At 39.3% G+C, this 72,089-nt stretch overlaps 1 long non-coding RNA gene across 1 annotated transcript; it reads left to right on the forward strand.

Annotated features, from left to right (window-relative positions):
- The first annotated feature begins 2,607 nt into the window (after positions 1-2,607).
- On the forward strand, positions 2,608-28,897 carry LOC114014608 (uncharacterized). Its single transcript, XR_003558176.2, has 3 exons — positions 2,608-2,695; positions 9,521-9,582; positions 28,724-28,897. It is a non-coding gene; the product is annotated as an uncharacterized LOC114014608 (long non-coding RNA).
- The last annotated feature ends 43,192 nt before the right edge of the window (positions 28,898-72,089 follow it).

The raw sequence follows: 72,089 nt of genomic DNA on the forward strand, positions 1-72,089 counted from the left end.
TGACATGCAGTTTGACTACAGCAGCTCCATCCCAAAAAAACCTACCAAAACTGCCCCCTAACTTGCAGGCACTGTCTGGTTTAGATCATGATGCTCTGAATTAGCTCATTAGTGTGTGGGATGCAGTGACACCGAGCCCAGTGCTGCAGCTGAGATGCTGCTTTCCTGCCCCAGAGAGATTACTGGCATCCCAGTATCAGAGCAACTGGTTGAAATTTTATGGCTCATGTTATTAAGGAGACAAGATTTATGGCTTTGGCACATGAAAGAGAGAACATGGGAGCCTAATAGGTTACTGTCTCTTAGATGAGATGTATATTCTGGATGGTAACTGCCCATGTGCATGCTCCTAATCTTTCCAAATCGCAAGGTAACGTGACTTAGCTTAAACCTCTTTCAATGAAGTTTAAGCTTCAGCCCATTACATCACTTTTAGGGTGGGCCAAGAGCACATCCCACAACTGTTCCTGTGGCTCACAGTTGGGAATAATTTGTTAAAACATGGCAATGCAGCTGTGGAGCTGAGAGTCTGCAGCCTGTGATCTAACAGTTCCTTCCAGCCGCAAAGCCGATGTATAATCTCCAAACGGACAATGAAAAGGGAAATGGATAATGGAACAACAGGGTGAAGAGCAACGGTTTGCCAGTGTCACAGCTTTACCCTTACATTTATTTTTTTTTATGGATGACTGAGGTTGGTTTTGGTTGTTTGTGTTTGTTTTGGGTTTTTTTTGGTTTTGGTTTTTTTTTTTTTTTTTTTTTTTTTTCAGCAGGAGTCAGTTTTTAAAACGTTTTTGCTAGGCAGCATGAGCTCCTAATGTAGCTGCACATTATCTGATTTAATTACCATTAGCATCTCTTTTGCTTGGTTGAGGCTTTTGCTTGCCTTCACCAAGGCTGTTCAAGCAAGGGTTAAAATGTACCTAAAATGCATCTGGTCTGCACTCCCAGGCTAGCTCAGTTTCAAATTGATTTAGTTAAACCAAAGCAAGTTTTCTGATCTTCACAAGCTTTTAACTAATTGAATATATATGTTACTGAGACTTTCCAGGCTTATTTCTACTGAACGTTTTTACAGATAGAGCCACACTTTCTACAGCCAAAGGATTCAACAAGATGATATAAAATGATATTTGGCAATATTTTTTCCCGTTTTTCTAAATAGAAAGTCACCTTGGGACATGAAGGCAGCAAATATACTCTGAACACTAATAGACCCTAATTCAGTCCCTTCATTCTTTTTTTAAGCACTCAAAGCATCTATACTGGATTTAGGGGGTTGCAGACACAGCTAATATCTTCATGGGAGGGTAGGTACGGTCTGAGCGAACTGTCAAGAGATTCAGCTTCAACACGGGAATAGCTTAGATCTGCTCAGATGAATCATTGTTGTAGTTAATCTTCCCACACACTTTTCCCCTTCCTTACAAACATCCCTGCTTATTAATACTGGCTAAAAAAAGTTATGTTTAATCCATAGATGAGAAACAGTCATAAGTTTTAAAGTTTGTAGTATTTTATTAAAAAAAAAAAATAATCCAGATGTGTGGAAGTATCTACTGAGGACACAGTGAAAATATTTCACTGTAAAACATAATGAACAAAAATAACATGATCATCTTCTGTGTTTTATTCAGAGCTTAGCATCTACAAACGTTCATCAGAAGATAACTGTCTTCTACCCAATTATACTAGCTATATAGAGAGGGAAAAAAAAAAAGAAAAAGAAAAAAGAAATCCCATCATTAGACATTTCCAAATCAATGAAGACAAATTTAAGCAGGATTCATTACTCCTGCAGTTCTGTGCCTCACTCCTGCGTAGGGAAGAGAAAGACAATGTATCTGACCGATGATGCAAATTTAGATGTGATCAACCACGCAGAGACGAGAAGAATGGGAAGCATCTGGTGAACCTTACTGATGTGGGGCTTTTGGGGGAACAATGTGAAATTAAAGAAACAGGTTGAATCTGGAAAGTGGTATCCTACTGAGCATCATCTCAACAGAAGAGAATTTGCACAATGGGCAGCTAACTGTCTATACAACTCATTCTGCCATGCAAAATGTCCCATAAAATTTAATAGGGCTAAAAGAAATAGAAATCTCTAGAAGAGATTAAGACAAAATTAAAGCAGAAGACTTTAAGACAAAAAGATTGAATAATCTCCTTTACACAAAATACTTAATGACTGAGATCCTTTCTGTGCAATTTTAAGTTGGTCAAAGGAATTGAATAAAGATTATATACTTCAAAAAAGATTTCTGTAAGGAAGCTTAACTTTCTGTAAGAAGGTAAATGTTCTCTTGTTGCAGTCCATACTTGATTTCCAGGGGGGTTAAAAGAACACAATTGTTAAAAGAACTGAAAATGTAATTGTTTGGCTTTGCAAAGTGATTAGATGTAGCTCACGTATACAATGTAGTTACATTGTGTGAGCAAAGCCTTGCATATGCAGCATTTACAGAACACACAGAGAGAAATCAAAATTGCATTCTATGCCTTTAACACCCTACCAGGCAAACACAGATAACTACAGTAAACAGGGCAAAGTCAAAGGTTTGGCTGGTGAGGTTATTAGACAGGGAAGGTTGCAAGCGTAAATGGGATGAATATTGCTGCAGTCACCTATTTCATTAAACAGGATAAATCAATCCCCCTGCGTCTCTCCTGGAGCCCATCAGCTGGCTTCTTGGTAATCTTTTCTTTATTTTTTTTTTTTTTTTTCTTTTGGCATGATGTGTCTTCCTAATCTATTTGCCCAACTGCAGGAAGGGTGTAGAAATGGACCCACCACTTTTATGATAACAACAAATATTTTACAGAAACTGTTCTTACTCTCTGTTTTGTTGCAATCATATTTAGAGTGTAGAACTATTGAACTAGGAAATCAAAATAATTCAGGAGATATCAAGTCTCTCATATTGTAACATTTATTACATTATTATTACATTTATTTCCCTTGAAGTAACATGAGTAACTTCTCTGTTTCTATTAATATCACGTTCGTTACTTTCAGGTTCATCTATTTTCTACAAATTGAAAAACCCACCATTAACACTAAAATTATTAAATGTCTCCTGCTTTAATTTGTCTCAATCTGGAAGGGAATTTGGTTAGCTGTAGAAGTACTGCCTACTGCTATACTAGAGTCACCCATAAGGAGAAAAAGCAGCAAAGCAAAACAAGGGGATACCAATAATCTACAGACTGTAGTTCTAATTCCTACCAAAAATAGTAGGACTTTGAAAACAGTGATAGGAAAAAAGAAAGATTAGGAGAAGCAGCAATTACTGCAGCATTGTGGCTTTTTTCTGAATGGACTTCAGACCAACTCATGGCACTCATACTTATCAGCTGTGTAAGTCAAAATATCTGCAATATTAGTCTCCAGCTGAGAAGGCAGAAGAGACAGGTGCAAAATTAGTAAGGCCTGATAATATGAGTAGTGCCAGAAATGAATGACATTCTGCATACTTTGTGTGATTTGCCCAGCTAATTATATTGGCATTCAATAGCACTATCTAGTTAAGGACCTGTCAACATTTCTTCCAGAAAATCTTATTTGCAGGATTTTATAACACAGCTGTAATGAAATCAATTCAAGGCTGAATCTTGACACACACAGCTAAGTATTTAAGAGGTATTGGTTTCTATCAAAAAACAGACAAATTGCACTCGGCATTTAAAGAGTCAACACTGGCCAACACAACAAGGTTAGAATAACAGAGCATTTCTTTCTATTTACAGCAGGATAAAACTGCATTAACTCAGCTATCCTATTGTAGTTTTTAATGGATGAAATCATCAGGTAAATAAAATAGGTTTTATATATGCCATTTTTTACTTATATGATAAGTAAATATCCTTTATATATAAATATATATATACATATATGTAAATACATTTTTCCTGGATGCAGGTAAATGAATTTATCTAGATCATTCTTCATTCTCCTGCCCTTTCCCTTCTCCCCATCTCCTCCCTTATCATGGCTTTAATTTTTCAAATATAATAACAAAACATGCTGTGTGAAGTGCTGGTTAATGCGCTAGCAAAATGATACTGAAGTTAGGCTCACAAAGTTAAATTTCAGAATTCATGCCTGCTGATAAAAAAGTCTTAGCCTGGAAGAAAACACCAAGCGCAGACCGTATCATCCTCTTGTTCCTACCAATCTGTTCAAATCTACATCTATAAGCACTTAAGGCAAATGCCAAGCATAGGAAAAAGCAAGTGGAAACAGCAATGTTTCAAGCACGTGATAATGAAGAGCTAGGAAAGAAAATGTTAGCTAGCTTAGTAACAGGTGCTGTCCCTGTGCTGCTTTACATTTCAGCAGCTTAACTCTTAATTTGTCTCTCACTGATACTTATGCTATTTATCGAACAAATTCGTATTTCTGTATGCTTAGGAAATATATTAGTTGCATTATTCATGGCAAGCAAAGCAAGAGAGCCTTGTTACTCTGGTGTTTAGTATCAATCACCAGAAGAAAAAAGATAACATTTTTTACATGATTATGAAGTGACAGTCAGTGATGTCTGCTTATCTATATTCATGCTTGTTTCTAACAATGTATTTTTCAGTGATTCTATTATTTACTTTCATGATATTTTTGAGTGTAAATGCACTCCTGTTTAATTTTCCATGGCAGTGATTTCCAGTGCCAGGAATTTATTCACTTTACTAGGAAATGAATTTAAGATATCATGCTTTGAACTCTTGCTTTGGAGAGACAGCAAGACCCCTTTCCATCTGGACTGCTCCTTGCAGTATGTGAAACATATTCACATTGTGGCAAAGAAAAACAGTCTTAATTCTTATATTCAGCTTCATGCAATGGCAGAAATGGAAAGGCACCTCAGGTATTAATTCCCAGAACAGCATTTACAAGTTACCTTTCTCAGTAGATGGTAATTGCTAGAGTTGAATGGAAGTATTACATGTTTTTGACAAATCACATTTAAAATATTTCTTTTTCATGGACTCACTGACTTTTCAATGACGAGAAATCCAAAATAGACTTCACTTTTCAAAGCTGAAAAACTATTTCCTCTTTTTTTTTTTTTTTTTTCTTCCCCTGGTTTGTTCTTTTATAAAGAAAGTATGTGGAAGGATTCTCAGACACAACCAAGAAGTCAAAACCTCAACCTTGAATGGTGTCACCTTTAAGAAAGCAATGCTACCACCTTAAATTAATAAAACTCTAATTCCAGGATCTGAATGTAACCTTTTCTCTTAGTTTCTAAAAATTGAACCAACAACATAAATGCCTCATTCTTGCAAATTTCATTAAGGTTTTTGAATGATTTTATCTCTTCAGAAAGTGTTTCTCAGATGTTCCATCAGTTTCACCCCCTGGGCCCCTGGAGATTGAAGAGCTAATTTTTATTTGCACTTTCAGCAAGGCTTGTACTGTTCTCCTGGCAACATAGTCATGAAGTCTTATTACAATTCTTATTCTCTTCACCGAGATTATCCCAATGGTCCCCAATGGGCGGGTAATGAATGATAATACACTCAGGTTGCAGCCAGCCTGTGCATGTATATATACATATTTAGAAGACTGCTTGCAGTACAGAAGATTTAATAACATTCACATTGCTCTGGCTTCTTTGACCCATGACCTTGAGAAGAAGTTACCTTCAAAATCGTATTCCTAACTCTTCCCATCTCTGTTCTTCCGCAACTTCTGCTCTAGCATGCAGAAACATGAGGTGTTCAAAGTCAAGGTTGATGAAAAATGTTAGAGGTTTTCAATCCAAGTGGCTGTAATGCCTCAAAGAGTGATACAATACCCACCTATAAATGTCTTTAACACTTTTTCAGTGAATGAAGCACATTTGCATAAAAATTGAAGGCATTTTGGCTAGAGTTTCTGCAGAATAGGTATGATTTATTGCCTAGGCTGTAGTCTAGCTGAAGAAAAAGTCATGTGAATGCCTTTAATTTTCATAATCCCCGATATTTATAAAAAAAAGTATTTTTACAAATATGAAAATAATCTGAAATAAAAGCTAGCAATAGTAGACAGTTTACATGACTGTTTTCTTCGAATTAGGTATGTTCAAAAATTGCCAAGTAGCTAAAGCTGTGATACAGAGATTAGCATTTTTGCCTTCCTCTTTCTGTATGGTCCTGCTCCCACCTATAAACTGTGTTTTACCATTCCTGCAGCTGTGCATGAAGGACTGCTAGGGGGAATGAACATTATTTTTGTTTGAGCAGGAGGTTCCTGAACTATTGCCTACTGTCTCTTGCCTGAGACAGGATACAGGGCTTGAGGGACAGGTGGTTCAATCCCATATGCTCATTCTTACAATGACATAACTTGGCTGGAAAATTATTCAGTGAACCATTCTGGGTAAAGGAGGCTTGTGGGGGGTCATGCAAGGGATTTTGTTTATATGTGCTCCCCTGATGCAGCTGTATCAGCAGAAGCATTAGGGTGGGGAGGAGGAGAATCAGTGATGAGAGAAAGAGGAGGAGAGTGAAAGGGTGTGAGGGTATAGAAAAGTCTTAATCTATTGTGGTCCTGATGACATTATCTCATGTACCTTCAACATTAAGTCACAGCTTCATCATATAAGAAGCTTTATGGCCAAAAAATTATAGCCTTACTCCATCCCAGGTCTGTTACATCTTCATGTTTCTGTACCATAGTAAAGCACTTTTGTCCCACACTTCACCATCTGTGATGGTAATGATAATGATATGATAATGATAATAAATGATCCAGCTTTTAGAAAACAAACCAAGGTAAAGCATTTTTGCTGGGCTTTTTGTTTTGTATTGTTTGGTTTGGTTTGGGTTTCGGTTTATTACCACTAAATAGGAAGCATGGTTGGGTTCCTACTCAGAGCAGCCCCACAGTAGTTTGACACAGCTGAGAGGATGACATGCCTCACTGAGCACATGGGGAATACTTTAAGCTCGTACTAAGATAAAACCCTTTGCAAGGTGAAATTATGGTTCCTGACATGTACATCTACCCTTGAACAACCCCATTTACTTCTGTAATTAAAACCACATTCACCAGCTGCTTTACAAGTTGTCAGAAGATTTCCAGTTCACAGAAGCAGCCAAAGAACTTTTGTTTAATTGGGTAGGAGTCATGTCTATCTCTGCAAAAGATAACGGAAAATCATATGCTTTTGATTACTAAAAACACAAGATAAATTTTACTTGATAACTGCCCTGTCCCTCCAACTTCTGACTCCATAGTGACTGGCTTTTTGCATTCAGGCATCAGTTAACTGAAGAGCAAATAGTAAAGAAGCATTTGGCAACTTTCAGTTATTGTGTACGCTGATAATGCCTGTTAGCCAGAGCTATGATGGTTTGGCTTGTACGTGCTGTGTTTGAATTCAGACCTGACCTACAAGCACAACTTTGGAGACAAAGCAGGGAATTCACCTCATGCAACTTCAGGACTAAAATTTAGTAGCAGAGTAGGACATCTGCAAGGTTTTACTGTTGTACTGGGGGGTTAAGATCGCTATACTCAGTGAAGATGTAGAGCTGAATTAGGTTGCTCAAGCTTTCTTCTGCGATTTGAAATGTACTAGGGCACTGAGAGTGTACACCAAGGACTGGTGGACGTAACACCTTGTGGAAGATTTATGTCTGCTGGGTGAGTAGCTGGGAGTCTAATGAGACTCTCAAGGAGATCACAGACAGTGTGAGATTTCCCCATGGGGAGCCGAATGAGCCCTTTGATGTACACATAGATATCTACAAGCAGCAATACAAGTATATTTGTTTTAAGCTGGGGCTGAGTCACACCCTAGATTTCTGCAAGGGAAATACCTATGTATGAAGTATGAACATACCGGTACTTGTCTAAGTCCTAACTTCAAAACACAGGGACAACATGCCAGTAGGCTTCACCAAGGTCCAGACTGAAAACTAGGTCATACTCAAAGTATAAATACAATCATCATAGAATTGTTTAGGTTGGAAAAGACCTTTAAGAAACTATTTCATATGTGGTATTGAATTTGTCTTAGAAATTTTCCAATTTTGGTAAACTTTTTGGTGACTATTGTGTAAGAGACAGATCAAAATCCTTCCTCTGCAAGAGGAGTGAAAGCTGTTTCCTGTGCACAAAGCCCAAGAAAGGCCTGTGTACTACCTTATCAACCGCTAAAAATTTTGAATTAGGGGTTTAAAATGTGACTGTATTGCCTGGGTCTTGTTCTGGCTGGTGTATGGAGTTAAGGAGTCAAACAGAAAGGAGGAAAACTCAGTCAGTGAAGAGCTCCTTCTTAAGCACTAAGATTCTTGGCTATTCCTATACAATAAAAAATGACTTAAAATCCTTATAACAGATGTCTTGTTTGTTCACTGCTCCCGTAAAACAATACCTCCTTAAAAGCAGTTCACAGCCATTCTCTTTCACACAGTTATATTCCATTTCACTAAGATCAATGACAAAATTTCTGCAGCTTTTAGAAGCAGAATTAGCACAATCTAAAGATATCTCCTCTCATTTCTCTCTGGTCCAGCAACACAAACCTATTATGAAGCTTTTTAAAAACATTTCTCATTCTGGTCTAAATACTTTAGCCATGATATCACAGCTCTTAAAACAGAACAGGCTCAACATTATTCCCTCCTTGCACACAAAAGCTGTAGTATATTCATCATTGCACTTGAGTAATTTCTTGGTACCTATTATTTAAACATTCTGTACTTTGGCCACTCTATTCTTCATGCAATCAAGAAACCCTTTGCTAACACAATATCCATGGTTTTATATAACCAAGCCCTATTCAGATGAGCCAACATATTAGACCTCTTTTACTGCAGCTGCAGTAAACTGGATACAGAATGCAAAACACTGGCCAAGACACTGAAAAAAGACTATTTTGAGTGTCCAACTTGACACACAAGGATCTAAAATTGAGAGGACTGGTGGATGCTTTTTTGAAAGATGGACACTCTTTAAGACATCCCAGACTGAATATCAGATGCAACTTGTCAGATCCTTTTTGTATTTCATGGTAGTTATGATGTTGTGTGAACTCCAGAGCATTTGGATAATATCTGAACATCTCATATATTCAAGTACATTTCAACTGATAGAGCATTTTACAAAAGCTTACCAGACACTTCATTTAGTAAGACATGGCCTTACTAAAGCTGAGTCTGATTTCAGACATTGCACAAAATGAAGGGCTCATATACAAGAAGCTGGGGCTGAGCAGTGGTAGGAGAAGGAAGGGGATGGATTGTATAAAAAGGACCCAGCAGTAATAGTCCTCTTTCTGATTGTGTTAAGAGTTAACCGTCTGCTTGTTTTCTCTGAATTGTGTTTTGGGGGAACTGACCCAATTACTGTCCCTAACCACAGGCCTGTTGTTGTGCATGTGAAAATAGGGACAGGAACTGATTCTGTCACCATGGGAGACATCCAGATTTCTGATAGTAAAAGTTTTGGATTTGGGTGAGCTTTTTTTTTTTTTTTTTTTTTACCTTATACATTTTGTATGTGATGCTTCCTTTTCCTACATAGGTGGGGAGGACTTGTAATGGATGAAGAAACTCCTAACATGAGCACTTGAAGGATTACATATGGTAACATTAAGAAATGTAGTTTACAGTTTCCCTATGATCTTTGTAATCTTTTCAGCAAAATCCTATGAAAAAAGTTGCTCCATTGGCAATATGGAAGAATCAGTTCTTGCGTTACTGGTTCAGATCACGAAGATATATCAGATGCCTTGTAGTTTGTGGGTTTGATTTACTGTCTTTAGGACTGTGGTCTAGGCACCTTTTTATACCTTAATGGTCCAAACAGTATTTTTTTCCCTAGTCACACAATCCTTAAAAGACTAGATGGCTAGATTACTCCTAAGATAAATGCAGTAAGGGAATAAGCTTAGTTTTCCTTTAGGTCCAAAATATGTCTCATCTGGTTAGGGCAGTGAATGGAACTAATTAAACAGTGATGGACTATGCATGACCAGGTCTAAACGCCAGGATACTAGGCTGCAAAATGAATCAGAGAATTAGGGAAAGACAATCTCTATGACCTAGGAAGAAAAGATGGTCTTGTTTTGTCCAGTGCAAGCTATGTGTGGCCACGAGTTGTACTGTATCTGACTATTCCTGCCTTCGTGCAATGCTGGAAGATCTGCTGTGCGGGAATCACCCTTGTTAATAGCTATGTCTCACCACTGCCTCAGTGGATGAGATGCTGTATGCAAAGACACAGCACCTGCCTTAAAATGTAATTAGAGAATGAGCAAGTGGAACGAGAGGTGAGCACCACAGACAGATTTTGCTGTGCTAGTCCCGGATCCATTTTTCTTCCCTGCTCATGTTGGAAGCCCGGTATTATCTGTCTGGATATTTAATGCACTAATAGTTGTCTTTACACATCATGTAAGAAACAGCAGGTGTCATGTCATGGGTTGCCCTGGGCTGTATGCCTAAGAGTTCAAAGCACACGTGTGAAGATGTTATGAGATGCCACCATGCTTTCTCACAGACAACTGAGCTGCCAGAAGATGGCACTTTGTTCCTGGACACAACATGCCCACCCAGCTTCTCCCCTCCAGCAGAAAGCTGACTTCATGAAACAGAGGAATTGAGAGCTGCATTCAGGAACCACTCTGACAGACCTAACTGGCCTCATTCTTTTGGCGTTTTAGTTTGAAAGCAACAAAATTTAGTTTCATCCAGTCTCTCTGCACCCACTTCTCACCAAATAACTAAGTTCAAAGCAGAGTTTCTAGAGCTTAAGTGTTTCTATCTCAATGCACAGTGAATGGCACTAGTGCAGACCTCCAGCAGCTTCTAACCCATGGTAGTACTGACACGCCTAGGGGCAGAAGCCATGCACTAGCACAACTGCTCCAGCACACCATGATCTACAGCTCACACTGCACCAGGCAGTGCCCACTAACTTGTCTTACTGGTAGCTGTTACTTTGGGAATCACATCACATTTAGCAGAACTAGCCTTCAGTTTGGTGTATTCCTGTGGGATCTTCTGGGTTCAACTGTCTTGGGCAATTAATAGAAAATATTTTTTTTTCTTCTACTATACATAAACACTTTTTCTCCTGATTACCACTTTCTCCTGCTCTGTCAGGGTTTTTACCATAGCATAGCCTGTGTCTCCAGCCTATTCAGAAAACCTTGAGAGCATCTTTACTCCCATAAAACAAGGCCAAAGTTTCCTTTTTTATTTGTTGGTATTGACATAGGCTTTGTGATTTTCTGTAATGAAGAAAACAAGCTAATGACTGCACGTTGAGAAATCATCTCTGGAGGTATTCATAGGAAGCTTAGTTTGATATCATGTCAGTACCTCATGGCTGCTGTATCTTTAATTTTGGGCTTTTATCAAAATCTAAGGTGGTATCTAGTACAATGTGTAGTTATACACACTGGTCCGTTGATGAAAATCTTTCACATTAGCTGTGAATGTCTATTATAATGTTCACTACTTCAAGGAATAGGTGTGTCATCTGTCTATAGGGCTGACATAGAAGTGGTGGCCATAAATATATGGAGATATGTTGCTTATACTTTCTGTTCATGTGTCTGATTCATGCCAAAGCACCTTGGAGCCCGTAGTGATAAAGTACCACTTTCAGACAATTAAATTTCATAAAAAGAAATACCTTGGCTACCTTATAAAACCCAAACAGCATTTTGGGGAAAGCACGTGTCCCATAGACAGCGTTGAATTTACACAGACGGGAAGTGTTTTTGACTAAGAGCAACTGCCAAGAGTCCTCCTAAATATAACACATCAAACAAACGAGTAATATTTTTTAATACTAATTCTTTTAGTGAGGCACAGTTTTTCCTTCCTCTACAACAAGAGGTGCATCTTTCCTTTTCAGCTTTGTCCTGCCATTCTTAGTGCAAACAAGTGTATGTATCTCCTCTTTTAACTCTCACTTTTTATATAAGGACAACTCTCCACACAGCATGAAAATTAGGCTCTCTTAGCTACATCTATCATGTTAACAGCCTACCTATTCCCAGGAATACACTTTTAAAAACTCTTCTCAATTCTTATCTTCAACAAAGGTAGTTTTATTGAGAACATCAGTAAGATACACTTTCAACCCAAAATGATTTTCTTCTATACTAGCACCATTACAGATTGCATCTTTTCTGGTTTTATTTACACATACAGCTAAGACTCATATGCTTTTAATGAATACAAGCATTCATTTACATTTAGTTTATTTATCCTTCTAATATCTGTAGCTCTTCTATTAAAGTTTTCAGAATGCTTCTATCAATAGAATGGCTTCTGCCTTAGTATCCCTCTTAAAAATTCTAAATATAACATTTAATTTCTGGTACTTGATTCAATTTGTGTCACCGCTCTATCTACCTCCTTACAGGGCACTGCCTTAACATTATGCTATCCAAAGCCAAATACAATGATGATGTTTGAAACTTTTGAAAAGTGGCAAAATCTATTGCAGCTTGTTCCATTTTCCCAATACACCTGACATTTTCTAGCTTGTGCTGGTCCTCAGCATTTGCTCCGTGTGCTTTTCTTGTTTGTCTCTACATTTCCCAAGATTTTGCAGTTCTCAGCGATACAAATTCTCATCCACAGTTATGCTACTATCGTCAATAATCTCCATATGCTTCCTTCTGAACTGAGTCACTTCTTTTTCTTGGAAAATTAACTCAGTCTCTTGTAACAGTTTCTAAGTGTTTCTGTTCCATCCATAATCCAAGCTCTTATCAGGGACCAATAAAAAAGCTGCAATACAGGCTCTTCAGCTTCATCTTTAACAGGTTTATTTAAGTAAGCTCACACTCCTTTTTAAATCCTTTGAAAATATTTCATGTTTACATAGAGTACAATGCATCCTTTTAATTTCTGAAGCACATTTTCATAGTTAATAGTTGAATCAGAAGGATGCCAGCAAACTCAATTTGGAAAAACAAAACCTTTTGAATTGCTTTTACTGTAGCCAGTGATTGCTTGCAGCCAATGTTTGCAGAGTGAAAATTTCATATTTCTGTCAGTTTCCATATTTCTTGACAGTTTTGGTTTAGGTTCATGCAGTGCAGAAGACTTTGAAGTTAGGTCAGGTTGCTCACATCGTACTGACCTTTAAGTCTCTCGGTTGCTGGTGATTCCAAAACAGCTGTGGGACCTTTTCCAATGTTTCACAGTCTAGATGCTGCATAAAGGTTTCCTTATATCTAATCGTAATTTCCCAGGTTGAAAATTGTTTCTATAGGCTCTGTTCCTATTGCTGTACATCTCTCTCTTTTCTATACATTTTCCTCTTAAGTACTTCTAGATAGCTGTACAAGATGTCCCTTTTGCCATCTCTTTGTAAGGGTGTACAAACCCAGTTCTCCCAGGATCTTCTTGTTTCTCACATCCTTCAGCCCTCTAAACCTCTATGTGACCTCCACTGGAATAACTCTAGCATGTCCATGTCTTTCTTGTACTGCAGAACCACAAATGGGACACACAACTCCAAAAGGGGTCCTGCAGCTGTTGAATAGAGGGAACCTCCCTCAACCTTCTGACAACATTATTGTCAATACAGCTCAATATGCTATTGATTTTCTTCAGTACAAACACACCACTGACACACACTCAATGGGGTTCTGCACCAGAACCCCCAGGTCCTTTTCAGCAAAATTGCTTTCCATCCAGCCAGTGCCCAGAGTGTGCTGTTGTCTTGGTCATTTCTGAAATTCAGGGCAGTCTCCTGTGCCTGTTAACTAATTGTCTAAACAAGCTCAAATCTGCTCTTTTGATGTGATCCTGCCATACGTCTTGCTCACTTATCTGAGTATGGGGTTTTTTAGCCAAAACTTATGCCAGCTTTCATGTCCTGCATTTGTTCTTTCTTTTAGGTGAAAAGCATGCCGAGCAGAGTGTCTTCCCTAGTCATAAGATTACTGATCTCCATGTCCTTGATGCTCTCTGAAAATCGACATTGCAAATGGCCTCAAGTTACCTTTCTAGGCAATTGCAGGATGGTTGACTAGTACCAGTGATGTTTCTTACATCTTTTTATCTACTTTATCTGCTTCCTCTTCTTGATTAGGTAATCTGGAGCAGGTGTGCTCCATATTACCTTTGTTGGTGTCTCCTCTGGTGCTTACCCGTAAACTCCTAATCATCTTGTCATAAATTCTAAGGCAAAACCCTGTGCGTTCAAACTTCTTTTCATATTGAGGGGTGTGTGACACCTTTTTCTTGCCTTTCTGCCTTTTTAAGGAGGTGTTACCCACCCATTTCAGTTCTCCAGCTGTAAGATCTAATTCCCCATATCTGTGGGATCATAGCCCTGCAATTTGCAGACTAGTAACTCCTGTTATTTCCCATGCTATGTGTGTTCATGCAGGCATCTAAGATAGAGCAGTCATAGGTCTTTTTCAAGTGAAATGTGAGACCCATGACCCATGCCATCAGGCTGCCCCTTTGAGCTTGTCTACACCTCTATTTCTCATCAGTTTGTGGTCATCATCTGCTGACACATTTATTTTGAAGCTCTTCTCATGGGGTCAGAAAGCTGGCTTGCAAAGATGCTTTTACCTGACTTTGTCAGACAGATCCCATCTCCCTCCAGAAGCCCTTTTTCCTCCAGTACGATCCCATGGTAATTAGAGCTAATGTCCTGCCTGAAACACCAGCTGTACAACCAGCTGTTCTGAAAGATAACATCTATTTCTACCTAAATCTTTCTTCGTGACTGACATGACTAAAAAGAACACCCCTGGGCCCCGATGCTCCCTTCTAAAGGCTTTTAGTTACTCTTTATGCATTTAAGGTCAGTTGATACTTAGCAGCATCAGCCCAAGTTGGTGAGCAGCTATGGGCAATCTAGAGTCTGGATGGGTTTCAGCAGCCTGTGCAACATCCCATATTCAAGTCTCAACAAGTGCTGAACAACCTGAGACAACAAGTCTGGTTGGCAGATGAGAGTTTCTGTCTTCTGCAGAAGTCTGTATCCATGACCATCTACTCTTTACTCTGAATGCCAACATGTGGATCAGTGTCTGCAGGCCCAGGTACCTCCCCTGAGGGAGTTTGCTCCTCCTCACTCATTACGGGCACATCTGTAAGTGCACATCTGACATCTGCAGGCAGAAGAAAAACCTTCTGTCCATTAATAAAGCCCAGAAGCTTCCTTCCTTCAACATGACATTCTCAATCCTCCTCTCATTTAGACATAGCCTCCAATTGTCCCTCCTTCCAAGCAATATGAGATTTGCATCCTGCCTCTCCGCGGTCTTTGGAAACAATCTGTTATTCTTTTTTTGTCCTTGATACTGTGCAGTCTGCTCTGCTCACCCTCTCCAACAGCCCTTTTACCTCATAGCTCAGTGCCTCAACCAGAGCTCACCTCCCACCCGCAAGACTGAGACCCTGCAAAGTGCTGGTGCAGTTGAACCGTTCCCCGTGACATCTCACCACCTCTGACAGTTCAGCACACTCCCGAGCAGTACCTCGGGGCCCTCTTTCACAGCTGTGTCTGCATAAACTATTGGGTCATTTCCATAGCCAAATCTACATGTATTTGGCAGTTTAAGGGTTTGTGGTACAGGAGACACCTCCTTGGCAGCTATATTAGGTTCTTTTATAGAAAGGAGTTTGTTCTGATTTTTTTTTTTTATTTAGTGATATCCAGGAAGCCACACTTCCATGGGGATTATGGATATTTTTCACATTTCATAATTTGTTAGCAGTAGTCCAGAAGTAAGTGCTGTGATCTGTCTGGGGGTAACTCTCAGAAACTTCAGAAGAGTGCAGAATACATTGGATCACCTCTTGTAATTATTTGGTAAGTGTGCCACACTCTGTTCTGATGATAAAGTAAAGTGATAGTTACAGTCCTTTAAACATAAAATGGTCTGGGCTCCAAACAGCATAGGATCTCACTACCCCTGATGTGTCTTGGGAGAGCATTTAAGACCTTCTCTTCTACTTTTCCTTCGATGACTAAAATTTCACTCAACAATAGGACTAGAGGAAAATTCCCACAGCCTGCAATTGTCCATATCTGCAAGACTTTAAGCACAACGGAGAGCTTACATGATGAATTGCTTGATACTGACAGTATTAGATAGCATCTTATATTTTGGATTATGAGCTGATGAGCTATGACTCATCAGTTTATCTCACTGACTATAATTTCACTACTACCTTTTTCTTCCCCACCTGTTGTATTCACTGGTAGCTGCTTACCTTGGACTGTAAGCTCTTTGGAGCATGAAGTACCTTTCAGGTACTGCTGTATAATGTGGGACCAATCTGTGTCACAAGTTACCCTCTCTGTTAATGTATCAGAAGATAAGGATCGTATTAGCACCTAATGTTGTATGTTAGTTGTCTTCAAAATCTAAATTTCCTTTTGTTATTTACTGAAGGACCTTTTTCCTGAAAGTATGTTTTAAAATAATTTTGGATCTTGCAGAGAGTAAGACCCTGGTCTTACAAAGTCCCTCGGAAGTTCCAGACTGCAGGTATAACGGGTTGAAGTGGAATGGCCCAAGAGCCCAACACAGATTCCAACAAGTTTAAAGAAGGGAGGAGCCCAAGAAATTCAGAGAATCTTAAACCAGTTCTTTCTAATGAGGTGCAACACTGCATAATACACAAAAATCTCAAGTGCATTCATGTATAGACCAGTTTGAAAACTCAGGATTTCAAAACAATACAAGAATTTCTCTAACAGATGCTTGTGTGCACATTTCTAAATATTCAGCTTACGTTTCTGTTTTCCTTTAATCCTTCCAGGACTATGAACTTCTTTCCCTCTCCTCTTCCTTTCCCTTACAGACACATACTTAAAGTTCTTTAAAATTTTCTGGGTATTATTTTGGATCCCTACTTCAGAAACTTTACATGTCATTTTTCTAAAATTGTCTTTGTCTGATTTAAAGCTCCATTGCTACTTTCATCTCTGGTAAGTATCCATAATGAACAATAACTTTCTATGCCTCAAGGCTTTTAAGACTTCTATTTAAATAACTTTCTGGTGATGGACTTAGTTGCTGGAAGTTCTGGAATTAAAAAAGATGCACTTTCCTGTCAGAGCAGCGAGGTTGGGTATGACTATCTGAAGCTCTTAGCACTCTAAAACTAGTCTTACCAATTGATGATCTAATATATGATCGGGTTTTCCAGAGTGTGTTTCCGCTCAAATTTCAGACACAAAGTTCATTTTAGACTTATGAAGCTGAAGCATGCCTTACTAGGATCAAATCCTGCATGCAAGGAAACTGCTTACTGAAGTTCTCATCAGCCCATGTTGCACATATGTACAGGGTCATCAGTAACATAAATAAAGATTAGGTGGTGCAACAGCCACAAACATTCATGTTCCAGTGATATTTTACCGCTTATGAAAATATTCACTGTTACATTAGAGAGATTTAACCTAAAAAAGGGATGAACACTAAATGTAAGTCAACAACTAACTGGTGGGAATTAGGATTAAAATTGCTTAATAGTTTATTCCATAATTGCAGACTATACATTGCTGATATTTTTAACATCTGGTACTATCTGTGAAAAGAGCTGATTCTAGCCACTGCTTCAGAAAAAAATGAAATATTAGGTTAAACAGATTAATGATCTGATCCAGTGTATTTAACCTTATATCCTTATTCTTCTGACACACATTGTGGTACTTTTCTGATTTGCGTCAAAAAGGGACAGGGTTGCCTAGTTGCCTCTTATAATGGAAGACTTATAGTGGTAGATTTTGTAATGAACAAGTCCTGTTGCTATCTAACATTTTACAGAACATTATGAAAGAGTAAAAGTATTGCAGGAATTAATGTGGGTTTTTTGATTAAAATTGTAGTACTGGCTTGGAATGACAATCTGCCTTCCTAAATTCCATCTGGAGTTTCCTCTGAATAAATATTCCTTTCTTCTCAAATTTGTGAACTAAATTATTCAATGATATTGCTTTGTGATGTTAAACAGCTGTTGTGTCTCTACCCCTAAAAGCTCATTTCACTGATGGGTGAAGCAATTCTTTCATTTAAGTTTTATTTAAAGAATGTCTTAGATACGTTGAATTAAATGCAATATATGCATACAAGAAAATACTATATATGTTATCACCTGTAATGAAAGTAAGGTCTTTGTAGATGACAGATATTATTAATCCCATAGATGCCACTGGAAAGGTTTTTAATATAACAATGTTCCGGAAAAGATTAAACCAAAAATGACTTCACTAGGATCCGAGTTGCCGAGGCAAGCGGCTACAGTGCCAGCAGGATCAGCAGTGGAGTGTTCTGGCACAGCGCGCAGGCGGGTCTCAGACTGAGGGAACATCAGGGGGACCCCAGAGAGCTGCCAGGAGCCCGCAGCTTGCATTACAGTGGCTGATGGGACCTGGGCAGGGCCAGGAGCAACGGTGGCCAAGCCTCCCCACAGTTGACGGGAGGTCAGCCAGTATAATGTCCATCTACAGGCAGGGCTGGAAGGAGGGTCCGGGGAGCTACAGGCCTGTCAGCCTGACCTCGGTGCTGGGGAAGGCTGTGGAGCAGATCAACCTGAGTGCCATCACAGGGCACATGCAGGACAACCAGCGGATTAGGCCCAGCCAGCGTGGGGTTATGAAAGGCAGGTCCTGCTTGGCTGACCTTCTATGACAAAGTGACCCACCTAGTGGGTGAGGGAAGGGCTGTGGATGGTGCCTACCTGGACCTTAGCAAAGCCCTTGACACCGTTTCCCAGAGCATCTCCTGGAGGAACTGGTGCCCAGGGCTGGGACGGGTGTGCTCTGCGCTGGGTAACAAGCTGGCTGGGTGGCCGGGCCCAGAGCGTGGTGGGGAATGGAGTCACATCCCGCTGGCGCCGGGCACAGGTGGTGTCCCCAGGGACCAGCGCTGGGGCCAGTCCTGTTTGATGTCTTCATCAGGGACCTGGACGAGGGGCTGGAGCGCACCCGCAGTGGGTTTGCAGAGGACACGAGCTGGGGGCAGTGTGACCTGCTGGGGGGCAGGGGGCTCTGCAGGGGGTCTGGGCAGGCCGGGCCGAGGGGCCGAGGCCAGTTGTATGAGGCCCAACAGGGCTGAGTGCCGGGCCCTGCCCGTGGGTCACACCAGCCCCCCACAGCGCTGCGGGCTGGGGGCAGGGGGCTGGGAACTGCCCGGCGGGGAAGGGCCTGGGGGGGCTGGTCGGCAGCCGGCTGGGCATGAGCCCCCAGTGTGCCCAGGTGGCCACGGCGGCCAGCAGCGCCCTGGCCGGTGTCAGCAGCAGCGTGGCCAGCAGGGCCAGGCAGTGCCCGTCCCCCTGTGCCGGGCCCTGGTGCGGCCGCCCCTCGAGCCCTGGGCTCAGCGTTGGGCCCCTCACCCCCAGACAGACCCGGAGGGGCTGGAGCGTGTCCAGAGCCGGGCAGGGGCTGGGGAAGGGGCTGCGGCACAGCTCTGGGGGGGGGCGGGGGGAGCTGGGGGGGCTCAGCCTGGGGAAAAGGGGCTCAAGGGGGACCTTGCTCCCCACAACTGCCTGGAAGGAGGTTGCTGCGAGGTGGGGGTTAGTCTCTTCCAGTGTGACAAGAGGAGATAGCCTCAGGTTACACGAGGAGAGGTTTAGGTTGGATATTAGGAAAATTTCTTCACCAAAGGGCTGCCAAGAAGTGGAACAGGCTGTCCAGGGAAGTGGTGGAGTCACCATCCCTGGAGGTATTTAAAAGACTTGTGGACATGGCACTTAGGGATATGGTTTAGTGGTGGACTTGCAGTGCTGGGTTGACAGTTTGACTCGCTGATCTTAAAGATATTTTCCAACCTAAACAATTCTATGATTCTGAGATCCTAGAGATATAAAGTTGCTTTTTCTGGGAAAACACCTGCTTTTAAATACTGAGGAGAAATTTCACAGTGGCATATTTTGCACTCAGCACTCATGCATAAATCACATTGATATCAATAGAAATCAGGAGTGCATATTATGTTGCTTTTACTGGAGCAGGTGTATTGTAGAGGCTTCTACAGAGATTCCACAGCTAGATTTGCCTTTAACTTTAAAATCCCCATTTTACACTTGAATTGACAATTTTAGCTTCTAGATCTGACAAAGTCATCCAGAGGGAAATAAAATCTGCTGTGAAGTGCTGGAGCCTGGCAGGGTGTCCTAGAAAGAGTATCAGCTTGCCCTGTTCCTAGATATCTGCTCCAGGTTGCTTTCAGAACTGAGTCTGGGTCAGATGTACTTCCATTCTAACCTGATACAAACATTCTTATTTTGGCATGCAATGACGATTTTTGAAATGAGTATATTCTTTTAAACTTTTATGGACTCTCCTTCCTTTCGTAAGCTTTGATTTATCACTCTCAATTTTGTGTTTTGTGGACTGTGAGCCACCACAATCTACAGGTACCTCCTTTTACAGGTAAAACACAGTTCTTTATACCACTGTGAGACCTTGCCCACTGCTGTTTTTCTACTGTCCTTTCCCCAACTTGTCTTTTTCTGCATATAGACCACCCCCACTCCACACTGGCAGAGTATCCATTATCAAATCAGAGAGTGTGGCTGTAGCTTTTAATCTCAGCACACTGTTCAGCTTGCCCTCTCCCAGCTTACAACTGAGAACATCAGAGTAAAGTAATCTACAGGACAGCAGTCTTAATTACAGGAATTGTACAAAAAAGAGAAAATAGGCTGAAACCAAACCAAACCCTTACTTCACATATCTCAATTCAAACTCCTCTTCTAGCAATTTTGGCTTAGTGCAGAGATGAAAAAGAAAACTGAAAGAAAGACTTCTCTGTTCTTGCTGTTTGATGATCTCTTAACTACATATTTTCTTTGAACGAGATCAGTTAAAACCACCTAGTCTGACTTTCTTCACACACTCTGGCATTGAATACTATACCCAGATCCCCTTCCACTCCCACTGCACTTTTCAGAATGGCATCTGCTTTTAACATATTCAAAATCTAATCTGAAAGCTAAACACAGTAATGGTGTGTTTAGCAAGACCACACCACCTGAATATTCCTTTGACAGCATTCTTCTCAACAGAATCAAACTACCCACTGTGATCTCCATCCCCCTGCAATTGCACCTCAAATTCAATACACTGCAGAACACAACAGGTCATTTGAGATGGAATATTGACAGCCCATGGCCTAATAAGTTCCTTTGGCTCTGCAAAAGTAAAGACTACAATAACAACACTGTTTCTATGAGCTTAGTGTATTAAACAATTTAGAATGGTTTGAGAATTCTGCTTGTCCCCCACTTTATGCCTCTTGATAGTGCAACTAGCATGATTCTTACCATTTCAATTTTTATCAGTGACCAATCCATCACTAAGCCAAGAACTGACCCCTGAAGAATCTTTTCCTTTCTGAAATATTCCACTGAAGGCTACCACCATATTAAGAAAAAATATTACAAATCTATTAATTAGCTAGATTTAAATTCACTTTTATGCACCATATTTTTCAATATGGAATTATTTAGACCTTTAAAAAATCATGAGGACATTCACCAATTCAAATTGATCAATATGTTTTTTATAGTGGTCACTTACCTCTCACCTATCAAAGTATCATCTTAGATAATAAAGACTGTTTAAAAAATATAATCACCTGTATGTTGTGTGCATCTGGCTATTTTGCTCCAAAACACATATCTCAGCCAACTCTATCCATTCACTTTCTTAACTTTAAGCAATTTTTGCTTGATATTCAAACTAGGTTACAGTTAAAGCTCTGCCTTGCTTTGTACTTTCCTTTCTATTAATGATGGTAGATGAAATCTGGTGGTCAGTTGATTGAGCACTTGGGCTCAACTCTTAATAATCATACGCATTTGCAACCTGGTTGTACATGGAGCACTCTACGTTCTTGACAGTGTCATCAGACATGCTGGAACTTTTTTGCCAAAGGTCAAATGTCTTCTTACAGTCAGCTGTACCTTGGCTCTCATGGGCTACTTCGTTAGAATTTGAACAGAAAAAGGTCTACCCTGGGTTATGTCCATGGCCAGAGTGAATTACTGAGATTTTACAATAATTGGTCTTAGCTTCAGGATTAATGTGCATCAGAGAACAACGAAGGGAATAGTCACGGTTTTCTCATTTTGCTTATATTTATTATTCCTCGTAGGAGACTGACACTGTAAAGTCCTAGCGTTAGATGTGGCTCCTCCTAAACACAATAACTTCAGTGATGAGAAGGACAAGGCCAGCATTAAGATCTGTTCATATAAAACTTTCAGACTATCATCATACCAGATGATCTGGCCTTCTAGTGATCCACTAACCAGATACTTAATGGCTTCTGGTTAGGAAAAGTAAGCTAGATGTGAAACATGACTACTGTATTCTCCTAATTCACCATGAGCTATTGTGTTCTCAGACTGCTTCTGCTTTGAGAAAGGAGATTAGCCTGTGCTCTTTCTTGGATTTTGGTTCAGTATTCTGGCGCTGTTCCAGTGGCAGTCATTACCTTGTAGCTAAAACTATATACTCTTGGTCCCCCAATATCCTTTCCTACTTCTCCCTAACTTTTGCAGCAGCATCGTTGCATGCCTGTACTTAGCTGCCATCTTTGGAGCCAAGCACTGCCAATGTGAGCAGGATCCCAAACCTATTCAAGACAGGAAATGAGACTCCCTGTTATATCAAAATGGAAATGGAAGGAAATTAAATGGTCTACAGTTTTGCACCTAGACACCATTACATTACGTTCAGGAAGTTTCACACAGTGAAATGCACACTATCTAGCAGGTGAGTAAAAGGAATGGAAATCAGATCTACTGTGTTCTCTGCTTTTTCCAATAGCACTGATGTTGAAGATATTGATGGGAACTTCGTTATGACTTTCTGTGCCCTAGTCTATCCATTTGTATAATAATACTGATGTTTGCTAATAGCTCTGAAAACTTCATATTCAAGCCCCAGGATTGTAACCTGGGGACTATTATTAACAGTGACTGTTACTCAGATACATTGCTGTGGTCCCCAAGCAGCTCCAAGCTGAATTCCCCTCCACATCTTAGTGAGTCTTTCTTTTCAACTTCTAATGACTCTGAAAGAGTCATGCATAATAAATACATGATTCACAGACAGCTACTTAGCCTGCTGTCTAACAAATCTCTAATTTGTTATCTAGTAAATATAGTAACACTTAAAATACAGACACTCAATCAATGAATCTCTCTCCCTGTCTCACGTATCTGGAATACACAAAATGCAATATACTGCTGCTATCCATGGGCCAGCCACCTCTGATTACAGTATAAATACATGAACCGTCATTAAAAAAATGTACAAAGAGCACTGAAATGCTGAAGGAAAAAGGCACTTAAACATATTACTAGCTTTCCTCTTCCTGCCTTCTCTCCTGTGACGTCCTATGACTGCCCCCCAAAAGGGAAAAAAAGGGGAGTCAAGTACATGCAGCAAAAACCTGGTTCTAGACCAGTTTTCACTGTGTAACCCTTTCTTTTCTTACAATAGGACCAGGTAACCCTACTTCAGACTGGCAGGATAGAGTGCCATGCAGCATGTATAAATACTGTCATTCTCAATGACAGACATTGTGGGTTACAAGGTAAAAGTGGGAAGCTACAAAAGCTAATAATCCTAAATGGGAATATTTTAAGGTTATCCAGTCTTTATATGGAATTCAACAGAAATATTCTTCTACATTCCTGAAAGAGTATTAGAAAACTCAAAACATGTTTAATTTCAGGGACTAAACAAAACAACCTCTAGTGTTCCCTTTCAACCTCAACCATTCTGTCATCTGTGTGGTAGCATCTTCCTTGAGTTTCCAGTGGTAGGCTGAGGCTCTGTGAGTCTACAGTAATTATTTTATATAATTTGGATACTAAAATCAGGAAATCTGAATTTTGCAGGTGCTAACTACCCCTACCAATGAGTTTCTTCAGTAAGAGCTGTGCTGTACTCTGCTTGTGCTACAGAAGACACTTGTACGATACCTGATAAAACATACTAAAGTTAGAACACACTGCCTTAAGTGCATAGTAGAGATGCTCTTAGGGCTGATAGTTTTGTCCACCTATTTGGTTTCATTACATTGAATCAATTATCTCCAGGGGGTTGGTTTTAGACAGCTCAGAAAATTCTGGTTTCAGGAATACATGTGACTATTTTGCAGGGTTTTAATCTGCATGTGTCTGTGATCCTTTCCCTCTGTTTTGTTTGAGATTTGGAACCGAAAATAAGAAAGCCTGTCAAAACCTTTGTTTTGCCTGGCTTCATGTCAAACCCGTGTAGAATTCTGCATTCAGCGTATGTTTTCATAACATGGCCTGGGTTTCATGAAATTAAAAAGATTTGTCAGCTTTCAGAAGATGTGCAGCTGAGATATCAGTTTGTAATTATATCTGAAACGTGGTAGTCAGCTGAGCTCACGTTTCATTGAAAACATTGTTCTCAGCATTGTGTCTTTAAAACAGTATGTTTTGCCAAAGAATGCTGCAAATGCTCTGTTTGAGATTAAAAAGCAAACCAAAACAAATTAAATGAAAAATCCAACACAGCTACCCAGCCTAATCAAACTCTTTCCCCAGTGCTGTTTTGCCATGGCTCTCTAAATATTCAACATCTTTCTGCAATGACACCAGTCACCTCTTCAGCAGTCAGTTCTTCACCATTGTTTTTCAAATCACTGGAAAAGGCTAACTATTGGGAGGAAAAATGCAAGTGATAATAAGAGTTAAAAAAAAAAAAAAAATCAAATAAAAAATCTAGCATGCCTTTCCAGTCTTTGGTTGTTGTATATTGGATAAAGAATAATTATAGATTGGGTAGGTAAGTGGGAAACACTATGATCACTTGTTCTGAACTCTCAGATAGGAGATTTCTCATTTTCAAAAGGACACCAATCCTACTGATAATGAATCAAATTCAGTTCCAAAATCCTTTAGGTGTTTGTTTTTTTGTTTTTCCTTCTATTTCTATTTTGGGTTTTTTTAAGCTCTTCAGAGAAGCTAGAGGGAGAAATCTTCTCTGATTTTTTTTGTATAAAAAAATCATTAAATGATAAAACCATGATTTGATAGAAATATTTAAGATTGCAATGAGATACAGAGAGTTAATGCTGTCTAAAATATTTCTGAAGCTCTGAAGTGAGACCACAAAGTTCTGAGAAGGTAAGAAGAAAGTTTGTGTTTATTATATGCTACTAATGGGCAAAAGGCTGTTGTCTTGGCTGCAACAGTTTTTCCAGGGTTTATGTAAGTGTCTTTGCATCAAATCCAGGTCCACCTAAAATTGATATAACCCAGAATTTCCCCATTTGGAGAAGTTCATTACTTATATTTAACAGGAAGCAAAGCTTAATAGGATTGTTGATTACATGAACACCAAGGATTTTTCCCAAAGCAGAACACGGTTGTAAACAACAAAGTGTTTTAATACTGATGTGGTGAGGTTAGAGAGCTGTTAGTGAAATCCTCTTTTAGAATACTTGGTGCATTAAGTATTTAATTAATTATGTGTGATGGGAATCTTTACACCCCACAGATAACTAGTTAGCATAGAGTTAAATACATACATATATATTTATAGTACAAGCGCACACATATATATATATATATATGTATATGTACGTATTGGCTTTCTGATAGATAAAAGGAAGCCAAACTAGAATGCAAATGTAACTTTTGGCAAAGAGACCATGTCAACCCAAACAGACTAAAATTAGTTGATGATTTTCCAAGTACAAATTTACATATAAAAAGAACAAAGCAGTTTAAATTCTACATTTGCTAACCGGAGACCAATTTACCCAGGGGAAGAGAAATTCTTGAGTATGGCTGTTGTCCAAATTATTATGATTAGGAGAAACTAAATGAGATTTTACTTTGGTCATACAAAAAGAGCTATTTTTGTTTTCGGCTTTTACCTGATTCTGTATCCAGTCAACTTAAAACAGTAAGGATCTGTTAACAAGATTTAAAGTGACAAAGCAATGTTTCTTATCAGGAAACTTATCTGGGGTTGATTTAAATTCTGTTTTAGCCATTTATTAACTCTAAGCTGGCTAGCAACTGCGAGAGAGTTGTGTTTGGTGTCCTATTGTGCAGTTCTGTATTGCCACTAAAAAGACCTTTCTTCATCAATGGATGTGATACAACAACGTGTGATACAACCCCAAATGTTGTATGCTTTGGTCAGCTATATAGCAAGGTTTTCAGTTAAAACTGAAATTGCAGAAACAGCAGTAGTGTTTTTAGTATTCAGCCCTTTTTTGTTCTTTTTGCGAAAAACAGTTCACAGAAAAAAAACCCCAAAACCAAAAACCCCAAATTACCCAACAAACCTCAAAATTACTTTCCCTGGCTTAGACAAAAGCAACATTAAAAGTGAAAGAGTGGGTCATATTTGTTGGGATTTCTTTAAAATTATATCATGTGGTTTAAGGCAGCTCCTTCCCACTGTAGAAATGGATCACAAATTTCTAGGTGAGAAGTAATTTTTAAGGATCAGTCCTTTCTTGAATTGAAAGATGAAAACACCAAATGACTTGCAATTGGAAGGACTAATTGTGGATATGAATGTTCCACTTTGTTCACACTAAACATTAATTGTAAAACTCAATAGCAAGAATCTGATCTAGCATTGACAGGAGTATATGAAAGAGCTGCCATTGACTTCAGAAGGTATTAAACAACCATAAGTTGCAGTACATGGCAAGGAAAGAGTATACTTCAGATACTATATTTTTATTAATCTTGGGAAGATAATTAGATTTACCCATGCCTGCAATAAAAAAACAAAGGATTTGAATGAATCTTCCCATAACAGAAAAGAGATTTCTTTTATTCCTAATTACAGTTAGGAGAGGAAACATGCTCTGTTGTTCCCAGCTTCTGTCTCTAATTTACTACATTTTCTCTTGGAAGTCCTTTAGTGTGTTTCACCTTAGTTTATTTGTTATTTAAGAAAGGAGTCACCATACTCTTACACACCTTATGTGTTGGGTGTCATGAAATCTTTTGCTGAAAATCCTACTTAAATGTAAAACAAGAAAACAAGCCTCCTTGGAATTGTCCCAGAAATATGTCAAAAGCAGAGGACAGCTGAGGGGAAGGGTGTTGTGTATGTGAAGGAGAAACTGCAGTTTTGGCTTTTTTCCTCTATATTACTACGCACACAAAAACACAGATGCACAGGCACAGATTTGGGAAGGCATCACAGAGGAAGTGGGAGAATTTACGTTTCATATGAGTATCTCAGCAAAATCTAATCATACTGACTGGCCAATCCAAAGTAACTTTAAATGTAACAAACAAAGGAAAAAAACCCATACAACCCCACCCCCCCACCCCCAACACAAAACCCAAAAACCACAACAAAACAATCCACAACATAGTCAATAATTGCTTTGGTAGATCCATTCCAGAACATAGGTAAAATCAAGTCAAGGGGAAAGTTGTTAGGCAGTAAACCCTACTGCAAATTGGCTGATACAAAGTTACTAATGTGGAGCTTTTAAAGTATTTCCTTTTCCCCTTTAATACAAATTTTGCTCAGAAGCGCTATATATAAAGAGGATTCTTCCTGACCTCTGTGTTACAAATAAAACAAATTATTCTACTGCAGACAGTAATTATGCAGAGAATCATTAGTAAAATCCTGCTGTAATGTTTACGCTTGCTGGAGGAACAGTCAAAGAGTCTCTACGGTGCTTTGCAGAATTGCTATTTCCTGTCCCTTTTGAACACACGTTACCCATTTTCTTCATCTATCTATCAAAAAGATTCCCATGCACATACTGAGTGGGTGTTTACTAAAGGCTGTCAAACCTCAATGCTCAGCTCATGGGAAGTGCACATCTGCTTGCTGAAGATGAGGATGCTCAAGTGATGATGGGGTTCTCGACATAGGAAAATAAAACAGTGATCTGCTTTGTCAGTGCATCCTATATATATCATGATACAAGCAAGTGAACACTGCCTTAATATGAAAATTAAGAAATGACCCTACACAAATTTTCCCTGATTCCAGACTTTGAGCGCGAGTATGTAATTTTGGCTGTATCACACAATAAAAATACATTGATTTATGTAAACTTTTACTTTCCAAACCCCAAAGCACTTTATGAGCTATGCAACATATACAGGAGCAGTTTCACTTATGACTAAATGCAGCAATCTCTGCAGTGGAGCGCTGCATCTGTTAATTAAGGTACATGTGTAGCCCAAATTTCTTTTTACAATACCCTTGTGTGCCATCTCCATATCTCAGGCTGGGAACTAAGGCGGTGAGGTTGCCATTAATCTCCACAGGCTCAGGATTTCTCCTGGAGAGATTATTAAACTAGATTAAGTCTATGTAGAGATCTTATGGCAGTGCAAACACTAGACACAGGTTAAAGTCCTGCATTGAGAAGACTCCCCTTCCCTATCGGGACACCAAAAATGGTGCTGAGAAGTGGTACTAAACTTCCAACCTGCAATAGTGATTTTCTTTGCTCTACTAGGAGATGAGAATGGTATTTGGCCTCTGAAAATATTCATTGAGTACTAGGGAGGTAAGGCTTTTCAAGCATCATAATTGATAGATTTATAATTAACAAGCTATGCAGCAGGAAGAAAATCATCGCATGATGACTAGATTACAAACCCAGTCCTTTCATCCTAACTGCTTGTGATTTTGCAATGGCTCTGATTGTAGCTTCTATGCCATTTGCATATCTTCCTAAGCATTTGAGGTGCGTGGTGATTTCATGTTTTATCTCATTTTGATGTGTTGCAGGTGCTTGTCAGCAACTACCAGAATTTCTATTACAGTCAGCTTTCATTTTATTGAAATATTTGTGCAGAATAATACAACACCGAAGCATGACATGATTCCATCTTAATCCTGCTGTGTGGAAAGACTTCGAGAAAGCACTGAACACACTACATGAAAGGAGTTTTGGTCTGATGTTTACAGGTAGATGGGTGGGGAAATTTTTCCTGCAGAAAGCGTATGGGAGAGAACTTAAGGGTGGTTTTGCATCCATTTGTATTCAGCAGGCTATCTCTGCATATGACTAATATTGCCTCCCCTTCTCCCATGGTTGCTGCCTTTGCCTCGTGATTAATACCGATCTAGTATCTTGTCACCACTGAGACATCAGTGGGACTTTGATATGACAGATGCCCTCGTGGCAAAGACACTCAAGACTGACTGGAGCTAAAAGCCCAGTCTGCAAAGTTGTGAAGTGTTGACAGCTGTGGAAAGTTATCATAGGGCACCATGTGCTAATAGTTATTTGATCCTGTGCTTCGAGGTAAGATTTTGGGCTGATTACTTAGGTCTATTACTACAACTCATTATTTGTCAGGCTCCTTCACTGTCTGAAACACGAGTTTCTTCAACAACACTGACAATAACATCAAAATATCTAACTGTTTGACATATGAAGATTTATTCATTCAGGTTTTCATAAAAATGTAGGACCTTTCCATGATGGTACTTGTAGAAAATGACTAGCACATGTGTAAGGGTAATGTAAGTAAATGTCAGCACAGCAAGCATCACATACTACTTTTTATTGGTCCTTTTAGCTTGTATTCCGTTTACTTATTTCTGTTTGTCATTTTAGGGCTCAGTTCTGCAGTGACAAATAGATAGGCAAATCACTCAGACAAAAATCATACAGAATGACCTATTTAGATCTTCTTTTGGGACAGAAGAACGTGGTTCAGAGTGATGATAAGTGGGCATTCATGTAGTATAAAAGAATCTGTATAAAAGAAATGCTTCGCTGTGACTGAAAAGAAGATTAAGACAAAGTGTGCTCAAAATTTGACTGCCCGGCTTATATCACGTTAGTAAAAAATGTTGCTAGCATAATCTTCAGTTTAGAGGAGTCATGAAAGCACTCAAATTCTCTTATTTCTACCCATTTGACTAATAACATCGAACAAAATATGAATCATCAACCCTCAGCAATAGATTTTGTACTTTTTCTCAGTCCTAGAAATGTCTTTGGATAGCAGCAGGGATGTGACCAAGAAGGAATGAGATTAAAGTCACCTTCAGCCATCTCAAACACTAGTATGTGGTTGATACATATGGGAGGGGATCACAGTAATTAATTACACATAGAGTACGCTGCCATATGCAGTAGCCACCATTATATGCTACCGTTGTTTTCTTACTTTTTCACTATTTTTTGAAATCTGGGAGAAGGTTGTTTCCTTCATGAAACATTTTTGCATGTTTCATGACTAGCTACCAAGCCACTGGCATTACACAGAGGTGTGGTTGGAAATTTGATGGGATTTTTTTTTTTCTTTAATATGAATTCAGTGTGGTTACACCAATGAGGACATTCATTTAAAAAACCTGGCTTTATCTTATTTTTTTTCTTTTTTAGATATATTTTTTTTTCATGATTTTAAAATATTTTTCTTCTGCATCATAACAAGTTACATTCAAATCAACATTCACTTTTAGGGATATTAATCTTTCATTGTTTTCTCTCTTTTATTGTGTTTTGTGGCCCCAATGAAGAGTGAATTTAGTTATGATTATACCGTTTTTATTATTAACCAAATAGAAGACACTGAATATTCATATTTCAAATAAAAAACCAACCTCTGGAAATTATAAATAATACTTAAATCTTTTTTTTATTTAAATAATTGTGGCAGATAGATCAGAAATCTGCCTTCTTTAGAAGAAATGGATAAATTTGAAAGAACAGGATTCTATGTTTTTCCTGAAGAAACTCTCTGATATAAAAATAACCCCCTGTTTTTTTATGCTCTGCATTAATAACTGCACCTAGAAATAATACAGACAGTTGCAGTAGAATATACATCACACAAATGCATTTATAAACAAATCTAACATTATATATGGGAGTTATGACACAAGGGAGGTCTTTTGCAAGATAACTCATTTTTATAGAGGAAATGGCTTAGATGCATTTGACAGTTTTTTGAAAACAACAGAATCAGACTTTGTCCACCAGATCAACTGGGATTTTTGGCAAGCCTCCATTTTATAACTTGCCAGGGCCAGCTACTCCCTCTGCCACATGCGCTGCACAAGTAACAGTAAATGAGTTGGGGAGGGCTTTTATTTGCAGGAAGCAATGACAGTGCCAGGACCACTGAATTTTTAAAAAGAAGAAGAGAAGTGTGCTTTCTTTGCCCCTGCTTTAACACACTGACACGCCAGCATCACTTTAACAGATTAACAAAATAACGTTCACAGATATTGAACCTGCCTTTTTACATCCTCAGCGATACATTTCCAACCACCCACTCCCAGCATTCCCCTTGGTTTGTCTGCAGAATTTAATCTGATGCACATACAGTAAATTTGATGGACAACCTATGCTGTATTCTCTCCCCAACAGGGTATTACATCAGCCAGTGAGCCAGAGTATTACGATTTGTTGCCCTACATCTCACAAGGAACTGTTACACACACAGAGATACTTCCACTGACTTTGCTACCCATAATGTCTTGGAGAAACTTTTCTGTCCATTCTCCTCATTTCATAGACCCATACTCATGATTTCCTTGCCGTTTTCCTTCTGAAATTTTCCATTCCCTTTTGTTTCCCTGTAGGTACATCCCTCTAGAGCTAATGTCCCTTTGACTATGTTATTGGCTTTATATTTCCAATCTAAAATGGCGTGTATGAGGGGTTCACTGCTATCTTCAAACATGCATTCATAGATTGCCTTACTGTTGACAATCACAATACATTATTTCTGCCCTTCCTATTGTTCTCACTATTTGTTTGTATTTTCCAGAAGGTTCATCCTTATTAGGTTAATATTCAGAGGTGTATGACCTCTAGTTTTGCAGTCAGAAAAAAAGTGACTTCTTTTTTTTCCTGCCAAAGATTATAAAGGTGAGGATATAAGAAGATGAGGTAAATTGCATATTTATGCTCATTTCCATCTCCCACAAGGAATCTGAGAGGTACTTAAAATGCAATTATTTGGTTCAGATATTCTGACCAGGAAAATGTTTCCACAAGCATTTTACAGACTTACTGTAAATAATACAATCACACGCTTCAATCATAAATAAGCAAGAAGGAGCAGGAGAGAGAGAACTGAGGCATAAGCAGAGATTTGAAGCTTGCTGCTGAATCTAAGAGACAGCAGAAGGCAGAATGGCTGCTCCAGGTGATGGAGGAGTAACCAGGTCTACCAGGGATGATAAGGCTGTGTGAAAGAGAGAGTAGAGAAGCTGGATGCATGAGACAAACCTTGTGCAGAAGCATCTGGCAGCTCTAAGTGTTTTGTTTCACTTTGGGATTTTATTTTTCTTCTTTTTTTGTGTGGTGGTGGTAATTTTGCAGGTTGTACCCTACTTTTTAGCCATGTCTTAAAGGAATACGCAAGGTAACAAGGTCTTTTTTCGTCATTGATTGCATGGTGAAGGTGGGTCATTTCATAACAGCAAAGAAATAGTATTTTGAGTGCACTCTAGTACCATAAATGGGTTTCTTGTTATACAGAAAGAAAACTAGGATCAGCAGACCACAGCTGGAGAAACAGGGACAAATGGGTACGTTCCTGACTTTGTAAGAATCAGAGGACCCTGAATGGTGGTGTCCAGGGAGGCACCTCTTACTGTGGTCCTAGTGATGGAGAAGGGTAAAGAATGTCTGGAGAACATGGTGGAGAAAATGCGTGGCTCTTCTAGGGTAACGCCTAAGGGAAGCATGAAGACTTGTTTAGGGAAAGTATAGATGTACATAAATCAGTAACTCCTAATTAAACTATCTGCTCTAAAGAAGTGATAAAAACTGCTGGTATTATCCTCCTTATGCTTGCTGACTCAAGCATAATGGCCATTGGAAAAAAAAAAAAAAAAAAAAGTCATGGAGGTACATGCATTGCCACAATTGGACATTAAGACTCATCTAGTTCTGTCCAAGACCGAACCTTGGTTCAGAGGCCAACTGGAACATAAAAGCCCAAGTCTGTGTTATCAGGTTTTCTCAGCCTTCGGAAGACCTTAGCTGTATGCAAACTGCCTGTGGTCCCAGATGCATAATAAATCCTGAACCATGTCCTAAATCAGTTTTGGGGGAAAAGTGTGCTTAGATCCCAATGTAACTGTTGCATAACAGGACAGTTGAACTCCAGTGCCGGGGAATGTTTCCTCTTTACAGTTTATTGGTATAGGTGTGGCTATCACTATCAGCCCTAGTGCAAGGCAACTCTTAAGCATTAGATATCTTTTGAAAGCATGTACTGTATTAGCTCCAAAACAATCATCTACATGATTTCCATATCCTTATAGGATTTTCTATGTCATATCTGTGCAAGGTCTACTGATCTCAGACCAAAACACTGAGAATTACCAACTTCAGTCTTCTGTGTGACACCAATACTTTTCTAGCCTCTGACAGGTCTCTGACTCAGTTTCTTTCTTTAGGAGTGTTTGTAAAGATTAAGTCATTACTGCAAGGTTCTTTGAAGAATCCTTTGTAACAGTTATGTACAATTATTCTTTCTTATTTTAAGCAGAGTCAATAACACCCTGTTTATAATGCTGCTAAGTGAACCCAGCTATAACAAGGAATGTCTTGGCCCAATGTCACCCTTGGCCTAACTGTAAAATATGATCAAAACCATGTGCCAAACTTAATTTTGGTTACTATTACATGCAATGATTTTGAGATTTCTGTCATATTTAAGCCTTCATAAAAATATGAAATATTAAGATCTAGGTTTGGTATTTGATTGAACTATTGAAAAGGCTCCAGATAATACATCCTGAAAATTTCATGGAAGTATCTTAAAGGCTTCTGGCCGCAGATGGCTTGTATAGGCCATCACTTTTCCTCAGATGACACCCATTTCTAAATCTTCCTTGACTTACTCTCCCATCCGTTAGTTTCCCACTTATCTGCCTGTCTGAGCTCTGTCATCTCTTGGCTACACCATAACTTTTTCCTACTGAATCCTTCAAAGCCTGAAGGCATAATATGGATAAAAAGTTATTGCTGTCCAGTGTCTCTAGCTCTGTGATTGTCATTCTTCACTTTGCTTTCAGGGATGGAAATTGCAAGATTTGCCCTTGACTCTGAGGTTATTTTTTCCCCTCTCACAGCTTCTGAGCCTGTTTCAATACATAGAGCTTTTTCTGGAGTGCTGACAGAAGTTATCTTTATCCCATCACCCTCCTGCTGTTGCCAAAACCCTTACTCATATGCCAATTGCAATTCAGTAATTTATAATCTCTCTTAATTTCTCGTACATGCATTTTAAAGGGTGATGCCAGGCTACTGTCAAAGAACATCTATTTCCAATCCGTAAGTGCCATCAATGCTATCCCCATAATCTTATAGCCACCCTCTTGCTGTCATTTAGTAACCAGACTGTCCACTGACTGGAACGCAAGAACCAGACAGACACAGGTGTTAAACAGAGGAAATGAAAGGAACTTTTTGATCAAATATTAAGCTAGTGAACTTTCAGACTTCACACTCCATGACTGCTGTGTAACTATGAGTTTCTACCTTATCCACAAGCCAATTGTCTTGGAGAAAACCAGGTCTTCATAGATTTGGGTCCCTACGTCCTCCTAAAAGCCATTTTCAGTTCAAATGTATATATCACCGTCCAAAACCATAACAAAAGTCTTCCCCAAGTTGAAAATTTGGGAGGTAAAATAACAATGCCTGATGCTGAGGTGATCCTAGTGTCTGCTACTTCCTGCTACCTGGTGGAAAGCCTTCTTACTTGCACTTTTGTTGAGTTAATTAAAAATTTCTGGGTGAATTGCCAGGTTTTTTAATGTGAAGTACAGCCAAGAAAAGCTAGATATACCCAAGTAACTAGCTGAGTTACCTTCCAGACCATAGCAGTGGGATCCCAGGACAGCACAGACTAGGAAATCTATCCAAGATTTAGGGACTTTGATGGTTACTCACAGTAGGCTTCATTATGCCATTGCTACCCTGAAGCCTGGATTGTCTTAAAGCTGGCTTAAGCCTGTTTCCACGAGTCATTCACTGCATTTTAGACTTACTATAAGATCTGTCATGTGCTAATTTAAAACAGATTGTCCTGTGGCTGTTTAAATTGTGACAACAGTGGGTGTTATGTCCTTATTGATTTTAGCACTGTTGTTCACCCTGTTTGTTCTGTATTCCATAAAACAGGCAGGATGGCAATGCAAGTGAAGGTCCTTTTCAGTGTACACTGTATATTCTCTTCTGTGCTTGCTCCACAGTAGATATGATGGTGAACAATTGCCACTGCTATGTAAATACACTACATAAAGATGAAGGTCTATTGAGAATGAAGGTCACGCTCCATCTTGAAAAGTGGACTTCAGGCCTTCAGGCAGGTGAGGGGCTTAGAGATTTCAGGCTCTAGTTACTATGTTCCATTATGTCTATAAAAAAGGTTTTATAGTTGATTGTGAGCCATACAGATATGAGAGAGATACAGCTGGAGGCAAGGGCATTTTTAGTTTCTGGATTGTGGTAAGGACATTTTTAGCAACACACTAAATATAAAAATTCTGCATTTTATCCAGCGATTCGTGAAGCTAAAACATAGAATCTATTCTGAAAGCAGATACCAAAATTCAAGACTGATATTTCTCAGGCAATTATTTCCTATCTTTGGGATGCAAAGCTATGCTTCATCTTGTCTTCTCTTATTTGACCTATTGCATTACTGATTACACTGTGGCAGAGATTAAACAGCAGAAAGAAATGTTCCTCTTTTCCCACCTCAGTCCCAATCTCAGTTTTATCTCTAATTTAAAATTAATGTTCCCTTCCGGACTGTAAGGAGCTGAAATTTATTTTGGAAAGGAACTAGCTAAGCCATGATGAAAAAGATGAGAAACACCTCCTGTTCTTGATTTGACCCTGCTACTCCTGCTGACACCAATGGCAGTGACATTAATGACTACTAAAATTTTCTTGTTCTTACATCTAAATCACTAGAAAACCTGACACTTTTGATTTGCAGTGGCTAAAGAAAGCTGTTGTACTGCCTAAACTTCAGATATTTAGACAGTTCAGTGGACACCTGACTCCTTACAGAAACCAGGTAGCTACTGAACTTCATTGAATTCCAGAAGTTTACTTCAGGTGATGTCAAAAGCATTCCAAATCAACTTTCTGAACCAGTAGCTAAGTTTTGGGCATTAAAACAATTAGCAGACCTAGGAATCTTCAAAAAATCTGTTTCCATTAAGTCCTATAAATCCAAATGAAAATTACACACCTAAATCCCACGGAAGACCTGAGTTGAAAGTGCTGGGAATGCTGTGATGAATAACAGAATCAGATCTTGGCCCAAGTTTCAGGCCAGAGACATAACAAGGTAACTCTCTTCCCAGATACTTTCTAAGGTGATGACATCCAAAGTCTGTCACAACACTGCAACCCATAAGTTAAAAGCAAGGCTCTTTTTTTTTTATGTTGCACCCACTCAGATGTCAATCAGGAAGCCTCCTGTGAAACAGCTCTATCATCCTACACTGAAAAGAGGTGTCATATAGCAGTGCCTTGCTGTAAAGGGTTGTTCATTTTTACGGCTATTTTCCTTGATTGTGAACAAACAAAAAACCTTTTTTAACTTCCTGATTTGTTGCACTGTACTATAACTAAAATAAAAATTATCCTCTTCAGCCAGTGAATGTTAAAATCTTTGTGACATTATTCATGCTACAAAGTTAAACTCTCCAACCTTGAATGTTCCTCAGTTGAGATATATGCCATCCGAATTTCCTTTGCATTTTAATTTTGAGGGGAGGAAAGAAAAAAAGGACAAAAAAACTCTGATTATAATATTTGAAGAAGTAATAGTTTTTATTCTATATAATAAATAATATTATATATTATATAATAGGGGGAGAAAGGATCCACGGGTAGTTTATAATGTTACCTAGAACTGCTACATCCTGACTAACATTATAAATAAATATCTATCAGCTAAACAGAATTATTATTTTATCAGCACAAAGGGATAAACGTTTATATAGCAATCACTCTAACCAGTAAAATTTGCTTCCAAGTGTCAGCTGGGTTCGGTTAGGCTAAACTGTCCCTACAATTTAAACTATAATTTTTATTGATGTTTAAGAATCTTATGAGGAAAAAAAAATTGAAAGGGAAGAAGGAATGTTCAAATAAATTCATGCTGATGCAAGTTCCACGAACTTACTTTTATTGGTGAATCTGACCCTTCATTTGCTTGCCTCTTTGCTTAGGCTTGCTGAGGAGATGGCCTAAATTACTTCTCTTACATAGAAGATGGTTCAAATTTATCAGTTACATGCTACATTTGTTTTTCGTTTCTTGTTTGTTTGTTTCATTAGACTGAGAAGCTTAAGGGAAAGGGAAATAGGAAGCTCTACATACCTGAAAATGTTTTGTGAATGGCAAGACCTACAGATCAATAACTAGATAATACAAATTGTGTTCAACCAGACACCTCCATCACTGACAGCAGGAAAGTGCCCTGCTTCCTTGTATTCTCTCAAAATGAGATTCTTCAAAAACTGGGATAATTTAGTCCATGTTACTTATATATTGAGGAAAGCACCTGGTAGTGCAGCATGAGCATTTCTCTGTCATGGATGAAACCTGAGGTTTTGGGAGCACAAGTCTTCACCTTCATTCTTTCTGAATGGACGGTTTTCCCATAGAAAGAGCTGTGTGTTCCATCACTGGAAAAATCAAAAGCTTCAGGCAAACGTAGGTACTTTTTCCCTCATCATTACGATGCTTGTGCAAGTTTACAGCAAGATTTTCACAGCAGTGTACCTTCAGTATACAAATAGAAAACTCTCCAAAAAATGAAATGAGGGAGATGCCTAGTGCAAATGAAAGTTTTCAGAGGTATGTATTAGTTTCCATTGACTTTGCAAAGTAGTTAACCTCTGCAGGAAGACTGGGTTGCTATTTCATTTGCATAGCAGTTATCTAAAGTTCAGTTGAACCTCTGAATCTTTACATGATAAAGGACAAGAGGAAAAGAGGAAAGAAGCAAGAGAATGTATAGAGAATATGTCTTGCAACTACCTTAAACAGGAGAGAGCAGTAAATAAATTTTAAAATTGCTTAACAGGTGGCTGCTCTACTTATCCAGGAAGCCAATTTCTATAGAACCAGGCTGGTTATTAAGACTGTTCACCTGAAGTCAAAGCAAAGATTGATGTTACTTAAATCTTTGTGTATGGGATGACAGAAATCAAGAAGCAAAAGAACACAGAAGAAACAAGTGCCTGATCTTCAGGAATGATGAATAACAACAAAACAGACACATGGACTTACACATTTAAGTCAGCAGGACTACCTGCACTCTGAAAAGTTAAGTCAAGTAAGAGGGTAGCTCTGGGGTTAATCTGCAGATGTTGATCTCCTAAAGAAGGAGAAAACAGAAGAGATGAAGAACAAGCAAAACGAAAACAGAGGAGAACGCAGAATTGAAGACAAGATCAAAGTTAATTTTTTTAGAACTGCCTTTTCATCTCAACTACTTACTATGCAGTAGACTTGAGGAAAGCATATTTGATTTTTTTTAAAATTAGCCCAGCCTTTTATGACACCTTACCCTTGGTCAAATGTGAATTACGCAATAAATATATTAGCTTACAATAAATTTTTTTAAACTACTCCCGCTTTTCTCCTCTCAACAGTATCCTGGATGAGAAATGTCTACAATTATTTCTATGCCATCTATCAAACACATAGACAGCTCTGTCAGGTCAGACTAGGGCCATAAAATGCAGCTTGATATAATTCTGACAAAGTCTAACAACTGTCCTACCTCTTGCCTGATACCCTTCAAGAAAGACCTCTGCTAGTGTGCATCTGTTGTGGACAACCTCCCACTGTCCACCTCTAGGCAAACATATGTTTGAAACTGGGAGCATTTTCAAATGCGATTAAGTGACATAATAGAGGGAAGTAGCAACAGACCTGATGTCCTGGTTTCAGCTGGGATAGAGTGAATTTTCTTCTTAGTAGCTGGTGCAGTGCTGTGTTTTGTATTTGGTGTGAGAAGAGTGTTGATAACACACTGGTGTTTTTAGTTGTTGTTAAGTAGTGTTTATACAAAGTGAAGGACTTTTCAGTTTCTCAGACCCTGCCAGTGAGAGGGCTGGGGAGAGCACAAGGGGCGGGGAGGGGACATGGCTGGCACAGCTGACCCCCCCTGACCCAAGGGATGTTCCATACCATATGGCGTCATGCTCAGCATATAGAGCTGGGGGAAGAAGGAGGAAGGGGGGGACGCGGGGAGTGACGGCGTTTGTCTTCCCAAGTCCCCGTTGCGCGTGACGGAGCCCGGCTGCCCTGGGGATGGCTGAGCCCCTGCCTGCCCGTGGGAAGCGCTGGGTGAATCCCTTGGGTTGCTTTGCTTGTGTGCGCGGCTTTTGCTTTACCTGTTGAACTGTCTTTATCTCAGCCCATGAGTTTTCTCACTTCTACTCTTCTGATCCTCTCACCCATCCCACTCTGGGGGGAGTGAACAAGCTGCTGCGTGGGTCTTAGTAACCAGCTGGGACTAAACCACAACACCTGAATTTTCTTTTCACTCTATATATGAGCACTATTTGGATAAGTAAAATTGTTCTGAAGTGGTAAAGCTTTGGATATACACGTATTGGAAAATACATTATCTGTCTTTCAGTACTGAGCAACAGACTCTCACATCTGTGTCTTGCAGAAGTCCAAATTTGTATCTTTGGCTGGTGTGACTGATGTGGTTTTGTGTGCTGTGTACTAAATTGGACACCTGTTAGAGTCAGCAGGATGATGTCCTCTGACCTTAGGTACATTGACTTAAATTGTCTTTATTTATATATCCGTGGACATATGGAAGAGGAGAGAAAACTTGTGTTATGCAAAAACAGGCAAAGTAAATCCTGCCTGAACACTCCCCAAACACAATGTTTACTTTGGAAGAGCAGTATTATTTTTAAAGACATGAGTATTCTGAACAAGCATTCTTTCCTGTAACTACCAAGCACAAAGACCAATAACCTTGCACAACCCATAGTATTGATGTTTCTGAGATCGTGCTCTTCCTGCCTTGGTCTTACACAGGCAATCCAAAGCCGTAATGAAATACAATCAAATCACGGCTGTAGCAAGTCCATTCCATTTTGTATTGTCCCCAGCCACTAAACATGCAGTCCGAGCAATGAAGAATCTCATCCCTTGTCTTTATGAAAACCCCTAACAGCTTAAAGTCCAGGAGTAATTTTAACGAATGTTGACCATGTCTTCTAGTGCTCAGTTGAGTTTCACGTACTGTCATGAAGCTGCTTTTTTTCTGGGACACAAACAACCTGGAGAAAACACTGTACTTATTTCATTGCAAAGGGTCTAACTCAGCAAGGTAACAACAGTGAAGACTACTAAAGGCTACTGCAGTATAGGTGATGAGTGATAATGCATGTATATTTCTTAAGGGCGTCATACGATTCTCTTTATCCACAGGTACTTTTTACTAAACAAGACAGAGTAGTGTCATAGGTTAATATTTTGCTTTCAGTCCTGTTCCATCCCTCACATCACTGGACCTATGAAAGTGATGCAGGGGGACTGAAACACAAGAATCCTTCTCCTCACAACTATTCATTATGTTTTATTTCATTTAAGTGATTTTTAATCCACTGCAAGACTATGCTTCTTACCCTGTGGAGATTTATAATCTCTAAGAATTCTTTATAAAGAAGTATCAAAGTTAGTTATGTCCATTGAGTCACCTTTATGTACTGTTTTATTAACTTTTTCAGGGAATCTGAACAGGTCAGAGGTGTGCTATTTTTCTTTGAAGAGCTTATGACCCTATTCTCCAAGTACTGTACTACCTTCTTCTTAATTAAGCCCCTACCTTTTCCTTGTCCTTTTTATTTCCAATTTGCACCTTAGCCGAGGTATTTTATGTTGTAATATATTCACAGGTAGGATTTCCAAATCTTTAAAACAAGCTTTGTGGTTTGCTTTCATTTCCTTGCCCAAAGATATGACATAATTTATATGCATTAACAATGGAAAGGATCTAATTTCACAGCACGAAAATTCCAGCTTGAAAGAAATTACTGACTTGGCTAATTTTTCTACTAAAATTCACTGTATTCACTAGAGAAACATAACTTCAATAGATTCATAGAAAGGGTGTCTAAAGGAGACTTCTGGAGTTCTCGGGTTCACATTCCTGCTTGAAGCACTATCAGTGTCCCCATCACTAGGTGTGGCCCACCCTGTGACTTCATCTAGGAGAATCTTGAAGCTCTCCAAGGATGGAGATTCCACAGCCTCTGTGAGTAACCTGCTCCAGTGCTGTACTACTTTCCCAGTGATTTTTTTAAAATTATTTTTACATTAACTAATGTGTGATCTGAACCTCTTAAGCCACAGGGTGTGGCCATTGTTCCATGTTTTGGCATCTTTCACTTCCAATAAGTTTTTGGCTTGGTCTTTGAAACTGCCCTCCATGTAGTTCCTGGCTGGTATTAGATTCACCTGTTTGCCTTTAATTTCTAGACTAAATAAGCCCAGGTATTGTTACCTATGGGCCAACCATGTCCCCTTGCTTTCTGCTGAACTTCATAGCCACTTTCCATATTACTTTTGAGTTGGACTGAGTACTAATCAGTGTGGAATCTCACCAGTGCTGGGAAGAGAAGGATAGTTTACTTTGATCTGCTGTCCATGCTTTTCAGTAGCTCAATATGCAATCTACCCTGTTCCTGATGAGATCACATTTGGTGGCTCATATTTCACCTTGAAGACCATTGTAATCACCAAATCCTTTTCAGCAGAGCCATTACTGCTAGACTCTTCCTATCCTATGCTGATGTTTAGGATTAATTTGCCATAGGGGTAGAACTTTCCAGTTTTTTAAAATTAAAATAGGAACGTTTTTGTCATATCATTCCTTAAGTTTAGGCCACTGTGGTTGGGCTCTGCCATTTGTTGTTAAGCCACTCTCCAAGTTTATAGTCACCTGAAAATCTGTTGAAGGTACACTCATCCACCCTTTACTTCCTTAGCTTCCAAATGAAAATGCAGTTGGGAACTACATCAGAGAAAGCTTTTGATTTGCATACCTGAAATAAAACTGAATTCAGAAAGAGATGGTTTCCTTGCATCATTTCCTATAAATCACAATAGCTGACATTTCTTTTTGTTATGCTTCCTCAGAAGACTATTAACTATATTCCCCAGTTTAATACTTTGAAGACTACCAAGATAAATCTGTATCTACTTTTGTTGAGAATCAGATCCTAGATGCCAGAGTTCTTGGGTTCTTTTCATGTACTAACTCCTGTGAGACGATTTACACAAGCTTCTCAATGAACAATGAGACTAATGAAAATCTTATTCCTATAAATGTGTGGCCAGTAACTTTCAAAATGACAGCCACTTAGCCACCTTCCCTATACTTTCAGAGAAGTACTGCAGGATATGGAGTTTCAGTTCCCCACATAGTTCTTGGCATCTTCTCACCACGATCAAAACTCTCTTCCCCTTCCATGGAGACATGACAGGAGGCAGATGCTGTGGCTAGTTCAGATACATGTTTGCGAATGGGTCTTCACACTGAACATGTAACAGATGCTCACTGAAGTCATCCTAGAGCTTTTTTTTTTTTTTTTTTTTTTTTTTGGTCAGGACCTTTTTAAGTTTCCTTTCTACACCCAAACACCAGTTTTCATTGATACTTAGGACCTGGTATCTATTTCTCCCTCTCTGTAGATCCTGTTTAGCTTGATCACTGTGTTTGGTTTAGCCTGGGGAGGTTGAGGGAATGGGAAATACAAGTAGGGAGATACAATAAAACTTACTTCTCTAAGTAACCACAATAAAATGTTTTTAAGCTCCATCTTGCCTAGAAAAATAAAATCAGCTGTTGACTAAATTGTGTCTATTTTGGGCATTTTGGGGTTTGCCTTTTTTTTTTCTTTTTTTTTTTTTTTCTCCTAATACAAACCATTTACACTTCTATTTAAACATAGGAGTCACATTCATTAATCTAGAAAAAAAATACATGTTTGCATCATGCTTTGCTTTCTCTCTTTGTCATGTCTCTGACCTTGAAACTGCAAGCTCATCATGGGAGGCAGGCAGACACTGTTTCTGATTTTCTGCAATACTGGACAAAGTACTACTTACGCTGAACACTGAATCCTCCCTTCAGGTGTTAGACCGCATTGCTCCTAAATGGTATCAGAATTCCTGCAAAGGGTGTCTTAGTCACAGCCATTGTGTTATCCCTGTTTCAGAAGACTATGCAGCTCTCTCACAGTGAATGCAGTTGTACAAGAAAGAGATACCGAGATCAAATATCTGAGACCAATTCAGATCTTTTTCCGGGAACGTTTATCCAAACACAAATGTTGCTAGATCTTACACCCATTTTGATAAGCTGCTCAGCATGTAACAGCTGACAAAGTAAGGCCTTCACTCATTTTCCACCAAATTAGAGGCATGATAATATGGTTCTTGTACGATGTAATTTCTTCACCTTTTTCTGACCATGAAGGTAAAGGGAAGTAAAGGCATGTAATGGACAACAGACTTTTGCTTCCTTACTAACTTGAATAAGGATTTTGGGGGAAGATGATCTTGCCTGTGGTACAGACACTCCTCCAAACCTAGCCTTCAAAGCTTGTTTTAGGTCATAAGCATATGTTTTGCTTACATGGCTTCAGTATTTCTCCACACAGATCCACAGAAACCCAGACCAAGCCAGTCATAGCATTATCTCTGAGAGCTGGAGCATGACTTAGTATTCCAGTACTTGCAAGTGGAAAGTAGTGAGTATAATTAGTAGGAACAATACTTATCAAATGCCCTGTACATTCATAATCCTATGCAAACACCAAGATGACTGCATCCCCACAGTAACTCTAATGACTTTAGTATACTTAGAATGGATTTAGCTCATCAAGAGAAATGCTAGACATATCTCACTCTTTAAATATATTCATTTCCCTTTGAAATTGATTTAATGAGGAGGTTGATTTGGCCTATACAATCAACAGAATCAGACTTTAAAAATGCATATTATATTGCATTATATACATGTATATATATGCATGCACAAACACACACAGAGCTATATTTGTGTATAAATGTATATATAGACAAACACTCTGGTTCTGCTCCGACTCTTCTGATCACCTTTCTACAGAAGACAGTTAAGACAACAAGTCAAGAACTCTTCATTCCTTAAAAAATACAAAAATATTGCATTGCTATTAATGGGTTATAGCACTTAAGGTCCTGAATGTTAGCAAGGATTTCTGTAGAAAAAAAAAAGAAATTCTATAACCTTTTATAACAGGGTATCTGTAAAAGGCAGCAGTAGGTATTGTCTGCTTATCAGATAATGTATTATATTATATTATTATATTATGTTATGAACTCCATCTTACCAAACAACCAAAGTAAATACCCTCCCATTGATTTCACCCATTATACATCCCATTTTGCATCTGAAAGAAAAGGTTAGGATCTACTGCAATGTGATTGCAGAGTATTTAGAAACTCCCTACATTTTAGGGAAAATTGTAGCAGTTTGTTTTCTCTACTTGCTCACTTTTGAATTTTACTTACTAAGACAGAATGATTTTAACTTCTTTCCAGGGGAATAAGAAATTTGTGACAGCAGTAGATTTTGAAGCAAAGCAATTTAAATGTTATAATTACCAGGTAGTAAGAGGGGGGGCAAAAGTTCAGGAAGTCTTCATTTGAGGCAATGTGTGCAGATTAAGTCAGGACACAATTGCTGAGAGGCATTAGCTGGTTTCTATGGGATATGTGTAAATTTTATGCAGATGTGCAAAATGCAATTTTTCATATTGTTACCATATAAATTACCTTTGTAAGCAATTTATTATCTCCATTCTCACATTTTGCATAAGTGATCTCTTGTTTGCAACACTAGTTTACATGTGGTAACCTAAAAAAATAATCTAATACCCAAGATCTATAGTCACCAAATGACTGCTTTCCATTCCCGTTCTATTCAATGTTTTTAAGAATAGCAACATGCCTAGAGATGTGGAGAGGAAAATGATAACTGCCTGCAGCTATTTGAAAGGTTTTATTTAAAAAAAAAAAAAAAAAAAGAAAAAAAAAAGAAAAGAAAAGGTAAGAATTAATTTAGTGTAATAATGGGTATGGCTATGAGTTATGGGATATGGGATAAAATTGAGAAATGGAAAATAATGGCTGAGTGTTGAGAGAAGTGGGAAAAGAAGACGAAGAAAGAAAGTGAGACCTATTAATCTGTAGAGTAATCTCCAAAGGGGAGTAATATAAGCTCCATTTCTTGACATTTAAAAGTAGACTGAACAAAAGGTGAATAAATGTACATCAGGGAACAATACTGCATTATCAAAAAGATTAACAAAGTGATCTAATAGAGCTTTGCTGCCTGAGTGACTGTCCACTGATACACGCCAATAAACTCTTACATAAAGATTTCTTTCACTGTAAATATAGAACAGTTAGGACTTTTTTTTAGCTCTGATCAGACCTATAGACCTGTCATTTCAATGCAAAATATTCTAACCTTCCCCCAGTTCCCTTCTCTACCCCCCCACCCCACCCCCACCCCCCCCCGCCTTTATCACATCAATGTCTTTTAAGTGAGGAGATGTGTCACAGTGCATTGGGGTAGAAAAGGAGCACACAGACCTGAGGAGTCAACATCATCAACCATCCCTATGGTGGATCTCAAAATCGTACCCAGAGCTCACAACTATGTAAGACCCTGCAGATGGTAAAGCAGCACTGGTGACTGTAGTACTGAAATCTTTCTAAATATATTTATCTCACTGGAATTATCATGTGAGTTTACTGAATGGTCCGTTCATGCTATATTGCTTAAATCAACTGACAGGACATCTTACAAGAAGGATGACAAACTCTTCAGTGAACTAAGAGTAACATTATCTTCAGTAAAGTATTTGACCTATTTTCTTTAAAAGACTAAGAAATGGGAACAGTTTAGCAAATTCTTTTTTTTTTTCCCCCTACTCTATCAGCCTATCAATTCCTTTCACAAACCACTCAACCTTCTTAGATAGAGCAGTTTATAGAATCATAGAACTGTAGAACAGTTTGGATTGAAAGGGACCTTTAACGGTCCACTAGTCTAACACCCTGCAATGAGCACAGACATCTTCAATGGGATCAGGTTGCTCAGAATTCCATAGAACCTGGCCTTGAATGTTTCCAGGAACGGGACATTGACCACCTCTGGGTAAACTGTACCAGTGTTTCACCACTGTCATTGTAAAAAATGTCTTCCTTCCAGCTAGTATAAATCTACCCTCTTTTAATTTAAAACCATTACCCATTGTCCTGCCACAACAAGGTCTACTAAAAAGTCTGTTCCCATCTTTCTTATAGGCCCTCTTTAAGTAGTGAAAAACCGCAAGATGGTCTCCCCAGAGCCTTCTCTTCTCCAGGCTGAACAACCTCACCTTTCCAAGCCTGTCCTTATAGCAGAGATGTTTCATCCCTCTGATCATATTTGTGGCCCTCCTCTGGACTCTCTCCAACAGGTCCATGTCTTTCCTGTGCTCAGGGCTCCAGAGCTGGTCACAGCACTACAGGTGGGGTCTCATGAAAGCAGAGTAGAGGGGCAGGATCACCTCCCTCCACCTGCTGGCCATGATGCTTTTTATAAACAGTTGGTTTTCTAGGCTGCAAACACACGTTGCCAGCCCAGGTCCAGTTTTTCTCCACCAGTACCCCTAAATGCTTGGCAGAGCTGCTCTCAATCCCTTCATCACCTAGCCTGTATTGATACTGGGAGTTGCCCTGACCAAGGTGCAGAACCTTGCACTTGGCCTTGTTGAACCTCATGAAGTTCACATGGGCCCACTTCTTGAGCTTGTTCAGGTTCCTCTGGATGCCATGCCATCCCTCAGGTGTGTCTACTGCACCACTCAGCTTGATGTCATCTGCAAACTTACTGAGGGTGCACTCGATCCCACTGTCTATGTCACTGATGACCCAGTATGGACCCTTGAGAGACACCACTTGTCATAGATCTCCATCTGGACATTAAGCCATTGACCACTGCCCTCTGGATGCAACTATCCAACCAGTTCCTCATCTACCAATCAGTCCATCCGTCAAATCCATACCTTGCCAATTTAGAGAGAAGGATGTTATGGAGGACCGTGCCAAAGCTAAGTATTTTGTTTTTTCTACTTTACCTGGAAGGTCTTTTAAGAGCATTTTTTGGGGGGGTGGTTTTTTTTTTTTTCCTTTTCCCCCTAAAGTTTAGTTTAAGTTAACTCATAAGCAGAAGTTATTTATCTTCTCTTATCTTTCCCTAGTACTTTTGACATATTTGTAGGTAGAAATCATGACCTCTGTCAGTTTTCATTTTGGCAGACCAAAAGAACTAATGTTTTCTCTGTTCTTCTTATTGTTTGCATAGCCATTTCTGCATAAATTCCAATTTGCATTGGAAATTATTAAATATTAATATTCCAGCTGGGAACTACGGACAATATTCTAGGAGAGAAATACCTGTTGCAAATGTGTTCATATATTCAAATGATGTTAGCAAATGTTTTCCCTCATGTGATCATATAACCACATTTGGCATTCTTCATGGGCATAATACACACCTTACTGAAGGGTGTCCTGTGACTGACTGGCAGAAACAAAACTCTCCCTATCACTTCTAGATAAGAGCATCCAGTTTGAAGTGGGACATCATCTTTCAAGTTCCTAAAGAGCTGAATCTCAATTTTTACTATTAAATGTCCTCTGATTTCTGTTTTTCCCATCCTCAGAATGATCCATTTTGCCCTGCACAATATTCTGTCCATCACCTGACTAATCTTGTGTTCAATTTATTCATAAAATGAAAACAACCCCCTAACTACTTACTCCATGAATATTTTCCCTCTAGGCCTATAGTCCCTTTTCCAACAAACCTTTTATAACTAGCCCAGCGGCCAGTTCCTAACCCACCTTAGTACTGACACAAATCTCACCTTCACGGCTTTAAGTAATGATTTACCATATGGTATTGCACCCAATCCTTCACAAAACAACCTGAGAAACTAAATTCTCCCATGAGTGACAGTTTTTAAATTTAATCCAATCCTAAATAGTTTTGTTTTTATTTTTAAGGGAAAGTAAGAATCCTTTGATTTACATTTTGAATCATTCATCTGATATACCCCAACTGAAGTCATCTCAGCTCCGAACCGGGAAACACAACTCTGTTCATTATCTCTACTTGTTTGTGATCATGTTAACTGCCAGTTTTTGAATTCTTTTTATAGATCCTGCATTCACTTGGATGCTGAATGCAGTGCCCTCAAAGCAAGACACTTGTGTTTAAGCATGTGCAATGGCTTTGAGGATTTTGAAGACCAAATCCTGTACTGATAGCCTAGGTCATAAAATTTAAACTGTTGGCTTCTGGTGATGCTGAAATGCCATTACACAAGAGATCACTTCCGAGTGGGTTGGTAGGGAGCAATAGCTGGGATTATTGGCTTCCGTTTCCAGGATTAGATCAGGGGTAGTCTGCACCAATTTATGAAATGGAATTCCTGCTTAACCAGTCGGTAGTCATTCACAAGGAGATGACTGGCTTAGTGGATGAGGGGAGAACAGTGGTTGTTTTTTCTCTTGACTTTAGTACGTATTTTGGCACTATACCCCATAAACAACCTCATGGAAAAGCTAATGAAATATAGCCTAGATAAGTGGACATTGAGATGGATCAAAAACTGGCTGAATGGCCAGGCTCAGACGGTTGTGGCCAGTGGCACAAAGTCTAGTTGGAGGCCAGTCACTAGTGTTGTATCTCAGAGGTAGATAATGGCACCAACACCGTTCAGCATCTTCTTTATGACCTGGATGAGGCAGAACACACCCTTAGCAAGTTTTCATATGAAACAAAACTAAAAAAGAGTTGCTGATAAACCACAGGTTGTCCTGCCACCCAAAGGGACCTGGACAGGCTGAAGAAACAGGCTAACAGGAACCTCATGAAGTTTATCAGAGGGAAAAGTTTAATCAGGCCCCTGAAAGTGACTAACACTATGCAGCAGGACAGTCTGGGGCCAACCATCTGGAAAGCAAGTCTGCAGAAAATGACTTGGGTAATCACTATGAATATTAGGCTGAACATGAGCTAGCAATGTGCCCTTCTAGCCTTCTGACTACATTAGAAGCGTCACCAGCAGGTTGAGGGAGGGGATCCTTCCCCTCTGCTCAGCACTGGTGAAGCCATGTCTTGAGTACTTATCCAGGTCGGGGCCCTCCAGTACAAGATGAAAGGACAATGAAGGTAATTAAGGTATTGAACAATCTGATGTATGGCAAAAGGCTGCAAGAATTGAGACTGTTCAGCCTGGAGAAAAGACAGTTCAGTGGAATCTTAGCAATGTGTATAAATACCCCATAGGAGTGAGGAGGGAAGTAAAGATGGAGCCAGGGTCTTCTCATTAGCTCCCAGTGACAGGAAGAGAGGCAAAACCTGAAATACAAGTCAATTTAAATACAAGAAAACACTGTTGTTATTGTGACAGTGATTGACCACTGAAACAGGTTGCACAGACAAGTAGTGGATTGTTCAGTTGTGGAAATAGGAAAACCTGGACTGAACATAGCCCCTGAGCAACCTGCTCTGCCCATCTCTGCTTTGAGCAGATGGGTTGGGCTGTATCATCTCCAGAGGTTCCTCCCAACTCCAGCAGTTCTCTGATTTGTGAGTTTGTTGTTCAAATAATGCACATTTGAGCTGGTGAGAAAGGAAGCTTTCTGGTAGAGTGTTATTCACCAGGGAACTGTGAAGTCCTCCCTTTCACTTTGCCCTGCAAGTGGCTCCAACTTATTAGCTATAAGACATTTATAGAGTGTTGTCATTTTGAGCAACTATTTGCAGAGGTTTGAAATTTGTAGGAGATTGATATGTAAAATATGATTTCTTTGCCCTCTGCAAGTCCTCTCTCAGAGAAATGCAGATGGAGAAATTCAGTATTCTAGATACTCTTTCTTCTATGGAAAGAGTGAAAAAGCCTTTCTGCCCCACTTTTTGATGATATTGTAGGTAAAATCTAAGACAGTTTGAACAACAACAGAAGGTAGTAAAATACAGAATTTTTTTGACAGATTTTGTTTAAATAGATATGATTTTGTGTGCAGCTTTTGCAGACACTGACCTGTAGCTGAGGTCTAGCCCTTAACCTTTCCTAAGGCAGCATCCACAGACGTGTTACTTCATATAGCATATAGTTACTTCATAGCAGAGGTGCTAGCACAGGGGGATGACTTAGGGGATTGCTGCTGGTCCCACAGTTCAAGGCAGTTACTGCAGTGAATTGAATACAATTGACTTAATTATAGCCACTTGGGCATAGGTTCATATCCTTTCCATCTGTTCAAGGAAACACCCAGACTGAATAGCCTTTCCACTTTTTTTTTTTTTTATCATTACTATTATTTAAGAAATATCTTCTTGAAGTTTTTATGGTTTTAGAAAAAGTTTTACTTATTACATCTATAATCTGGAATAACCAAAATGTAGAACAAACCACCATATAATTCTGATTTAATGGCATCTTTTCAGTAGAATTTGTTTCATGTCTAGGACTGGCTTGTTTGATTTAGAGTTGCATTCCCAACTACATTGTGAGGAAAGAAAAAGAAGTGGATACAGAAAGAAACAGACAAGTTTTCACGCATGCATGTGCATATGCACATGCGCACAGACACTAATTAGAGTCTAAAATTGAAAACAACCCCCTTTTTTTCCATGGTAATAATAACTACATATATTTTGATAAGGAGATAGGTCTCTTAAACAGAGATCTGCAACAGGATAATGACTTTACAAGATGTGACTGGCAGTTACCGCACTACCTCTTTAATCATGCTTTTATTTCTATCAAGAATGCCTTATACTTTCATTACATTTCAAACGCACGTTAGAGCTGACTGTGCTACTGAGGCTTCAAAGGAACAAATAAACAGAGAGTTTACATAGAGCTAAATGGGTGGTATATTTAGTGAACCCATGAAAAAAAAGACCATGCTATATCATACAGTCACATCACTAAAAAGGGCTGCTTTATCTTCTGTAGCTGCTGTTCCCAGAAACAGCCTGCATTATAAGTGACATTTGAGGTTGAATTTATTACTTATGGGTTTCTGTGCTGAATATCTGTTGTAATTATTTACCCAGCTAATGTATTTGACCATGTTCTTGCCATAACTGGTACTGTATGTTTTCCTTTGGATAACAGCAGTCTCAGACCTCCGGAGATATTTCTATCATGCTGAAGGAAAAAAGAAATTAATAAATTATGATTAAGACTAATGGGAACCTGTGAGTATTACTGTACAGGAGAGAAATGTGTGGATATCATAGATTGGTAGCAAACTCTGAATGTTCTCCAAACATTAGGGTCATCCAGCTCCAGTCCTCAAGAGATTCCCATTCCATCATATTTATATTTCTTATTGGATGTAGAAATATGAAGCAGGAGTACATCAGGCACTTGTGCAATAGTTACTCCCTAACTGTCCAGTCCCACTTCTATCATGGATAGAGAAGCCTTGAGCCTTATTAACTCTAATTTCCTACAATGGAATCACTTTCCGCTCACCAGTTCTGTCACCTGTACATGATCTACTACCCACAATTTATTTTCTTGCATTGAAGGGACTACAGAGCCCTCTCTGGAGCTAGGATGTCATGTCCTTCAGTTCGAACTGGGAGCCGAAATATCTTTGCACATTTTGGCTTAATAAAATTCTGAATTCTGGCATCCCAAATCAAAGCAAAGCTAAATCCCGTTTATTTAAAAACATGGAAATGTACCTATAAATCATCTAAACAACTGTTTTCTCATGCTTTAATGTTTGTGAATACTTACATGGATACTAGAAGTAATTTATATATGTATATGTATTTATATATATATTATAATATAGCAATCATCAGTATGTAAGGTGTTAATGATTCCCCAATGACAGGTTTAACTAAACATTCAGCAAGACTTTGCAAGACATGAGAACTTGTCAAAATTGGCTTTGATGATCACAGTGAAATAAGAACAGTCCAAGTAGGAAGACTGCACTGATTTTAGGACTTTCACTATTTCTAATTTTAAATATTAAAATAATTTTAATTGGGCAGTGGTCATCTTAAAGGTGGGCTCTCTTGTTCAGCTACATTAGCTTCATCTACAACAATTTGCAGTCCTGGTCCCCATGCTCTCCAGACTATAGATCACACTTAAATTTATTCCCTAGCTGTATGCTCACATTTTCTTTCAAAGGAAGGTAGGAATATAGAAAGAAGTTTGTCCAAGTCCCATCCCTACAGGGTGTTAGGCTATGAACAGTGATGCAGCCATTAAAGATAAGGAAAAATAACAGAAATTCTGAAGAGGTTGTTCATAAAGAAATTCTCTTTAGGAATGTTATTCATCGTCCTCTGTCAAAGGACCTAGAGTAATGGCAAAAATATACCATCAGCCTCAAAACTATTTATTCAAATGCAATCACCACACAAAGTGGTGTATTTTAGCTATATGGGAAATTGAAAAGGCCCACATTATTACAATGATAGAAGACAAAATATGAAACACGGTTATGCTTTGTAAAGATTAACTTGCAGAGTTTCAGAAGGTTTATTGTGTATGTGAATGTTGTGGTTTAATCCCAGACAGCACCTAAGACCCACACAGGTGCTTGCAACCATTCCCCTCCCTCCGCCTCCCAGCAGGATGAGGGGAAAAGAACTGAAAAGGTAAAAGTGAGAAAACTCATGGGTTGAGATAATAAAAATCTAATAATTGAATGATCATTAACTGAAAAGGAAAATAACAAAGAGAGTGAAATAAAACTCCAGAAAGACAAGTGATGCAAATGAAAACAATTGCTCACCACCAACTGACTGATGCCTAGTCAGTCCCTGAGCAGCAGACCTCCAGCCAGCTTTCCTCCAGCTCTATATGCTGAAAATGATGCCATATGGTATGGAACACCCCTTTGGTTAGTGGAGGTCAGCTGTCCTGGCTGTGTCCCCGCAATGTACTCTTTAGCAGGGTGGGGTGAGGAGCAACAAAGCCCTTGTCAATGTGTGAGCACTGCTCAGCATTAACTGAAACATCTCGATATTATCATCACTGTTTCCAGCATGAATCTAAAACATAGCACCATTCTAGCTACTCTGAAGAAAATTAACTCTACCCCAGCCAAAGCTAGCACAATGGAATAAGATTTGTAGTTTTGGGAAGATACGCTACATTTTTCATATTTAACACAGTGTTAGAATTTCAAAGCATGAAATTTAAATCAAGCGTAGTTATGGAACTCTGACCTGCGCTTATGGCAGAAAATAATTCTCCCTCTGAAATTTACTTATAAATAGAAAGCTTTGGAGAATGTAATCTTTGCCAAATTGTTCTAATGTAACAGGGAATGAAGAAAACGCTGAGTGTTTCAAAAGAAAGGCAGTCTTAATTTCTACAATGGAGGAGTGGTGGTCATACTATATTTATCATGTAGGTAAAAAAATAGAGCAGATCCATCATGATATTTTGAACTCATCCCCCAGTAAGCTCCTAATCTCTAGCAATTTGCAGTTCAGAGACTTCTGAGACCTTTCTGACCTTGCAACACGGCCAAGGATTTCTCATAAAAATTAGGAAAATCACGTAATATCTTTGGAGGTTATCAGAAGACAAATGTAATTTTCTCCCTGTGCTCCAAATTTTGAAAAGGAAAAACTGGTGTTAGCAGGTTCACCTTCTAGTATTTTTTTTAAATCCTCATTTTTATAATACATCCCATAAAACATAAGAAAAACTAGTTTGCAAGCATTGGTACATCCTTAAGACTTTTCACACTAAAGACAATTGATTCATACACGTTCTTGAAGAGATAATTTTCTCTCCAGTTCATTCCTTATTTAGCATGCTTATGAGTGTAACTAGACCAGCTGGCCAAATAGAATAGTAAGTACTCTCTTTCTGACAATTTCTTTCTCCTTTCCATGTTCGCCTGCCAGTAGCTTATGGATTTCTTAAATAACTTTCAGCTAATAATATTCACAATAAAATAGAGTAAATAGAACTTGTATTAACTTGGTTATAGTATTTATTTAGTCAGCAACCAGGCCAAAGAGCATGCATCTCTTCACCAGTAGGCTGTATTATTCTTACCCATTTTCCAGCTAAATGTAATATATTTCCTGCTATATATGAAAATACTGGAATACACTCATTTTTGAAATATTCACTTTAAATTGGCACAATATATAGAACTCAACAGCTTTGATTTTTTGGTTTGCCTTTTTTTTTTTTTTAAGGTTAAAGGTCAGGTAAGCTTGATGAGTGGATCAGAGATACAACGTAGAAGATCATAGGCACAAACATTTGCATGAAAATCCCTTGTAAACATTGCTGGTTTAGCATGTACCAAAATACTCTCCTCTTTCCCTAATCTTGATTGCCTTGACACAAACTTCATTTGTGAACAAAGTTCTTTTAGTCATGCCTAAAGGCATGCAAAATTATGGGTAAAATAATGATTATTTTGTACACAATTCTTATCATCTAACTACAGAACCATAGCTCAGTGTGAAGCAGATTGGTCTTTTTCTATCTGATTAGATTTCTTTTTCAGGCCTGGAGTGTTGGCTGTAATTTGCAGACACGTAAATGTATAGAAGTGCATCATATATAAATTAGCAAAGCCAGAAAATAACAGGCCCATTTGGAACTATTTCGCTTTTACAAATCAGCAATCTAAAATCTCTAGTCTGGGAGATGTACAGGAGTTCAAGCAGCATATTACTTTGTATAAACACCTTTTTACTACATTCTGACAGCTTTTGACAAATGTAACACCGAGAAAAATCATTTGCAATGGCTGCATCTGCCTTTTTAGGATCCATGACGAGAAATGAAAAGACCGGTTATTTATTTAGAAGTCAAGCCTACGTTCAGCAGATTTTGTGAAGTGTGAACAGTGAAATCACTTCAATGCCATCTTTTTCTGTGTCTATGTGGAATGCAGTCAGTTTCTAATTTCATAACCTGTGCCTTTGGTATTTTAGTTTATTTCCAAATAACATTTGGCAAGTAACTTCTGATAAGAAACCCTTGTGAATTAATTCACAGCATCACCTCTGAAATGAGAATGTGCTAGCACGTTTTGCCTGGGTAACGTTGTTACACCCTGACTGTGTAACAGCGCTCAGGATCACTTGGATGGCGAATATTTCAATCAATGCAAGTGCTTCAATATTTATCCTAAACCATTTGACTGAACATTTCCTCCCATGATACCTCAACACAGAACTTCTTAGGTTCTCCTGGTGCTGAAAAATTGTAAAAAAATTATAATATTTGCACTGTTTGGCCAGCTCTAGTATTCAGTGTGGGTTATCATGGTGAAATTAGTGAGCATCAGTTACAGGGAGAAAACCAATAGATTCATGCTTCCAGGCTTTGATAGAAAGCTGAGCACAGAGATGCCTTCAGTAAGACCAATGGATCAAGTGTTCATGAACCACCTGGTTTTCTCTGTGTAAGGTCTGAACTGGGTTCTGCCTTGTCAATAATCATTAATAGCATACATGAGCAACCCATTCTAGGAATAAAAACACAGGCTCTTTACAAATTAGGTTGCTGAGAGATGGAAGCAACACAGCTTTTATCCAGGCTACTGGATAACTAGCATTAACCTAGTTCTTTTGCTTATTTCCCTTCTCCTACCACTTTCAAAATGTATTTTAAACAACAAGAAATAAATCATATTATCTGATCCAATATTCTTAGTCAAGTTGCTATTAGAGACACAAGAACAGAATTGCCTCCATTATCTGCTAGCTGAATCATATTGACCTCCTTTCCCCCTGCTTCTTGCCAAGGACTCTAGCATTTAAGAGTTTGCATGAGTACGTAGATGCCCATCTCTCTTAAACTTCCCCACTTCAGGGGCTGTACCCGGGTGAGATGATTCCCTGTTATCTTTCCCCAGGAGACTACCCCCTTCACAGCCTGAAGAATTTTCTGTAAGGCTGAATTCTTGAGTATGCTGCAGGCATCATTCCTTGCATTTTATACTATCCGCAACACCCACCCACCTCACAAAGTATTCTTCCAAAGTCACTGTGTTTACCTCTGGAGTCCGCTTTTCCATATCTTTCACATCCTTCACTGCAGTAAATTGTAAGTTTCTCCTCCACTCTGAGAGCAGAAAGTGCTCTTTTATAGCTTCATTTCAATTTTTTTTTTCTTTTCTTTCTGGAGAGAATGGAAGTCTTTCTAATTGCCTGGGCGTTGAGCTTGTAATCCAAATCGCACAAGTTACAGGAGAGATAAGAAAAGCCTTGAGTTTAACGCAGAGGAAAGAAACTTGGCTGGTGGATAGAACATGGGACTGGAAGGCAGGAGGTCTGGGATTTATTGCTATCATTTCTATTTGCTTTTACATGATCATTGTCAGGTCATTTAACCTCTGTGTCTCAAGTTCTTCAATATACAGAAGAAAAAAATATCAATTCTCTATTACAGGTAGATATTGTGTGGAGTGAGGCCTAATTAAAGCCAATAAAGTGTTTTGAGATCCTTGGATAAAAGGTGCTGTAAAAAGTTCCAACTATTAATTGCTTCATGCTCCCTAGTAGATTTTAAGTCACATATCTCTTTGAATCATGGATCTCTATTAAGCAAAGATTGCTAACGCTGTGCAATACTACAGTTGTTTGCTTTTTAATTTCAGAAACAGAAGTCTGGTGAGATTGAGCCACCCTTGCTTATGAACTAACCTAAAATTTCAGCTGATACCTTCAGACATCTGAAATAACACAGAAAAACAACCTGCTACTAACCCACTTTACTATATTTCAAGATTTTCTTTATACTTTTCTGGCTTTCTGTATTAAGTCCACCACCTTAGAATGCATGCTTTTTCCCAGGTGGATTAGATCTAATCTACAGTACAGGGGTTTTTTTTGTCTTGTTTTGTTTTTCCCCTCTCATTTTGTTTAGAGACTATTCAAGAGGAGATGGAGAAGGAGCGTGTATTGTATTAAATCTACTTTTTGGGTTACCAGACTGCTGAATATGCTCCACAGAAAGGTGGTACTTGAATCAGCACAGTCTTGCATGAATCCTGAGCAGTCAGTTTCTTCTAAGCATATGCCTGGATGTGAACCACCATGTGACACAACCACCTCTCCTTTGGTTACTTTTTCTTCCTACAGGGCTGCAATGTGCAAAACAACAGACAATGACACAAAAACTGGGTTATTTCCCTTCTCCATAAAGGAATGCCCCAATTTCTTGCAACTCCGGCAAAAACTGACCTATTTTATTTTTAGGAAAGCCAGGAAATCTGCAGACTATTCCTATACTTCCCAGACTCTGTTACAGGTGTTTTGTTAATCACTGTATTGCCTTGAACTGAATGAACTGTTGTTTTCAAAAAAAGGACCCAAACACAAATCCAAACACACCTTTATAAAAAAAGAGCATTGTACCATACACCCATCATCTTAGAAAGACAACAGCTGGGTTTTAATAATATGTAACACATGTCCAAGAGCAGTTAACTTCACTATCACTTGGCCAGAAATTTCCACAGAAATATACAAAAGTCCAATTTTCTTCAAGTTGAATTAAAAATTTGATGAGTCTGATTTGCGTGATTAAACATGAAGCTGGTAAAAGGCAGAAGGTACAAGAAACATTTCTTTGAAAAATAGGCCAGACTATTTCTGCTAGGTTTTGAGCCCAGCATTGATACTGTCAGCCCTCTTTTTCTACCTGAACACAATTTATATTCATATTTGTGCTGAAATACTCCACAGGGTCACTCAGTGTTGCTTTAACGGGTATCTGTTATCTTCCCCATGAACCTCAACTAAAGAAACACAACTTGCACTTAGTGTAGCCGTACAGCAAGCAGACCTCACCGGCAGGCAATATGAGGACATGCAATGCTGAAGCCAGAAAGAGCTTCTTGGCTTGATCTAAAGAACTGCATTGGTACCATGAGGGAGCTGTGAGAGTTACATTCCAAGCAAATTTTCATGTAAAATGGACTCTTACAGGTGATTCTGGACTGGAGAAAGAGACTATTCATTGCCAGGCAGCAAGTGTACATACAACCATGTCAGAAAACCAACAATGATGATGAATTTAACTTTTACTTCAGAAAAGTGCATTTCTAAACATTTCCAGGGATAAACTATACCTTTTGCTCCAGCAGAAGCAGGATTAATCACTTCCTTTTGACCTGGGGTCTGCTATAAAATAGGAACCAGCTTGTAGTATTCAAGTATTGGTGAGAGCTCCCAACCTCTGCCCTGGGTTGTATTTAATTCTTTATTTATTTGAAAATACTCCAGCTGCAGCTGGAGTTTCTCTGTTCAGTATTTATTATTGTTTAATCCATAAGGAAATGGGAATGCTAAAAGCATTTTTGATCAATGGATTCAGTCCTGAAAGGCTTTCAGGTGTGGCTGACTGGTTTCTGTAGAATGAATCTCTACTTTTAACTCTACTCCCCAATCATTGGCAACACAAGAAAATGTTTTCTGAAAGAATATTTGAATTTTTATTTTCTTTTCAGTACTATTGCTGCAGTTTCAGTCATCAGACAGTGAAAGACCAGAACATGATACATATGCAATCTTGCAACTGCCGTTGCCTAATGTAATGGTAATATTTTCAAGGTTACCAGTCTTATTTTGGTGTTTTATTTCAAGCCGTTTCCAGTAATTACATAGTAGAGCACCTGCGCTGGATGAGCATCAAGGGTATTAAGGCCAGAAATTTTGCAAACAAAATGAACACTTTTTTTTTTTAATTCAAACAATCCAACAGAACAGTCAACACCCAAATTTTTTAGTATGTTAAGGCATGAGAAACAGAAAATTAAAAGGTGACTGTACAGCAGCAGCTCTAATTGGCATTATTCAAGCTGCTGAAGTACAGATAAAGAGCACAAAACCAAAAAGCTAGAGCTCAGTTCTAAAGAGCCCTTTTCAAAGAGGTTTCAGATTCTACTAGTTACAGAGAAAAGGACCATCATAACTGCTTATATTTCTATACGATTGAGATATACAGAGAGGTGTGTCATCTGTCAATTCATACACCTAACAGTAAAGCATATAAACAACATGATTATTTGATAAAGAGATTATGATTCCTAGTGTTTGGAAACAAAGCTGCTACTTATTGTAATTGATTTATTGAGTTTATCATACTTTTGTTTTCAGCCATGGTACTAATTTATTATATATCTCAAACAATATTATGCCCACACATGTAGTACAGTTGCTGTGTATGTTCATCACAACTATTTTGGGGTATGTTCAGAAGCCTTCAGATCCCAAATACAGCAGTGGTTTTCTGCTAAAAGCATCAATCTGCCACCTAAATCAGTAGATATGTCAGGTCAGATAACGTATGGAATACAGGGGCTGTTGATTTCATATAGGGTAACTAAGCCACACCATTTTAAAGTAAACAGCGTAACCAGATCTTGTCTTTATGCTTTCAATACATTGAGAGTGCAATATGAGAAATCTTTATGATTGTAAATGAGCATCCCTTGTCAGGGATTCAGCTTCCACCAACCATAAGTTGATGTTGTTTGTTCTTAATTTAGACAATACAGATTTAACCTGATGCAAATTGCATTGATTGCTCACTATAATGTATATTATAGAGGTGAGTTTATCTGCAGCCTCACTGCCCCCACCTGCCCGCCCCCCCAACACAACTGTTTCCTTTAAGAATAGCAATTTTGCATCTGATAATTTTTGCTCCAGATCCAGGGGCAGCCAATTAGAGACAAGCAGGCAAGCAGGGCTGGGAGATCCACACCTTTATCCGAACAAAGATGAGTTACACCTGACAGAAGTTTCTCCAACCTACTCTGAAAGCCCTCCGGTGACCAAAACACATCCAAGCAGATTCTTCCAGCACTTTGTTTTCCCAATCTGTTCAAGCTTTCTGCTGCAACCTGCCTTGAGTTAACTTCAGTTTAAATTCCCTGCCTTTGGCTCTCTCTAGTATGAATACAGTGGAAAGACGAAAGTATTTATTTCTTTTTCTATCAGTCTGTCATGTATTTGAAGCCCCTTTCACTATAAACCATCTCAAGCACATCTACTTTTCTTTTAGATCTCACTCATGAGCCTCTCATAGCTCATCCTTGTTTCTCCTGTGAGGTCTGCATCCACCTGGTCCATAGCTTCCTTGAAATGTCCCAGAGTGGACGTTCCCCGAGGTTGTACCAATACTAAGCATAATAGAAGGATTATTCCAAATTTTGCAGGCTGTACTTTTATCTACACTGTAAAATGACATTTATCCTTTTTACAGAAACACACTATTCTTCACTCATATTCACCTGTGGTGTTTCACAATCCCCTGCTTGGGAGACTGGACACAGAGTTCCCTCTGTAAAATCAGTCATGATTCCCCAAGTGAGTTTAGGTTTTGCCCAGCATGTAAAAATCTGCACCCTCCAGTGATCAAAGCAGTCAGTGATCACACGGACTTCTAAAACCAAGTCATACTCAAAAAAAAAAAAGCATTTAAAAGAAAATCTGAAAACCACAGGAGAAATCATATGCACACCTATAGCATTAGGTACCTAATTATCTCCCACAGTTGGATCCTAACCTTACTAAGAAATCCCTCTTCCTTTTTTCTGCCTCCCCATCTTCCTTCAGTGTCTTTAGAATTCAGTTGGTCTCATCCATTGGAAATTATACAATGTAATTTCTCTTGAAGATTAAGTAAAGTACCTTGGTGTGTGTACATCATTTAACAGTTTTCTGATCATCATACATATCACCTAACTACACAGACCCACAGACCCCTAGAGTAAGTCAGGTTGGAAAGGACCTCCGGATGTCCAGTCCCACCCTTGCTCAAAAGCAGGTCTAACTGGATGAGAGTACTGTGGGACTTGTCCTGTTGGCTTTTGAACACTGTGGGAAAAAAAGCCCTTCTGCCAAGTAAAGATTTTGATCCCTTCCTTCTGGCACCTGTCCAGGTAATATGTGACAATACAGTGCAAATACATTTCCCAAATGTTTTCCCTCTTCCTCATAAAGTCTTAACAAAGAAGACCCATTTGTTTTTAGCTAGCAACATTTCAAAGTGGCAAGTATTTCAGCCACTGTGGCTAACGTCAGAATAAGATGTCCTTTGTGTTTCATCGGTCTCTAGAACACATATCTCCTTATACAGCAATCCAGAAAGTCAAATCTGGTGATTTCAACTTGAGCTTCTTTACATCCGTTAATCTTTGCCTTATTTCAGACACAAAATCCCTAACAACATTTCAAGTGCAGATTTTACACCCCATTGATGGAAGGAGCAATCAGCAGTGAGGGCAGTATTGGAAATGCAAGAGTTAAAGCAACTCCGTTAGAATCTAAAGTTACATTATTTCATTTTTGTTAAGTTTTTGGGAAGAAATAAGTCTTATCAGGCTTAATGGGTTTTAGTCATTCTTAACAGCTACCTAATGAGCTCTCCAATTATGTGAAGAAGAGTAACTCAATTCATACATTACCGTATCCCCTTGCAGAAACACAGTTCCCCTCTTCAGAAATGACTCACTCAAGGTCATACAATAAACCAGATGCAGTAATAGGACTAGAGCTCAGGTGTTCCCAGCCAGTGACCTTATAACCAACCCTTTAAATGATGTGTGATTTTCTTGATGCTCTCTATTTAAAAACTTTTAATATCTGTCATACATTAATCAGCTATGAATAAAAACTGTACTGATGTTTATAGCCCCACAAACACTCTTTAGCATCAACAACAAACCAAACCCACAACACTTACAGTGAATACAATAGGAATACTCCAAAAATAAAAAACAGAAAAAAGGGTGAAAAAAATAACAAGAAGCTTTCTGACCCTTCCAGGCGCCTATGAAACTGAACTTTGCACATTTCTTATGAGGGAGCACCAGTAGATAAAACAGCTTAGAGAGCCTCATGATACACAATGGCACAAAATGGAAACTGAAAATATTTCTCTCAAGGGAGGGTAGAAACATAATCTAGTAATACTGAAGTTATATAGTAAAGGGAACTGTAAATATTTTAAATGTCCTTTTTTTTCAGTAAACATCTAATTGAACATAATACAAGCCTTCCTTTGCATAGCTTGACATAAAGTGTTGTGAAAGAGAAGAAAGAATATACAAACCACTTACCAGCAGGGTGGTTTGCTGGGTAGATATTTCATCCAATACTTGTACAATACAATATCTCCAACAGAATCCATACACTATTACAAGGGTTCTATAAAATGATAAAGACAAAACAAACCATAATTATTTCAGAAATATTGTAAATAAGAAATAAAAGTGCAGTATTAGTAAGAAATACTGTACGTTACCAAAATTTCACATCTACAAGAAGAGTGTAGCTATTATTACAAGGCATTTAACTAAGATAACTACTGGGGGAAATGACATTTAAAAATAACACAGCAAATTACTGACAGGTGGGTAGGTTTTGCTTCATCAGAAAGGTTGATTAATCTATATCATATGTAAAAACATATTCATTATACAAAATGGATTAAAACTGTATTGTGTCCACCTACTTGAATGCAGAGATTTTTCTGGTGCTGCCTGAAAATCCAATGGCAATCTCACCAGAAAACTCAGAAGTATTTGAAAAAAAGACCACAGATTTGTGTTGCTCTGCTTTACCTCCTTAAAGCTCGATCTAAGCTGGTTAAGGCTCTCATCTGGAGCTGATAGAGAAAGACAAGCACCTCTGAGAGCAAATCAGGTCACCTGTGGGGATACGCCTCTCTTCACACAGGTGGTTTAGATGGTCACTTCAGACTGCACTGACAGCTAGTCAATCTCAACAATGTGAATCCCACACAGAAAGTGTAGGGGAAACAAGAAGAACAAAGAAATACAAATGAAGTTGTCCATGTTTTTCCCCACAAAGTTTAGCTGTCTCTCATTTCTGCAATCTATGGTGTGGCAGGTAGATGCCTGCATGGTTGTGAAGTTCTGCTTTCAGGTGAGAGTTCAGGCTTTTATACAATTAACTCTCCCCGAACAAAAAACCATGGCTTTAGGATCAGAAAAGTACTGCAGATTAGGCTTCAGGCACCTGTCTCAAGGTCTCCACTGGGATGATAAGAGAAGTAAACAGACCAGCCTTAAGGCTGCTGTTTCAGAGAGCAAACCCCTATTCAAGACCCCTATTTAAATAGACTTTTCATAGCTGACGCATTAGCAGGACACACAAAGCTCAATGTTTACAAAGAAGCTGCAGTATACACAGGGTACAACATAAATATTTTATGAGTGGAAAGAACCTGCTAAGAAAGATCTTCTCTCACTTTTACTATGCGTCCCTTATACCAATAACAACCTTAACAAGTGTAACCGCTTCATGTGAAAGGGATAATCTTGCCAAATATGAGATGGTTGCTGAGATACGGCCCGATCTGCCCAACGAAGAACAAGTACTATATTTCAATCTGCTTTTAGTGAGTCCAGGAGCATCCTCATCCTAAATGCTTTTTAAGAATATTCTCCCTCTTAACACGCACCAATTAGAAGGAGGAATAGCAGATGGCCAAAATAAATTAGAGACAGCATACCAGCCCTGCCTCAGATCATCACCATTGGCAGATCTAAGCAGTAGCACCAGCCAGTCAGTAGTTAGGAAGAGAAGTATATGTTTTTTTTTCCCCCCCATCCCTTTCCGGAATGAAATTGGAGAGGCGTTGCAGCTGTCAGAGTACTCAGTTTGCAGAGCTGAAGAAGCAGAACTCTGTCCAGGGATACATAAAGTCCAAAAAACTTACAGATAGTGTTTTGTTTCCTTGATACTGCAGACACTACGAACACTTCAAGCTTCCAGGGAAGGGATTTCATTCCCTGTACTAATTATGACTGTGTGGTGTGGAGGCCTTACACATATGTTTTACCCATGTACATTGCTGAAAGATCCAGACATCAGCAGGCACTAGATGATCTAAAGCTGACAGGTTTCTTAGGTCTGATAAAAGTAAGCAGAACAACTTGTATAGTTGCTAAGAAGAAATTGGTACAATGGCTTGCAGGAAATTAAAAAAAACAGTACAGCAGGAGCATCTGCTACAGAGCACCTTACGGCCACAACAGGATCAGGATAGCAATAGCTTTTAGCTGTCCATCTCTGAGCACCTGTACCAGGTAGACTGGGAACCTAGCTTTCAGCATTTGCATTGATGTCTAACATGACATCTGTGCTTCTCATCAAAATGAGTCCCAATGATAGTAAGGTTTAGGTTTGTCTGTTCACTTGTGTTTTGTTTTTTGGTTTGGTTTTTTTTTTTTTGGGGGGGGGGGGGGTGGGGGTGGTTATGGTGCTGGAACAAGTTCATCCATGGTGTTTTCATTAATGGACAGTAATCCCAGACTGCAACACAACATCATGGATTTCACACCTGGTGACACTGGGTCACAGGACCTGGGTAGGTAGCTGGAGAGGGACAAAGTTTCTTGTACAACAGGAATAAAAGGTTCAAGCACTAAAATGACACCCAATCCCAACCAGTCTTCTACAGGATTATCTCACCAAAATGAAAGAACCTGCTTGGAAGAACTGGAACAAGCAGGACAAACCAGTATTTGAAGTCACATCCAAGAAAACTAGTTCAGGACCTTTGAATTAAGGAGTAAAGTAGTACTCAGGCCTTGCCCATGGCTGAATTCAAATAAATGACTAGATGAATGTAATCTTTCAAAATACATATTGATCCAGTTTCCTGAACTAAGTAAAGAGTTCAGTTCTGCCTTCCCTGAGATACTTCCTCAATTACACCTTAGACATGACCCTTATTCCCTTACCTAAGAACAAATTAGAGATTATATAGAATAAATTATTATACAGAATAAACTGTACTACTAAAGAATTTGAGGAGTTTCTTTCAGATGAAAAAAAGAAATTGCCTCCTATGCTGGCTGGAAAATGCAAAAAGTCTCACAATCCTTGTGTAAAGCAGGTGTGCCTCACTTTGGCTGTAAGAGTTTGATGAAACATACACACAGTTGAGAATGTGGAAGATGAAAAAGAAATGAGGGGAAAGAGTTACAACTGTGAGTGGCAGAGCAGACTTACTGCAAGAGTGTAAGGGTGTAGGCTGAATTGTCATCTATGCTCAAGCCAAAAAAGACTTCATAAGGCAAGGAGTAATGGCAGCTTTAGATGGAGAAGACGAAAGGAAGAGAAAAATAAAATAAAATAAGACAGATTTCAAAGGAATGAGGATAGATCATTCTTCTCTCCTCCCTGAGACTGTAGGGTAAGGCGTTTATCAAGCTCAAACCCAGAAGAATAAGACACACCAAGGCCTTTTTAGGACTTTTTTTCCTTTTTATCAGGTAGTCTGTGGCAGGCATTACAGAATAGAATAGGACATTAGGGATATACCTCATCCTGTACATTAGAACACCTGAAGCTTTTCGCAAGCAGCCGAGCTAACTGACCTGCCTCTGTGTTTCCAAATATTAATCACAACAAGCACACATTTCAGCAACCCAAAATTACTTGTTGAAAGCCTCATGTCTTTCTACTGAGAAAGTAAGAGCTTGAACAAAGATCTAAATGCACAGTTTAGTTACTGGACCAAAATAACAGATCCACATCTACCAACCTCCAGATATTATGGTTTGCTTTATTTGTTTAAAAGTGACCTGGGCAAACTATGAAGACTGCCTGTTGCAGCACTCTCCAAACTATCAAGCTGCAACAAGGTCTTTTACCATCTCATACCAGCATACTCTTCATACAGTCCCTCTGCTGCCTTCTCCTAGTCTCTCCTCATCCAGGGCACATGTTCTCTCCTCTCTTGCTCTCTCCACCTTTTTCTCAGCTGCTTTCTCTTCATTGGCTGTCAACCACTTAACTTAACCAGCCACACCTGCACCTTATCTACATCAGCCAACCCAACACCCCTGAAGCCAGCCCACAGCTGTATGTTATCAATGCTAATTAATCCAGCTTCATTACACTACAACTGCCTAAGTCATCTGAATGCTGAATGAAACATGAAAGTGATCTCTGCCATTGCAAAGCAGTTAAAAGTGCAAATATGCCTGTAAGGTTTGGGTTTTTTGGTTTTTCTTTTCTATATTCTACCATTTCAACAGAAGATAAATTACAGGCCACAAATGTACACAAGTTTTCTATCAACTGGTTTATATTTTCATACAATCTTTTATTTTTGCAGTTGGACTTTTTACTACTAAAAAAATCTAAATATTATATGCTGCATCTAATTGACACAGCTGCATTTCAAATTTGAAAAGTTGAAACATTATGCAGTTCAAAATTAAGTATCTAACATGTCATGAGCATTATAAGATACCATTTGTTTTCAACCTGAACTGCATGATTGGGAAACCTAGTCCCTAGTTGCTCAACTAGTTGCTATTGTAATTTGATATGTCATCTTGAATGTCTTTTATTTGTGATAAATAAGCCTTGTTAGTGTTTTCACTGTTGCAAGAGGGTTTCCTACCTCTTTATACTCTACTTTTCTTGTGAGTTTAACAGCTTTATTCAAGAGAATTAACTTCTGAATACATTACGTTTGTCCCTTAGACCTTGCATTAGTGACTGCATTTTATGGTTGGGCCAGTTTTAAAGTAGATACATTTTTACTTGGGATGAAGATGTGTCAAAAACATAGAGTCATAGAATCATGTAGGTTGCAAAAGACCTTTGAGATGTTCAAGTCCAACCATCAATCCAGGATCGCCAAGTCCACCAATAAACCATGTCACTAAACATTGCACCTACATGTTCTTTAAATACCTCCAGGGGTGGTGGTTCCACCACTGCCCTGGGAAGCCTGTTCCAATGCTTCAGCACCCTTTCAGTGAAAAAAAATTTCGTAATATCCAATCTAAACCTTGCCTCATGTAACTTTAGGCCATTTCCTCTTGTTCTGTCACTTGTTACCTAGAAGACGAGACTAACCCCCACCTGCCTACAACCCCCTGCCAGGCAGCTGTAGAGAGCAATAAGGTCCCCCCTGAGCCCCCTTTTCCCCAGGCTGAGCCCCCCCAGCTCCCCCCCCGCCCCGAGCTGTGCCGCAGCCCCTTCCCCAGCCCCTGCCCGGCTCTGGACACGCTCCAGCCCCTCCGGGTCTGTCTGGGGGTGAGGGGCCCAACGCTGAGCCCAGGGCTCGAGGGGCGGCCGCACCAGGGCCCGGCACAGGGGGACGGGCACTGCCTGGCCCTGCTGGCCACGCTGCTGCTGACACCGGCCAGGGCGCTGCTGGCCGCCGTGGCCACCTGGGCACACGGGGGGCTCATGCCCAGCCGGCTGCCGACCAGCCCCCCCAGGCCCTTCCCCGCCGGGCAGTTCCCAGCCCCCTGCCCCCAGCCCGCAGCGCTGTGGGGGGCTGGTGTGACCCACGGGCAGGGCCCGGCACTCAGCCCTGTTGGGCCTCATACAACTGGCCTCGGCCCCTCGGCCCGGCCTGCCCAGACCCCCTGCAGAGCCCCCTGCCCCCCAGCAGGTCACACTGCCCCCAGCTCGTGTCATCTGCAAATGCACTGGTAATGTACTCAATTCCTTCATCCAGATCATCGATAAAGATGTTAAACAGGGCTGGATGCAATGCTGATCCCTGGGGAACACCACCTGTGACTGTCCACCAAGTGGATTTAACTCCATTCCCCACCACTCTTTCAGCTCAGCCATCCTGCCGGTTTTTTATGTAGCAAAGAGTGCATCCGTCCAGGACATGAGCAGCCAGTTTCTCCAGGAGATGCTCTGCGAAACAGTGTCAAAAGCTTTGCTGGAGTCCAGGCAGACACCATCCACAGCCTTTCCCTCATGCATGAGGCAAGTCACCTTGTCATAGAAGGTTAGTCAAGCAGGACCTGCCTTTCATAACCGCACGCTGGCTGGGCCTGATCCCCTGGTTGTCCTGCACGTGCCCTGTGATGACACTCAGGATGATCTGCTCCACAGCCTTCCCCAGCACGGAGGTCAGGTTGACATGTTTGGGAAAGCCTTCTATGTGGGAACCTGTGCCATAAATTGCAAAGGAATAGATTTGTGCAATTCAAGCATTCCCAGCTATCCAGTTTGGATAGAAATAACTTTTTATAGCATTTGGGCTTTTTCAGGCTTGTTCAAATCTGGGAATTACGGAACTGTGGAAATATCATATCATTGCATATAACACCATTTGAATTAGAGTCCTGCTGTGTTAGGCATTGCACACAAATTACATCCAGATTGCCCTTTAGCCCTAATTGCTCTCAGTTTTTATTTATAGGTTTAAAAGAAGAGACAATCAGCCATAGCAAGTTCTAGTCTTCCTTAATAATTACTTACAGATACATCCCACTGAGAATATAACCAGCTGCCATTTTCCATTATCTATGACAATCATTCATGAAAGAATACAAACCCACCATCCTAAAATAGTACTTATGACCTTCAGAGAAAGTGGACATTTTCACCAGCAACTTAAAGTAAAAACTAATGTAGCCAACCAGAGTCCAAGACAAGGTGGAAGTGACTTTTGAGTTGTAACTGAGTAATTAAATCATAACTTTTGCCATGAATTTTAATAGTTATAGCAACATAACTACAAGAAACCTTAAGATTCGTTGTATGGAATATATTTACTGAATATTTTGCACTGAATTCTCAGGACTCACAGGCAGTGTTGTAGTGAAGATCTTTTGTCATATGGATAAGAATAGAAGATAGAGAAGGATTGGGAATACGGATAGGTAACACTGCATTGTGGTATCATTGCTAAAATAAATGTTTTCCATGATAAGTGGCTGCTTGGAAATGTGATTTTGACTGGAACTCAGTTTAGCATTAGGTGATTGTGCAGGTTTTGTCTGGGGTAGTATTAATTTTCTTCTTTTTAGCTGGTATGAGGCTCTGTTTTGGTTTTGTGCTGGAAACAGCATTGATAACGCAGGGCTGTTGCAGCTGTGGCCGAGCAGCTCACACCGAGCCAAGGGCTTTGCTGCCCCTCACCCCACCCCACCAGCGAGGGGGCTGGGGGGGCACAAGGAGCGGGGAGGGGACACGGCCGGCACAGCTGACCCCCCCTGACCCAAGGGATGTTCCATACCGTATGGCGTCATGCTCAGCATATAGAGCTGGGGGAAGAAGGAGGAAGGGGGGGACGCGGGGAGTGATGGCGTTTGTCTTCCCAAGTCCCCGTTGCGCGTGACGGAGCCCGGCTGCCCTGGGGATGGCTGAGCCCCTGCCTGCCCGTGGGAAGCGGTGGGTGAATCCCTTGGGTTGCTTTGCTTGTGTGCGCGGCTTTTGCTTTACCCATTACCTGTCCTTATCTCAGCCCACGAATTTTCTCACTTTTAGCCATCTCATTCTCTCCCCCATCCCACTGGAGGGAAGTGAGTGAGTGGCTATGTGGGGCTTAGTCGCCAGCTGGGATTAAACCACAACAAAGGCTTTACCAGAGAGCCCTGATTTGGAGGACATGCTGGATTTGCTGTCTGTCCTGTCTTTGACACCTGCACTGTAATTTATTATCAGTTTTACAGACTTATCAAACCTTTGTAATTTTTATCTAGGATGTGATCAACAATCTCATGCATCAAGGTGACCCAGGATTTATGGGTCCTGTTGCAATATATAACCCTTTTAAATATTGAGAGTGACTAATTAAAGACATACAACTTGAAAACCAGAAAAATACTTCAAGCAGAACAAAGCAAAGCAAAGTGTGTGGTCATGGCCCCTCCGTAAACTGGCAAGATCTCTTCTATGACAAAAGCTGAGCTAGTGTAGCTTTGAGCAACACTGGAAATACAGCTGATACCCGATGTATCAGGCCTTCTTGCAGAAGATGTCAGTTCTCATTTTCCTTCCTATAACCTTTACATAAAAATAAGTGACATTCTGGCTTGTACCAGAATCGCTAATGAAACTGAAAGCCTGTTGAAATAATTACCTGGCAAATCAACATATGTAGATATATATATAGAACGTTCTCCTGCACCTTCTCACATAGGCACCTAACTTCTCCTATCTGTTTTGCTATTAAATCACACACACAGAAGAGGGAAAAAAAGGAAGATAGACTAGGAGCACAGCATGAAAGATGTTAGTGCTTTAAAGTAGATGTAATGAAATGAAAATCTAGCCTTGAATTCCTTTCTTCCACACAACTATCCATTGTCATTCAAGTTTCTTTAGGGACCCAGTTTACCCGCACTTTGATTGCTCTTCAGATTTTTTTGGATGACAAAGGAAATATTAGAACTTGACCTACTTCAAAACAAGTTTATATTTACATCAATTTTGCCTGTGTATTACATTAACTGTGATATAGAAGGAGCAGCCACTGTTTAAAGACCCTAACAATAGGTATTTACACATACTACTTTGATGTATTTCACAGAGGGATACTCACAAAGGTTAATTTAAGACTTGGACAACTAATTTCCCCAGCCTTCCATTACAGTCAGTTCAGTGAAGGGATTCTCCAGAGAGTGATTCAGATTAGGAGACTAACTTTCGTTAGCTTTTCTGACTGTCCCCCAAAGAGTATCATTTTATGACTAATTGACATCCTCAGTCAATTCTCTTGCAAACAAACACCTACCTCAAACATACAGACTGCATAATATTGCTCTCTTGCTGGCATTCCCAGTGCTCTTTCACAGTAGCATCATTCCTTTCAAGTTATTAAAATTATATCGCAAAATACCACTTTAACAGCAGGGTTCCTGTATTAAGCAGCACTCAGCACTTGAATCATCACTGCGTCACTTTTTTCAGCATCACTACGTTGAAACATCAAACCATGCTCCACCCACTTGTCTAGGTGGCCCACATTTAGAGATCTCTATGTCTGACCAAAGGCCAGGTTAAGGATGAGGCTTCTTAAGCTAATACTAGATGGAAGAAAAAAAATCTTTAAAAAGCTGTAGAAAATGGGGGACTGGACAACTCTAAAAAGCAAGTACTTGCTTGCATTTGCACATCCACATAGAGATCCGAAGAAGTGTGAACCTTGGGAAGGTGAAGAACAATGCACCTGTACTCCATGAAACCCCTTCACTGTGCTGTGGCTGTTTCTTTATGTGAAAAATGAATTTTCTCCTTGGAGTTTCCTACAGAATGGTAAAATACTCATGAAGGCACCTCCTCTAAGACAGCTCAAAGCCTGTTATCTAGTAATGTGAAGAATTATGTATTCATTTCCAGGATTAATCTGTGTTGTAAACAGAAAGCCTTGAGCTCCTGGTCAGCAGCTCAGATCTTCTCATGAATACTGTATAGATTTTAGGGGAAGAGAAGGACTGACTAACTGTGTGTGGTGATGTATCTGGTCACTGCAATGATTCAGTTATGTACTACTGATGGGCACTGCTTGTGTCAGTTAACACCAATCCATTGATAAAATGAACTTCTTGCAGGTAGTTTCTGGTTTCCAATTATTAGAAACCTTTCACTCATGCTGCAAGGAGTGGAAGAAAGCAAGAGAAGGGAAGCAAGCTTCTTATCTGCTACATATTTACAAAATAAAATCCCAGGTCCTACATTTCTTAAGTTCATAACAATTTTCTGTTGTTGTTTTCTGTAAGAGACTAAGGCTCTGTGATTTATGTTTCTATCAAAATTAGTCCAAGAGACCCAGTCTTAAATTGGAAGAAATGTCAACATGTAGATTTAAATTTTAAGTATTTGCAAACATTAACACTAGGAGAAGGATGCCTATGAACACTGTGGAAACTGAACTGAAGCTTTTTGTGATTTGAGAAAAATCTTGGCAATTTTACATCTGTCTCTGGGCATATTTGTATTTTTTAGTTTTGGATGAAGCATTGAAAGTGGGAAAAGAATAAAAGCATGTTATTACAAAATGAGATTATACCCAAGTCATGAAAAAGCGCTTGGGATTCCTGAGTAGGGAAACAGTGCAAAAGTCTACAGCAGTGTGGTTTCCATTTCAAAAGTTCTTTAATCACTACTCACAAATGCTCAAAATGGCAGAAGTTTTATAACAGTTTAAAGCTATAAAGATATCAGGCTTCCTATAAGGCTTATTTCCAAAAGTTTTCAATCTGAAGAAAGCTTATTTCTACAGTTAA

The sequence above is a fragment of the Falco cherrug genome, chromosome 2 (assembly GCF_023634085.1).
Source record: "Falco cherrug isolate bFalChe1 chromosome 2, bFalChe1.pri, whole genome shotgun sequence".
Lineage (NCBI taxonomy): Eukaryota > Metazoa > Chordata > Aves > Falconiformes > Falconidae > Falco > Falco cherrug.